General features: G+C 47.0%; 1 protein-coding gene and 2 long non-coding RNA genes across 4 annotated transcripts; 2 read left to right on the top strand and 1 right to left on the bottom strand.

Annotated features, from left to right (window-relative positions):
• Positions 1–26629: 26629 nt before the first annotated feature.
• GPR83 (G protein-coupled receptor 83) lies at positions 26630–37452 on the bottom strand. 2 transcript variants are annotated; one of them, XM_084781309.1, is made up of 5 exons: positions 37244–37452; positions 36300–36640; positions 32365–32490; positions 30026–30159; positions 26630–28801 (listed from the first exon to the last, which is right to left on the bottom strand). In XM_084781309.1, exons 1-5 carry the CDS (start codon positions 37356–37358, stop codon positions 28177–28179), a joined length of 1341 nt encoding a protein of 446 aa, XP_084637435.1. In that variant the 5' UTR covers positions 37359–37452; the 3' UTR covers positions 26630–28176. The 2 variants fall into 2 exon arrangements, with proteins under 2 accessions (XP_084637435.1, XP_084637436.1); XM_084781310.1 differs by lacking the exon at positions 32365–32490.
• LOC311597163 lies at positions 37016–61837 on the top strand. Its single transcript, XR_014779125.1, has 3 exons — positions 37016–37273; positions 38122–38246; positions 59171–61837. It is a non-coding gene; the product is annotated as an uncharacterized lncRNA (long non-coding RNA).
• Positions 61838–61993: 156 nt separating this feature from the next.
• On the top strand, positions 61994–68056 carry LOC311597162. The gene is made up of 2 exons (XR_014779124.1): positions 61994–62292; positions 67150–68056. It is a non-coding gene; the product is annotated as an uncharacterized lncRNA (long non-coding RNA).
• The last annotated feature ends 3432 nt before the right edge of the window (positions 68057–71488 follow it).

Genomic DNA, 71488 nt, shown 5'->3' with positions numbered 1-71488 from the left:
AAGGCCGGGTGATAAAAAAAGGGGTGTCTTAGGTGATTGATCTGGTCCACTGGCTGGGGGTATGCGTGGGAACAAGGAGTAAGGAGGCTGACGTCATCATCAACCAGGCAGTGGGAGTGCAGAGCTGTGCTCAGCTTCCTGTCTGGTTGACACAGATTTCTTGGTTTGTGGGGCGCAGTTAAACCATAGCACTGGGTAACAAAGTACCCAGAACTGCTAATGGCTAAAGCCATTGATCATCACACATTTTCTCTGGGTCGGATATCAGAATGTGGTTTAGCTGATCCTCAGGTTTGGCGTATCTGACAAGGATGCAGGGTCACCAGGTTCTATAGTAACCATAATGATGAAAACAGAGATGGAAATAGCCAGGCAGGATCGGAGAAAGACCCCAGAGACCACGAATGTGCTTGGTTCTCCAGCTGGAGGTGCCGAGAGGGACTTCTGTTGTCTCTCTTCCTGGATGAGCGCCCTTGCTGAATCCTGGACCTATAGACTTTCCCCAGTCGTGTTCCGCTTTCTCTGACTGTAGTTACCTCTATGGAGGGCAGACTGTTACCATGGCAGTGGAGAGCCATCAAGAGAAAACTACAACGGCTGCTCAGTTACCATAGCTCATGGCGGAAGCTCATCAAGGGCGAGCTCTGGTGGACGCTCGGTAATGAGACAGGGCCAGTCTTCTTTCTAGAGATTTCTGTGATTCCTTAGCCATAAAATAGCCTCTCTGCTTTTCCAGGAATTCCTGACTTGTTGGCACTTACTGTGTTTTAAACTCAACTTGTCAGACAGGGCGAATGACTTCCTATCTGGAGCCCCACACAATCCCACAATAAGAGAAAATAAGGAAAGTCACAAGGGATGGTAATGACATAAACGGCATTAAGAGCTCTTCGGCCTTGGATAAAATGTGACAAATTACTCACTGGGATGAGTACAGAAAGGGCATAACACACTTTCCTATTTTGCAAAGCCAGTTGTATTGAGAAGTAGATTTCTGCAAATTAACCTCTGTCTGCAAAACGTCAACACACATTAGCATGCATTGTAGCCACAGCCCTCAAAGGTTGGTACCATGGTCCCCATCAGTGAATGGAGAGCTACCATGCTGAAGTGGTTGGAAGACTCGTAGCTCCGAATTCCTGGTAGAGCATGTCTCACTTCAGAGAGGGTGCAAGGTGCCCATGCATGTGTGCCTCTCTTCCCCTCATAGCTCCAAGGTCCCTGGTAGAGCATGCCTCCCTTCAGAGAGTGTGCAAAGTGCCCATGCATGTGTGCCTCTCTTCCCCGACGGTGGAAATAGTCGACGTATAGGAAGCACCTATCAGGATAAGTGCAAATGAACAATAGCACATCAGCCAACAGTCTCTCAGATGAACCAAGGGCTTAGAGTCCCGGGTCAGCCCAGCCTCTCTGGGTTTGCTCTTTCTCCCAGAAGAATAGTGCACTGGCCAGCAAGCAGTGTTGGCCACAGGATTCCAGACCTCAGTTCTTCAGTCTGTAGGTAAGAAATCCCAGCTGAGTGATGAAGTGGAAGTTTGTGGTTTCTTTGAAGACTTAGTTGTGTCACATGATGGGTTTTTTTTTTTTCTTTAAGATGTCTTGTGGGAAGGCATGTGATGTTCTGTTGGGAGCAGAGATGTGAGAGGGTTCATGATGTTTGGATGCCTATAAATGAAACCCTGCGGGCAGTGGGAGAAGGCTTTTGCACTGCTACCCTGCCATGCAATCCTTCGCTTGTCTCTGCTGGTCTTTGGTGGTCTTCACTGGTCTTCATTTCCCAGTAAGAAATGTTCCAGAGAACCTCTCATGGTACTCTGGCAGATTCTGGCTGCTTCCACTGACTCATGCCAATTCAGCTGAACCTTGCAATTTCTTCTGGATTGTGCCACTGCTATGGACTCGTGCGACTGTTTGGCATTGGCTATTGGACTGGATTGCCGGTATTTTGACAATGCAGAGTGGTATTGGCCCAAGGAACTATGTCCCAACAGGTCCAAAAGTGCCTTTTCCTATTAACATTCTTTCTCCCTTCCTCCTGTCAGTGGGTTAGAGCAGAGGTTGAAGGGTTTGAGAACCCTAAATAGAAAATCAAAGCCGACAGAGTGACCTGACAAAAGTGTCCCAGGTCGGTGGTCATTGGGTTTCAACCAAGAATCCCAATTCAAGGCCCTTTCTGTTCCTGAACGACCATCCTTTGGCGAGCTGCTCTGTGCCAGTCCTGACCTGGGTCTATAATGGATCTTCGCTCTTCCACCTCCTCTCAGATTCAATGGGTTCCTTTCATCCTAGCCTGGGTTTTTAAATGGCTTTGATGGTAGCAATGACACTTCCTGCACTGTACAGAGAAAGAAGAGATGACTCAGATCAGAGCCGATAGACCTCCCCAAAGCCACGTGGGAAGCTGGTGAGTGACGGATGTCTAGCTTCTGACTTGCTGATGTTTTAAATCAAGATGGGCTGAATAAAATATCTGTTTCCACCTCAGCCTGGAGCCTGCCATAGAGATCCTAAAAACACTTGGAATTTCCTGACGAATGCTTGCTTCATGCTAATAAAGTGACTATTGGTGAGTTCCAAGCCAGTGTTAGGATGGGGCCTGAGCTAGTCCAGCCAGAGGCTAAAGGAAGAAAGGGCCTGCAGGAACTCAGTGGTTAAAATCATCATGCCTGCCGATCAGTCCTAATGGCTGGTCTGCACAGAGCAGCTCAGTAGAGCTCCTCCCCCTGTGGCTAGGTGGATGTGCCAGGAGAATGGCACCCTGACTCCCCAAGGGAAGAACGCACTGTGCGTGTCTGCTATAATAGAACCATCTAATAGACTGGTGAGAGAGCCCAGTCAGTAAAATGTTGACCTTGCTGTAAAAGACCCAAGTTTAGCCCCCAGAACCCATATTTTTAAAGTCTGGGCATGGTAGTACATAGTTGTAATTCCAGAACTGGGCAGGGAGGAGGGGGCAGACAGGTGGATCCCTGGGGTGCACTAGCCAGTCTAGCCAAGACAGAAAGTTCCAGGCCAGTAAAACTCTGTCTCAAACAAACAAACAGAAAAAAATTAGAAAAGAAAAGAAAAAAGAAAGGAAAACTCAAGATGAATGGCTCCTGAGAAACAACACTGCAGTTGTACACACACACACACACACACACACACAATGTGCTCACACACATGTCTCCCCACACAAATCACACATATGCACACAGGGCAGGGCCTCTGTGCCTTGTTTCCCTTATCTGTAAAATGTAACTATGTCCTCAGAAGGGACAGTCGGAGAATGCGAACACTCTGACAACAGAAGATTGAGAAGGACCTCACATGGGCCAGTGGACCTGAAGGGACCCATCTTCTTGTTGTTGTCTGTCATTCGTGTGTCATCCTGTCACATTCTGCTTGGCCAATAACACTAATAACAGGTTGTTCCACTCGTTGGAAAGGGCGTGACTCTGCTGCAGAGATGAGCTCTCTGTCAGTGGCATCGCTCAGCTGCGCTTTCACTGAGATCCTGGTCACTGAGGGACAGAAGCAGCACCAGCAATGCCACACAGCAGAGGCTCTGAGAGGGAGCCACTTGCAAATGTCCCAGGCCAGAGGTCCCAGGCCATCTCACCATCGCTCCCTGCCAGGATAACCCCGCCTCCTCTCCTTGCTTGCCCGTGTAGCAAGTACTCATAGCTCTTAACTTCCCAGAACTGAATTATCAGCTCTTTAAGAAAAATGTAGGCACCTTATCAGTTTTGCTGCCTTTTCTTGCCACCGTCCTTGGCCAATGTAAGTACCTGTGCTTAATGAATTAATAGCTACGTGGCTGACTGCCGGCTGCTCAGCATGCAGACTGTGAGTTCTGCCCCATGCCTTCCATTTTCCCTATTTTTTGCACAAACCAGGCAATTGCTCTATGCAAGCACCCCTCTCTCCCATGCGCATTCTGTGTTCTTCTGAAGAACAGAGGCTGCATGGGAAATTAACTGGTTCACGCCCATCAGCCCCAGGCCTAAGGAGAAATGACTCAAGGGGCAGGATTGGGCCAGCTGAATGGCTGAGCTTTGGCAGGCTGGGATGTGTATCAGGAAGGAACTCTTCCCTGCATAATTCTTCCCCTGATTTTAGTTTGCTTTCTAGAAAATGGACAGATACTGTTTATAATGAAATCAGGGACCACAAGAAAGCAGGGTACAGAACACTTGGCACATAGCAAGTCCCTCACTTAAGCTTCGCTGCTGTCTGCTCTCCTGCCACCCTTGGGCAGGCTGTGAAAGCTCCAGGTTGGAATATTACAGAGCAGGTGTCTGAGAATGGAGAGTCCAGCCAGGACATTCTGTAATGGTCTCTCTCTCTCTCTCTCTCTCTCTCTCTCTGTCTCTCTGTCTCTGTGTGTCTCTCTCTGTTTCTCTCTCTGTCTCTGTCTCTCTCTCTGTGTCTCTCTGTCTCTCTGTCTCTGTCTCTGTGTCTCTCTGTCTCTGTGTCTCTCTGTCTCTGTGTCTCTCTCTGTCTCTCTGTCTCTGTCTCTGTGTCTCTCTGTCTCTGTGTCTCTCTGTCTCTGTGTCTCTCTCTGTCTCTGTCTCTCTCCCTTCCTCCCTCCCTCACCCCTGTTTCTCTCTGTATCTGTCTCTCTCTGTGTCTCTGTGTCTCTGTCTCTTTTTCTCTCTCTCCCTTCCTCCCTCCCTCCCTCTGTCTCTCTCTCCTCCCTTCCTTTGCCCCTCCCTTCTATCTCTCTCTCATGCTCCCTCCTTCCCTCCATGCTGGCTCTCTCCTCCTCCAGGCACTGCAGTAGCTTCCTCTTTTCTTCTACCGAAAGAGTCTCACTTTGTGTCCCAATGTCTTTCACCTCTGCTCTGTGGGCATTTTTCTTTGAGGTGGTGTTAACAGCCCTCTTTCCTTGGGTAGTACGGCTCATGATCAATTCTATAAGGGCTATTGGACTAGCGGGGGAAGATCCCTAAGGGGAGAAACTACAGAACTGTTTGTCAATACTCTGTTACACAATATTCTTTCACATTGAATCTGTACTGCATGCCTAGCTGGTCTTGCTTAAAGGTAAAACATAATTTTCTCCCTCAGGCAACAATGAACTTAGTAGGAGGGCCAGGCAAGCAGGAAGGAGTGCTTTGAAGTGCTTTAGTGAACAAGGGATCTCTGCTTCTGAAGAAGAAAGGCTCCTCGGATGACCGATCTTCATGTCAACTCGATTGGAGCCCAGAATACCTACAGCAGTGTTGATTTGAAGTGTGGAAGTGTCTGTGGGGGTGTTTCCAGATGGAAGAAGACAAGTCTCAGATGTGGGCCACACCGTGCCGTGCCATGGGGTCTTGGAATGAGTGAAAAGGAGCAGAGGGCACTGACGGCCACGTCTGGGTCTGTGGCCCTACAGCAGCAGGGGACTATGTCTCTGTCCATGGCTCACATTACCACCAAAGGCCATGTGGACATCCTGGGTCTGCGCTGCCACCTGGGCCATGTTGATGTCCAAGGGTTGTGCAGAGCTGGCCACACCCCATGCCGGATGTAGCACTTGGAACAAGGGGACTGCACCACATGCCACAGTAGAGTTGGCCCTGGTGTCATGGGCAAGGGAGAGTCATCTCAAGGGCATGAGAGAAGGAGAACTTGCGCCAATGGAGTGAGCCAGTCTTGGGTTTTGTCAGCTGCCACGGGCGGGAAAGCTGAGGGTCTGACCAACTCAGTTACCACCTAGGGCCAGATCTAGGGCTCTGAGTTGGCCCGCCCTAACACCTGCCCCATCTGTGCACTCTGGAGCGCGTGAAGGGACCTGCCCTACAGAAGCAAAGCTGCAGAAGCTCCATGACACAGGGCAACAACAGGCTATCCTAGAGGAGTCCTGGTGAGGAGCCAGTTTTGAAAATGTAGCCAAAACCAAACCAGTGACTCCTTGCAATGAACATTTGGAAATAAAGCTGTTTGGGCAGAAGAGTATCCTGTTTGACGAGCAGCGATATACTGTAGCTTCCATGGTGACTTTTTAAATTTAAATTTATTTTTATTTTTTATTTTTTGTTTTCTTTGTCGGGGGAGGTTTTTAGGGCAGAGGGCAGATGTGGAGGGATGGGGAGATGGGTGGGATTGGGATGCATGGTGTGAAATTTACAAAGAACCAAGAAAAAGTTTTAAAAAGAATGAGCAGAGGGTGACATGAGAGACATGGGTGAAAGCATGGGCTGCCCAAGCCTGGCAAGCCGAGCTCCAGCCTGAGAGACCCCTGGGAAGGTGAGAACCGATTCCTGTTGTTGTCCTCTGACCTCCACACCTGGGCTCTGCCTGTGGGCAATAATAAGATAATTTTAGCCAGATGTGGCGGTGCACGCCTTTCATCCCAGCAGAAGCAGGTGGATCTCTATGAGTTTGAAACCAGCCTATTCTACATAGTGAGTTCCAACAGTATGACCAGAGCTACATAGTGAGACCCTGCTTCAAAAGGACACACACACACACACACACACACACACACACACAATTAGTGAGTAAAGTAGGAAAGCCAGCTCTGGAACTCCTTTCCTCTGGACCCACCCAGATATGTGAACAGCCTCAGACACCTGCCGCCAACCCTGCTGTGTGGACAGTTCCCTCAAACCATGAATTAAACTAGAGCCTTTCTTAAGTTGCTTTCTGTTATATATTTGGTCACAGCAAGAATAGTAGCTAAAACCATTTCTAGCCTGCACTCAGGCTGTGGGGATGTGGTCCTGACCCATCCATCCCTTAAGGTAAGGGAGGTAAGGAAGAAGAAGCCCATTGTTTATAGCTGGGAGGGAAAGAAAGGATGAGTAGGACTCCCACAGAGAAGCATTTGATTGTACAAAGTCCAGCACACGTAGGGGTTTTCCAGTCAACCATCTGCTATAGTGGAGTCAAAGGCAGGGGGCAGGTAAGAGGCTCTTAGAGACAACAGGGACAGTCCAGGAGGTCCAATAAGGACCTGTGAGGTCTGGCTTTGGCCAGTTCAATGCAGCCCGGAAAGCCAATGGGAGGCTGCAAGACCTGCACAGGGAGAGGCCAGTTTGGGCATCACTGGTTACCAGATGAGATACATGAGGTTCCTTCCACGGGCGCAAACTGAGGGAGATGTCGCGCTCCCATTTGTGCCAGAGCCTCTTAGCACGTCCACCGTCGCATTCTACCACCCGTGTAGAATTCTATCCGCCTCGCCGTGGTCCAGCCCTGCTGGAGAATACAAACCAGTGCACGCATTTCCGATTGTCTGCACGGGAGCTAAGGGCTTGGTAAGAGCCTCAGCTAGAGACCCTGCAAAATACTCAAGTGCCTAATACATGCCGTGCTATGTAGGAGCATGTCCCTCCCCTGCAGTCAGCAGCAAGGCTCACTGCTCAGGACCTTACTCTTGGCAGGCCTTGGTCACCATGGGAGATAAGAAGGATGCTTTTGCTTCTGATGTGGGAGGAGTTTTATCAAAACAGATCTTGGCTCTTTAGCGTGTGGCCAAGAGGTGGTATTTGAACTTAGCTTTAGGAGGCATCAAGTGAAGGACAGTGCTCATCCATGCCAGCTGCATCCAAGCGTCTTGCACCACTAGCAAGCCCTGCAGGCATGGGCTTAACCCCTAACTGGCTTGGCTGCCCCAAGGATCCCCACACAAAGAGGATGGTGCCTGAGGGGGGAAAAAAAAGCCATCAGGCTTGAGAAAGATTACATGTTGAGTGTGAACTGCTTGTCTCCCAGCTGCTGGTGCTGTTTTGGAAAGGCTGTGGAGCCTTTTGGAGATGGGGTCAAGTTGGAGGAAGTGTGCAGGGGTTGGGGCTTATAGCCAGACCCATCTTCTGGCCTCACTCTTCCTCCTGCTGCAGATACAAGGCAAGCAGACAGCTCAACCTTCTGCTACCTCAGTCAGTATGCTCTGCTCCTGTGCCCTGGCTTCTTCACAGCGATGGACTCTGTCCCTCAGACCATGACCCAAAATAAGCCCTTTCGTTCTTAAGCTTCTTCTTGCCTGGGGTTTGGTCACAGAAACGAAGTCAAATAACTAGTATAGGTCAGGGGACCTTGGGGCACAACCTTGGGCACAGCCGGCTCCCTAGGTGTTTATTCACGTTCCTCCTTTCTGAACAAAGTCAAGGGTCTTCTATCAATAACGGCTACATTTTAGGGAACAACTGCTGCCTTAAGGCAGGCACTTCGTCGGCTTTATTTGATCTCTCAGCAGCCCCAGATTGCAGATAATGACACCGAGGCTCAGAGAGATCCATTTGGTTTCATATAGGCTGGAACAGGCTGAGACGGAGGTGAGCCTCCTGTTGTCTGGTCCTAGCAGAAGCAGAATACCCACCGCTGCACCCTGCTGCCTCTCTTGGCTTCTGAGACAGGAAGAGGCAAGCGACCAGCCCCTGCCCCTCTACTGATCCCTCCTTCCCTGAGGAGGCAGTAGTCCCAGGTCCTGTAGCCTTTCTCTGGAGGGACTGCTCTGAAAAGATCTCCTTTCTACAGGGTGTGAATCGCTTCTTGGTATAATTTCAGTTCATTGCTTCCTGTTGAGTTTAGTTGGAAAGAATGTAAAGAAATGAAATTAAAGCATTATTTTAAATACTTACAGCTGTATCCCTCATCAAAAGCAGTTCCCCTTTTCTCTCGACTCTTTGGCAACAGAAATTCATTCTTACCTCCAAGATAAATCTACAATTGGTATAAATAAGATGTATTTTTTTTGAGTAACAAAATAAAAATTATTCATTGCTCAAAAATCATTTTTTTCCTCAGGGAGAATTCATGAAGAATGGTCTAGCATGCCTTCCTGGTGGCTGGTTCCCTGTGTGGATGAGTTTTGTGTTCCTGCAAACTATTTCCCGCATGCTAAAGTTTGAGGGTGACCTCACATTCCATGTCCCTTCGATATGGTTATTTCTAGTGCTGGGATGGGTCTAGAGCCAACTATTCACGAATGAATTTTCATTATAAATTTTTCATTATTTCACCTTCAAAGGAAGGATAAACAAATTGCCCTGTCTCACTGACATGACATTTTCAAATGCTGCTCCCAAGCCTTTGACAAACCTCTGCGGCTAAGGCATTAAAAACACCCACACTGCCCCCTGGTTGCCCTCCAAACCATCCTCCTTCAAAAGGCACAGTTCCTGTACACAACCCAGGAAGTTTTGTTTGTTTGTTTGCTTTAATTTCTTTTCAGTTTTTCTCTTTTCCCCTTAAAATGTGCATTGAAGCTGACTGAGAACTCAACAGTGGTCGCATCAAATCCTTCATGAATTCTCATTTCTCCTAGCCTGAGTGCCTCGTCGACATTACAATTAGAGAGCTTTCTGATATTCCCCACTTTAACTCAGGCTTCTACTCTCTGACCGGTCACTCCGGCTTCTCTGTGAAAGTCAGCATAGAAATCATTTACACACAGTTTCAAAACAGGCCGTCCAAACAAATGAAGAGTACACGACGAACAGAAGGAAACATTCAACACACTGTTCATAATAAGCACACCCGCCATCAGCTGAGTTGTGACCTCAGGACTTCATTTGTTAGTCACCTTCCAGGTGACTGTGATGGGGCCTCTGGGGATATATTCATGATGTTGAATGAAGTCATGAGGTAAACTACAAATAGGATGGACCAGTGTCCTCATAGCAAGAGACACAGACTCAGTCAAGAAAAGCCAGGTGAGGATGCAGATGCCTAAAAGCAGGAAGAGAGGCCTCCGCAGGCATCAGCCCTGATATCTTCCTCTGGACCACCCAGCCTCCGAACCCTGAGAAAACAAGCCTCCCTTGCTTCAGCCTTTCGCGGTTTCGTAGTCAGCCCTAGCAGGCTATTCTAACATCACCCAATGACTTACAAAGACCATTCAGCCCACAAAAGTAGGAAATGCAGAAAGTTTGGGAAACAGGTTTGGAAAAAAAAAAAAAAGAATGAGGAAGTGAAGGAGGGACCATCAGCAAGCTAGCTTAGGTTAGTCAGGTTTTTAACAGACTTCCTTTCCAGAACAGTTTTACATTAGAGAAAACCCCTGTTGAAAAGTGAAGTTCCTTCATGCTCCAACTGTACCACACATACATAGACTCCAGCAGCATCCCAGCATGCATTGGTCCTTTGCTGCCGTTAATGAGCCTGTGTAGATGAGCCATTACCCTCCTCCGGCCATAGCTTTTATTGGATTTCATTCTTGGTGTCGTACATTCTACAGGTGTGCACAAATGTATGTAATAGATATTTACTGTTATAAGATCATGCAAAATAGTTTCACTGCCCTAGATCCTGTTTCTTTTCATCCCTTCCTGTCTGACAATACCTAAAAGCCACCAACCATTTTACAGTCTCTATGTCTAGTTCTGTTGCAGAATGGCATATCATTGAGATCATGTAGTTTGGCCTTTTCAGGTTCCATTCTCTCAGGCAGCAATATGCATTTAATTTTCCTTCATGTCCTTTTAAAAAAATGTGTCGTTTTATTTTACGTGTGTGTGCACGAGTGTATTTGTGAGTATCGTGTATGTGCATGACCCACAGACGTTAGTATCCTCCGGAGTTTCAGCAATAGGTAGTTGTGAGCTGCCACTTGGGTTCTGGAAACTGAACCTGCATCCTCTTCAAGAGCAGCCAGTGTTCTTAAGCCCAGAGCCATCTTCCCAGCCCCATGCCACTCCCTTTCCTGGCTTAGCAACTCATTTCTTCTTCTTCTTCTTCTTCTTCTTCTTCTTCTTCTTCTTCTTCTTCTTCTTCTAAAGTTTATTTATTTACTCACTTTACATCCTGAGAGCAGCCCCCTCCCTCCTCTCCTCCCAGTCCCACCCTCCCACTCTTTCCCCCTTTCCCCCCTCCCCTTCTTAGAAAAGGGGAGCTCCTCCCCCCATTATTAACCCCCACAGCACATCAAGTCACCCCAGGACTGAGCACATCCTCTTCCACTGAGGCCAGGCAAGGCAGCCCCACTAGAGAGACGTGATCCAAAAGCAGACCTGAGAGTCCATGTCAGAGACAGCCCCTGCTGCACTTGCTAGGGGACCAACATGAAGACTAAGCTGTCTATCAGTCACATATGTGTGGGGGCCTAAGTCCAGACCATGCGTGCTCTTCGGTTGGTGCTTCAGTCTCCGTAAGCCCCTGTGAGACCTGGGTTAGTTGTCTCTGCTGGTCTTCTTGTGGAGTTCTTGTCCATCCCTGGGTCCTTCAATTCTTCCTCCCACTTTTCCACAAGGCTCCCCGCTCTCTACTTAATGTTTGGCGGTGAGTCTCAGTATCTGTTTTGATCCACTACTGAGTGGAGCTTCTTCGAAGACAGTTGTGCTAGGCACAAGCATAGCAGGGTATTGTTAATAGTGTCAGGGATTAGCTCTCTCCATGGGGTGATCTCAGGTTGAGCCAGGCATTGGTTGGCCATTCCCTCAACTCGGCTCCCTCTTCATCACTGCACATCTTGTTGGAAGGGTAAATTTTGAGTCAAAGGTTTTGTGGGTGGGTTGGTGTGTTCCCCTCGCTGAACTAGGAGGCCTGGCTGGCTAGAAGGTGGCCATCTCAGTCTCCATGTCTCCTCCTGCTAAGCGGCTCAGCTAGTCATGCCCGTATCCTTCCAGGAGGCTCCCCTGTTGCAGGTCTGCAGCTTGTCTCAGAGATGGGCCCCTACCTCAGTTTCCCTTCTCTCTCGCAGCCCTCTCACCTCCCACCCCCTCTCTCTCCCCACCTCTGATGCTCACCCTCACTTCTCTTCCCACACCATCTCCTACCCATTTCCCTCTCTCCATCAACTTCTGCTGTCTATTCTATGTCCCCTTCTGACTGAGATTCAAGGAGCCTCCTTTGGGCCCGCCATGCTGCTTAGCCTCTTTGAGTCTGTGGGTTGTAGTGTGATTATCCTGTACTTTATGGTTAATTTCTGCTTATATGTGAGTACACACCATGTGTGTCTTTCTGGGGGTGGCTTACCTCACTCAAGCAACTCCTTTCTTTTTAGTATTGAATAACAGTCTACCATCCCATATGGATGTGACCCATTTCTCTACTATTCACCTACTGAAGGACCTCTTGATTGCTTCCCAAAGTTGTCATTTATGTCATTTTCATAAACATACATTTGTATGTTTTTATAGAAACAGAATGTAAGTCCTTTGGATAACTGCCAGGGAGTACAATTGCTGGACCATGTGGTAGGAAGCTGTCACAGCATCTGCTCCATCATGCTATCCTGACAGGAGAGAGAGAGAGAGAGAGAGAGAGAGAGAGAGAGAGAGAGAGAGAGAGAGAGAGAGTGTATTCAGTGCCTCCATCCCTGCCATTTTCACAGTTATGCAGCACTACCTCGTTTGTGATTTCTGATTATTTGCAGCTACCCATATAATTACAGGTTAATTTGGGTGCCGTGCCCCACACCTATAATCCCAGCATTCAGGAAGCAGAGGCAGGCGATCACCATGAGTTGGGGACCAGCCTGGATTACATTGTTAAGTTCTAATCCAGCTGGGCTATTGCTGAAACCCTGCTCAAAATCCATAGTCATAACAATGAGGACAGGAAGTACAGAATGGGCACCTTAGAGACATTGGCCTTAACACACATGCTTGGGCAGAAGCAGGAAATGTCCCTGATTCTGTTCTGGCTCCAGACAGAAATGTTGGTAGTGTCAGCAGCTTGGATCCTAGGTCTGCTTCTTAGCCGACTTCAGTGTCTCAACTCAAGTTGGGCATGTTGCAATAGACTTGGAGACCATTTAGTTTAGGATTTTATCTCCTGTTTCCTTAATCACACTAAAAACTTAAATGCCAGGACTGGAGAGATGGTTCAGTGGTTGAGAGAGCTGTCTGCTCTTCCAAAGGTCCTGAGTTCAATTCACAGCAACCACATGGTGGCTCACAACCATGTATAACACGATCTGATGCCCTCTTCTGGCCTGCAGGTGTACATATGGAGGTAGAACACTGTACATATAATAATGAAGAACTAAATTTAAAAAAAAAAGAAGCTGGGTGGCGCATGCCTTTAATCCCAGCACTTGGGAGGCAGAGGGAGGCAGATTACTGTGAGTTCGAGGCCAGCCTGGTCTACAAAGCGAGTCCAGGACAGCCAAGATTACACAGAGAAACCCTGTCTTGAAAAAAACAAACAAACAAACAAACAAAAGCAAAACCTTAAATGCCAACTTTGCTCCTTCTTAGGATTTAAATTGCCATCTGAAAAGGCAGAGACATCTGGGCTTTGTTGAGGCCTGTTAAGAGAAAGGGTCTTCCTCCTGGTCAAAAAGTAGAATCTAAATTCTACCTCTGGCCCTGGGAAAAGATGTGACATTCTAAGCTACTGGAAACATGCCATGCCATTGCCTCCTCCTTTTAAGAGTTAATCTAGGAGCTAGAGAGATGGCTCCATGGTTTAAGAGCGCTTGCTGCTCTCGCAGAGGACTTGGGTTCGATTCCCAGCACCCAGGTGGTGACTTAAAACCATTGGTGACTCCAGGCCCAGGGAATCCGATGCCCTCTTCTGACCTCTAAGGGCACCAGGCACTCTCATAGCACACAGACATATCCACACACAGGCAAAACACTCATACACATAAAATAAAATAAAAGTCTTTAAAGAGAGGAGTATTGTTCAGAAAAATGGGAATAGGGCTTCCTCAAGACCCAGCTATTCCACTCCTTGGAATATACCCAGAAGATGCTCCAGCACACAGCAAGAAAATTTGCTCAACCATGTTCATAGCAGCCTTATTCATAATAGCCAGAACATGGAAACAGCCTAAGTGTCCCTCAAAAGAAGAATGGATAAAGAAACTGTGGTACATATACACTATGGAGTACTATTCAGCTATTAAAAACAAGGAATTCCCGAAATTTGTGGATAAATGGATTGAGCTAGAAATGATCATAATGAGTGAGTTAACCCAGAAGCAGAAAGACTCAAATGGTATATACTCACTTATATCTGCATATTAGCCCAAGGGGCATGTCCCAAGAAAGACTTCACTTACCAGGAAACTGAGACAGAGGGGAGGACATTTTAGTGGGACTCTAGATGAGAGAATCATGGGAGAATGGCAAAGTAGAAGGATCCAGAGGGTCCTAGAAGCCTACAAGTAGAACATTATGATAGGCAGATTTGGGCACAGGGGTCCCGCTCTAACTAAGGCACCAGCCAAGGACAATACAGGCGGTAAACCTTAAGCCCCTACCCAGATCTAGCCAATGGACAGAACACTCTCCACAGCTGAGTGGAGAGTGGGATATGACTTTCTCACGTACTCTGGTGCCTCACCTTTGACCATGTCCCCTGGACGGGGAGACCTGGTGGCAATCAGAGGAAGGACAGCAGGTTACCAAGAAGAGACTTGATACCCTATGATCATATAGAGGGGGAGGTAATCCCCCTCAGGAACAGTCATAGGGGAGGGGAATAAGGGGAAATTGGGAGGGAGGGAAGAATGGGAGGATACAAGGGATGGGATAACCATTGAGATGTAACAAGAATAAATTAATAAAGGAGGAAAAAAAATTTAAAAAAAAAGACTATCTTAAAATATAACAAGTGTCAGTGTCTTAATGGATCACTAGCTGGGCCTACTGATAATACATGTAATTTAAAAACAATAATTGTTAATCTAGCAAGGCCTGTCCATCATGTGGCCAAGAGTCTGTTTCACATGAAAGTCGCTCCCCCATCAGCAACGTGATAAGGATGGGAAGGACTGATTGTGCCTCTACTGTGGCACATTTCACTACTGTGGGTTGCCTGATCACCACACTTACTCAGAAAGGTGCTGCTTTTCATATTATTCTTCTTTTCTTTTCTTTCGGATACTGACCAAATCCTGGACACAGTGGCTTCTCTTCTTCTATCTCCACTGTGGGCAGCTTACAGGCGGCACGGCTTTCTTTCTTTCTTACTCCGTCTTCCTTCTCAGGGCAGCTACTTTGAATTACAGCTTGATTCCCCAGTTTACTTTTTTGTTTTTTTGGGTTTTTTCGGCAAAGTTTAATAAATTGTCCTCATCTTTCATTCCAACTCTGTTTCTAAGTTCTTTTGTTAATGGAAGTATGAAATGTCATCTACTCTCCTCCCAAAAATAAATTTATCCAGTAGCAATAATAATAACAACAGAGAAATAAAATTACATTTTCCCTTGGAATTACCAGCATGTCTGAAATGCATATCTTTTCCACTTGGATTTCAGTTCAGAGTGACTCTTGAACAAGCTCTTAAGTTGATTAAATTGCAACCCTTTTCTTAAATGGTTAAATGTACAAGAGAAGCTGGATTTTTAAAATACTGAAGGGCAGTGTACATGGAGCTTAGTGTTTGATTCCAGTGCCACAAAAGATGCTGAAAGGAAGCCTCAAAAAAAAAAAAAATACACACACATATATAAAATGAGAGGGAGAGAAAAAGAGAGAATGTGTGTTTTGTTCAAGATTCACAGGTGAGGTAGCCTGTGCTATAAATACATAGAAATTTCTACAATTACAAATCAAGAAAACACTGGCATTGTGACTAAGAGGTAGATGAACGTCCAGCGCTGGTGAGTAGAATTGATGTGAAAACGGCTCCTGGCAAGGCCAGGACTGAGTGCATTGCTGGGTACTGGCGTTGTGTCACCTCTGAGAGTGCAGCTGCCGCTAGAAGCTGGAAGCCTGTAAGAGCAGAACGCGTGAAGGAGGAGGCCGACTGCCTGGAGAAGGGGTGTGGGTGTGGGGAAGACCAGCTAGGCTCTGCCTGGCCTGAGGAAGTGATGCTCTGCCTGGCCTGAGGAAGTGATGCTCTGCCTGGCCTGAGGAAGTGATGCTCTGCCTGGCCTGAGGAAGTGATGGTCTGCCTGGCCTGAGGAAGGATGTTTTGCCTGGCCTGAGGAAGTGATGGCCTTCCTGGCCTGAGGAAGTGATGCTCTGCCTGGCCTGAGGAAGTGATGCTCTGCCTGGCCTGAGGAAGTGATGCTCTGCCTGGCCTGAGGAAGTGATGCTCTGCCTGGCCTGAGGAAGTGATGGTCTGCCTGGCCTGAGGAAGGATGTTTTGCCTGGCCTGAGGAAGTGATGGCCTTCCTGGCCTGAGGAAGTGATGCTCTGCCTGGCCTGAGGAAGTGATGCTCTGCCTGGCCTGAGGAAGTGATGCTCTGCCTGGCCTGAGGAAGTGATATGGCCCTGGGAGTTGGTTAGAGTCTGGCTGGCATGAAGAAGTCAGAAGCAAGCTCCTGGCACATCTTGCTTCAAGCACGGAAGTAAGATATCATACCAGAAAATTTTAAATGTGAGTTAGCCTTTTAATTAGATATGAGGCCAAGTTCATAATGGTTGTCAGCATGTACAGCTCATGCTGAAAGCAATCTCACAGATTCATTCAGACAGGTGAACAACGGAAGGACTGGGCCAGGCAGATCTTTCTAAAGTAGTGAGTAAAAGCCAGGGAAGCCAAAGGAGCCGATCTGATTACAGGTGAACCCACTAAAGCATTGGTTCTCATCCTGTAGGTCATGACCCCCTTGGTGGTCAAACTACCCTTTCACTGCGGTCACCTGAGATCATCCTGCATGCCAGATACATTACAATACATAACAGTAGCAAAGTTACAGTTATGAAGCAGCAACAATAATTTCATACTTGGGGTTACCACAACAGGAGGAGCTGTGCAGGGTTAGGAAGGTTCAGAAGCCCTGCTCTAAAGACCTGCCAGGCAACAGAATTCATGCTGAGATGACCTCGCCATTGCAAATAGCAGCAGCAAGAGGAGGAGGAAACAGCCACTATTATAAATATTCAAACAGCTTAAAGGAAAATGCACTTAATAACAGGTGACAACTCTCTGCAGCAAAATAGAAATTATTTTAAAATCTCAATGGAAAAGGGTGGGACTTACTTAGTGGTGGCTTTGGAGGTCAGGCTATTGCTCTACGAAAACAATGACTTAAAGGACAATGACTAAAAGGCACCGTTGGGCTGGGTGTGCTGGGGCAGGGCTACCCTCCCAGCACTCGGCCGGCAGAAGCTGCAGTGCTGATGGAATGGCTAGGGTACAAGCCTGGGCTCCCCAGCAGCCCTGACAAGCCAGGCTGGGGCACCTATCCCCAGTAGGCCAATTAAACAGACAAGTAATACCAGAAACAGAGATTCATTCCATCAGGACAGACATTCGGAAGGGAAATTCCAAACTAGAGAAGGCAACAGAAGGGCTGAGCTCCACTATCTGACTATAAATTTTACCCAAGCCTGTGGCTTACCATGAATAATATACCAACAGTAGAAACATCCAGGGACCAGGCTCCAAGGAGGAGAAGCTGGGAGCTGAACATTTTAAGCAGAGAATTCTCAGTCTCCTAAGGCAGCGTAACTCCACTGTTGCCTGTCTCTCCTACTGACTAGAGGTAACAATTATTAAGAATGATGTTATATTAGTTATATTTTTTTAAAAAAAGAAAGTAAAAGAACAGCCAGTCAAAAATAGGTATGTTCTACCACTACACGGTTCAGTCCTGTGGCCCTGTGCTCACACATGGGTCCTTTTCCTACTTCCAGCTCAGCGAATGTGATACCATGTCCAGAGAACAAAAGAGAAAACCAAACCAGTGTGGTCTCTGACAAAAGCCACTTGACACAGTTCAGTAGCTACAAGAAATGATGTGTGAGAGCAGGTGTCTAGGAGGAGATCAGAGTCAGTGATGAACGGTGAGATCCTTTCTACCACACGTCAGAACAAGGCGGGAGAGCCCATGACAGATGGGGGCCTCTGTGAGCACGTGTCTGATTCTGGTCAGGGGGAGTCATTCTGGGGGCAAATTCTGACCCACTGCCTTGGTGACGGAACAGAGAGAAAACTGGTTGCTATATTGAGATCATCTGAAGGAAGACAGTCCAAGTGACAGCCGTCAATGAACGTAGATTACATGAGGGTACAGGCAGAGCTGGGTTGGGGGACACGTAGCGGCTCTTGCATGAGGGATTTGTAGGAAGGATCCCTAGTGAACAGGATGCTGAGGACAGAGTGTTTCAGGGACTCAAATGTATCTTTTGTGCCTGTGGTTAAAGAGACTGTGAGGAGTCTCTGCGGAACCATTGAAAGTATCTACAAAATAACCTCTTGTCCAGGCAGTGGATGACGTCACCCCAGTCACCCCAAAAGAGCCCTTTCTCTCTTCCTCTCTTTGACTCATCCCTGATTAGGGATCCAAGTGGGAACAGGCAAGAGTGTGTTGAAGGATGTCAGAGTGGAAGCCAATTATATCATGATGGGAGCAGGGCTGGGGTGGGGTGGGAGTGAGGCGCCCTGCAGGGTTAGCTAGGGCTTGGCCGATGGTCAAGGTCAGACTGCTGGTTCTTATGCTCAGCATTTTAACTTCAGAACTTAAACATTTGAAGCTGTATGTTTGCCTTACGACTCTATTTACTTAAGGATAAAAATAGTAGCAGCACTTACAACATAAAATGCACCGTGTATTAAAGGAAATCATGGTAAACCAGGCTGTTTAAAAATTAGCATTTCTGTTCTGCAAAAGCCATTGCTGGAATGACCATTTGCGAATGAGTCAGAATGGAGAAACCTCAGGATGGGCTCGTGTTCAGCTCAGGAGAAGCACGCATGCGGAAACACTCACAGCTGTGTGCTCCGCCAGCCCACATTGTGTCAGAAGCAGTGGACCCAGTAGGAAAGGGCACACTTAGCATCCCAGTAATTGATGTCTACAAGTTTTCTAACCAATGGAGCCAGTCTGCTTGGGAAACTAGGTAATTCTAGGACAAAGATAAGAAATATACAAAAAGCTGGGCAACAGTGATGCATGCCATTAATCCCAGCACTCGAGAGGCAGAGCCAGGTGGATCTCTGTGAGTTTGAGGCCAGCCTTGTCTACAGAGTGAGTTCTCAAACAGCCCGGGCTACATAGAGAAACCTAGCCTAGAAAAAAAAAAACAAAACAAAGCAAAATTACAAAAGAAAGACAAGTGTGTGTGTGTGTGTGTGTGTGTGTGTGTGTGTGTGTGTACACAATGAATCAGGAGGGTACCACAGTTTCAGAAAGCAACCAAATTCTGAAGCAAATCCAAAACACTACATCAAAACCTATACCAATGCGAGTATGCCAAACAGACATACAGCTTGAGAAGAGCTCTTTTTAAAAAGTCTGTAACTCCTTAAGCAATAAGAAAACAAAACAAAACAAAACAAAAACAGCATTGTTGCACCCCAAATAGAAAACATTTAATAGTCTATAGTGATAGGAAAATGTTCAATAAGTGGAAGAAACGATAAATCTTCCATATAGCAGAATTGTAAACAATATGTGTAGCCACTTCATTTTCCAGGAGCTGGAGGCGAACTCATGTTACTTAGTGCGGGCTATGCCTGGTTATTCTCTTTAAAGAGACAGTATGAAAATGGATGGGATATAAAGAAAGATGACTGTCTGCGTCAGTCTTCTATTGTTATGAAGAGACACCTTGACCAAGACAACCCTTACAAAGGAAAGCATTTAATTGGTGGCTTGATTACGGCTTTCAAAGGCTGGTCCATTATCATCATGGCAGGAAGCATGGCTGCAGTCAGAAAAGCATGGTGCTTGGCAGTAACTGAGAGCTTTACATCTTTATCCTCAGGCAGGAGGCACACACACACACACACACACACACACACACACACACACACACACACAGAGAGAGAGAGAGAGAGAGAGAGAGAGAGAGAGAGAGAGAGAGAGAGAGAGAGAACCTAGAATAGAAATTTGAAACTTCAAAGCCAACCCCCACCCAAGAGGAGACACACCAACACACCCTCCTTTAACAAAGGGGAGCCTTCCTCCAACAAGGCCACACCTCCTAATCCTTCCCAATAATTCAACAACTGGGAAACAAGCATTCAAACAGATGAGCCTTTTGGAGCCATTCTTATTCAAGCTGTCACATGCACAGTGGGAAGCCCTGGAAACAGGATTGGTGGGACTGAGTTCCTACTGGTGATGACATCCATGTCCACCTTTGGTCCAGCTTTGGTAGGATAAGGTGAGAACTCACTTTGCATCCCTGATCTTTCTTCCGCAAACCCATAGGGAATCATGAGAGACACCACAGACATCCCAGGCAAGGGACGGTGGTCTTCACAGCCCCTCCATCAGTGCTCCTTAAAGCTGCCGAGGTCATCAGAGCAGGGAGAACCTGACACTGTTCTCAAGGAGGCCCAGAGTGCAAATGAGATGTGGTGTTCCCAGGGGATCCTGAGACAGAAAACGTTATTAAAACAGGAAGTGCAGTTGGCTTGGTAGCTCTCCGGCCTGTAATCCCAGCACTCAGGAGCCTGAGCAAGAGAAAAACCATGTGCTTTAGATCAGCCTGGAACACAGAGCAAGACTGTGTCTCAAAACAAAACATAAGCCTTAGGAAACGTGGAGCTCAGACTTGTTAAGAATGATGTCGCAATGTTAGATCATTAATTGAGACACATACGATGTTGGTGAAGGAAAATTAGCTACAGTATATAAGTGAAAATAAACGGTACTGGCTTAACGAGTTTCTGTAAGCCTCAGTTTTTTTCTTTTTAACTGCAAACGTGTATTTTACAAAAGCAAAAAGCCTCTCCATGTGGGTATGAGGAGGATGACGTAAGTAAACCTTAAAATTATGGTGGAGATGCTAAAGTTTCAGTAAATCATAGGGCTCATCAACAGTGTTAACTCATTCATCAGAGCAGCTGTGGGAACCTGGCACCTCCAGTCTACAAAAAGCAATTCTTGCCAAAGATGAATCAGGCAAAGGTCACAGAACACATGGGATCCACCCTCTCAGTGAGAACACAGCAAGCAGAAAAGCCAGCCAAGGGCTGACAGCTACCAGCTCAACCACTCAGGGATCTTAACACAAACCGACTGAGCTGTCGCGAGGGGGTGAAGGGGGAAATGTGGTCCATAAACAAGGAAAGAAAAGAGAAAGCATAGACACAGATCCAAAAGGAAATATGTAGCTAGGAGCCGACAGCTCTTACTGCTCTTACAGAGGACCAGACTCCATCCAATTCCCAGCACCCACACTGGGTGGCTTATTACAATTCCAGATATGATACCTCTGGCCTCAGCACCTCCCCTGTTATCCAATTGTCACACACACACACACACACACACACACACCTCTTAAATAGATATGTAACTATACTAGAAATATGAAAAAATATTTAAGACTAAAAATAAATAAGGGAGTAGATTCAGGTAAAGAAAGTGAATTTAAATATTATTTAAAACTTACAAAGGATGCAACACAGAGACACACATAGACGGGAAATGTGACAAAGAAATGAGGATTTAGCTGGCTGTGGTGGTGAGCTAGAACTTGGGAGGTGAGGCAGGAGGATCGTGAGTTCAAGCCTACCCTTGGCTACAAACCGAGTCTGAGTCCAGCCTGGGACACACAAGTCCCCGGCTTTCAAAAGCTACGACAACAAAACAAACAAGAAAAGGGGCGAAGAGGATGTAACACAAAGCAAAAAGCAGCAGGAGCTACACAGTGAGAAGAAGAGAGAGTGGGAAGAGCTAATATTTGAGGTGATGCTTTCAGAACTGAAAAAAAAAACAAAAACAAACAAACAAAAACAAAAAACGAGAGACGTAAATCCTCAGCGTGAAGGATTAAACAGGGTCCTAAACAACGTAAGTTGAGACAAACACACCCCCACACACTTGGTAGGTGGTAGAAGCTCAAAATGTCAAAGGCAAAGCCACGAAAGTTCCACACGAGGAAGCTGGCAGACGTGTTAAGTGAAACAAGCCTGGCACGGAAACAGATCTACAGCTTGCTGCCCCTCATGTGTGGAATTGAAAAGTTGGGCTCATGGCAAGCAGAGCATAGAACAAGGACTGCTACAGGGTTGGGGACGTGAGAGAAATGTGATGTTGGTCAAAGGATGGAGAGGTCCGTGTCGCACAGCGCTGCCAGTTAATACCACTATACTGCAGACTTGACAGCTGCAAAAACAGATAATAAGTGAAGACTCACCACAAACCACTGACAGGTATGTGAGGGCAAAGTGAGCTCTGTAAAGACAAAACTGTGTTTGGGATCGAAGAACTCTTCCCATGGACCCTGGGCTGGAGGACCCTGCCTCACCCATGGCAGCTAAGACAGAGCCTCAGTCTCCAAGTGCTGAGCGATGGCCAGGAGGGTTTGCTCCTAGGACACCAACACAGTAACTGAGCATTTCTCTTCAAGATCTCTCTACTTGTAAAACATCCAAACCTCATTCCTCAGTAACCCCGAAACTCCTGTGATCTCTCTGAGACCTATGACAAATTGCTTTTAGATTTCAACCTTGAAGAGCTTTCAGCTTTCCCTTGCTGAGATCAAATACCCATGAAAAAAAATGATTTCAGGAGAGAGTATTTTTGACTCGTGTTGGCAGTGTTTTATTTTCCCCACATGGCTACTTGGTTCTGTTGCTTTGGGACCTGTAGTGGGGCAGAACCAGGAGCCCACATTAGAGAGAGCTGCTCACCTCATGGCGTGTAGGAAGCTAGGAGCAAGTGCAAGGCCTGGCGACAGCCCACACTCCTCAAGGCTGTGCCTCTAATGACATCTTTGTCCAAGCTGACCTAATGATGCAGTGTGTGCTGCATCCTTCTCCATAGTCCACTCATCTATGAATACACTGAAGGCTTAACCCTTTACATGACAGGAACCTCATGAACTAGTTATCGGGAAACATTGCTGCTTAGGGTTTCAAGCCTCTACAAGTCAGTCTTTGGGGGGACAGTATACCCTCCAACCTACTGGACTTCTGAGATTATGGCATCGGGCAAACTGGACTCCTGTGCACTTCTTGTGTGCCTATGAGTCTGTCCTGTGATTGGCTACTGAGCTGCTAAGCATATTTGGAATACTACGCGACCGGCAGACTGCAAGCATGAGAACAATTCGTGCCAGGTAGAAGTTTCTAAAGTCCCTTCTTTCCTAAAAACAGCGAGCCAACGCCACAGCACATCCTTGAAGATCCACAGAAACTGGCACCAACATCCATTCTTGAGTGACCAAGAAAGGAAAGCATCGGGTTTGCATCAGGAGATGTTGGAGCCCTATGCTGGTAGGCAAAACAACAGCCATGCCCCCAAATGCCCATGCTTCAGGGTCCAAGCCCCGTGAGTGTGTTCAGGATGAGGCGGGCTATCTTTGCAAATGGATTTAAGATTTTGAGGCTCCTTGGATTACCCAGGCAAGTAGAATACAATCACACAGCCCTGAAAAAAAAATGGTGAAGGAAGACCTGAGAAGGGAACCGGGCCAGTGGAGGGAGCTCAGACACATGCTGCTGACTTCAAAGCTGGAGGAAGGAAGCCATGAGCCAAGGCAAAAATGTGTGCTCTAGAAGCTATGGAGATCAGGAGGCCCCACTCGGGACCAGCTGAGAGACACCCCCACTCCTCCGTGTGTGTCAGCCTGTGAGACTGTGCAGCCCTGCAGAACCAGGAGAGGAGCAATTTTGTTGTTTAAGCCACTAAGACTGTGGCAATCTGTTATAGCAGTAATTTAAAACTAATTCAAATGCCTCCAAAATTGCAAGAGAAAATTATTTTAGCCCATTACCTAAATTCAGACACACTACTGATTAAATACGAACTTAAGCACCTTTTCAGACAAATAAGGTCTCAAAAAATATGAGCTCCTAAAGCACATTTTTTTTTTGGGAAAGATGTCTTAGACAGAGAACACTAGGAAGCAATTGGGCTCCCCCTGGTTGGTCACACTCTTAAAGAAAACCAACTCCCACTCTTCCTTACCAGTTGCTAATAGCTCCTTAGCTAGGGGCGAGACTTCCTCCCTACTCTATCCTGGGATTCTGTCAGGCTCTGTCCTGTACAGGTCTTGTGTGTGTTGTTAGAGCCACTGTGAGGAGTTCATATGTGCCACTGCCCTGCTGTGCCTGGGAAAACACTGTTTCGTTGTACTATCCCTGGCTCTTCTGATATAATCCCTGGGCCCTGTGAGGAAGAATGTAATTGATGATCTGTAGATTGTAATGATCTAGATGTGGGTGTAACCTGACTGGAAAGAACGGGGTAGAAAGTGAAGGCCTGGGCCTCGGCCTCTCAGTCTTCATTGGTTTGCTGTTCGGACCTTTTGTTGCTGGGGTTGATGGTGGGCAGGCCACAGGGTCTGGACTAGATTAATTGCAGTCTTTGGTCTATGGCATACTCTAAGCAGGAGTCTGGGTAGGATCTACTTTTTGCTATATGGTTAGTGATTTGGTTAATTACTTTTATTACATAATAGACGCTCTTGAATCTGCTGCCTAGAGACTAACCCGTCTCCCCAGCCATGATACTCAAAGCCAGGAGTCTCATGCAGTGATGCCCTTGCTGTCTCCCCATATGCAAACTGAGTGCATTAAATTATCGACTGATCTGACAATGGTCTCTGCTAGGCTGGAAACAGGGCCACTTTGCCCCTGCGAAGCTGCACATAGCACACAGTCCACCAGACTGTTTATGACAACTCAGGGAGAGACTTAGCTCTGGCTTTGCTCATGTCAGCTGTTGTGTGTGTTGTTAAAAGAGCATCCAGCTTTGCACCATCTTTTTCTCTCTTCCCTAACTACTTCTTGAAACAAGAGAGAACCGGCCCTGGAGGGTGCATGGAGATGCTAAAACAAGATGCTAGCAATTGGTCTCTCTAGCACCAGAACCTGGCAGTGTGAGTCCTTGGCCACCTCAAGGCTTCCCTCTGATGGTCTGCTTTCCCGATCAATGGTTTTTCTCAGCTCCCTCAGGGCCAGCCAGCCAGGGTGGGCTCTGCATTAGTTACTTTGTTTATTTCTGTTGCCAGATACTTGACACAAGTAACTTAGGACAGACTTATTTTGGCTCACCGTTTAAGGATTTCGTCTATCATGGTTGGGAAGGCATGGTGGTGCATGACTCCGTGGTAACAAGAGCTGCTGGCTCACACCTCAGCAGATCAGGAAGCAGAAAAGGGGCAATGCTGGCAGTCCACTAGCTTTCTCTCTTCCTCTCTTTAATCAGCCTAGTCTACCCACCCAAGGGATTATGCTGACCGCCTATAGAGTGGGTCTTCCTTCCACAGTAAACTCTCTCTGGACAGATCCTCATAGATACATCCAGAGCTGTGTCTCTTCCATGAGGTTAAATAAAATCAAACTGACAATGAAGATGATTCCACAGGTTCTCCCCACCATGGAGGTCCTGACGGCCTGGCTCCACAAGTTTAGAGTGGCAACGCTATGTTTGCATCCTTCTAAGCAACCCAAGTACCTTCAGGTCCTGGATGGTTACTGACCTTGGCAACTTGCTGGGGTCTCAGGTACCAGCAACATGAGGATGATTTTTGCCAGGCCTGTGCTCTGGAGGCAGCTATGCCTTATGGCCTGACCGCTGACTCATTGACCCATGATTTGTGGAGGCCTCAAGACTCACACAAGCATTTCCCAAAATATGTAAATCAAGCCCTAGATTTTAGGGTTGCTAACATATTTTGCCACCAAAATAAAACCTCGCCATCAAAAAAAAAAAAGGGAGAATAGGGGATTAAAATGAACACATAGGATTATTTTCCATGCTTTCAGAGCACTTGACCTCAGTTTAGATTGTGATTGTCACAAAGTTTTCTATGTTTTCTAAGTGTTAGTTTCCTCCTCTGAGACACAGAAATACTGGTGCCCACCCCGGAGCATGCCGGGAGGGTGACAGCATGAGCTTGAAGCTTCTGGCATCTACAATGTGAGGAAGCATCCGCAAACCTGAGTGCCCATCATTTATCTCTTGGTTTGTTTTCAGTTTTTCTTCTAGGTCATCAGATCACCCTCACTTATACCTGTCTTCAACACTGACTTTAACAGTGGCATGAGATGGCATCGGGGATTTCTCTGTAGTGGGACTCCAGGCCCAGCAAGGCATCAGTCACAGCACGTGCAGAGGAGGTTGTGTCTGCTGTGAACTGCCCATCAGAGGCCTCCTGGCTCCAGTGACAGCTTTGTGTCTTCCCAAATCACCAAGGACAAATGTAGCTCAAGCGTACATCACAGATGTGTCACCACCAAAGAGGGGACATGCTGCTCCTGACGAGGACTCCAAGGCCTCGCAACTGTCTCCTCACCTTCTCTGGGCCCTGACTTCCTAAGGTAAAACTCTGGGCTTTGCATTGAGGCCCTCCACATGCTCTTTATATAGTAACCCATTGCCAATGCCTGTTTTAAAGGGTGCCGTCTGCGACACGGTCACCACTCCAAGAAGTACAGCCTGCACACAGAGCGGAGGTTTTATTGAGCCTAGAGTGGTTTACGATAAAGCACACTTTACAGCATATTGGGAAAACCAGGGCTTCACAAGGACCACGTTCATGGTTACGAGTCACATTTGCTCAGAAGCATACAGGGGACATGGCCAGGGAGCAGACAGGTGCCAACAGGAGACCCAGACCTGAGGGCTGACTCTGAGATGTGGAGGGATCTCTAGCGACCCTCAGGGAGGTGTAACTAAAGCTTTTCCCACGATCCCCTGGGGGAAGATACACAATATGTCTCTGCTGCCTGTCCTCACTCTGCTGCCTGACCCACTATGGCCACATGGAAGATGAGACTCAGAGCTACCAGCTGAAATTACAGAAACAGGATAGGCGCTGAAGCTGTGGCCGCAAACACTTTATATTTAGATTATTTAGATTATTTAGATATTTAGATATTTAGATTATTATATTTAGATATATATAATCTCCTTCTGCCCTCTCTGAGCCATTTTAAAAGTCTGCTGTTCTGTAGAGGACTTTTTTTTTAATATTAGAAATTTTCTAGCACTTTCATGAATAGATTGATTTAAGAAACTCCCCTGGCTTGTTACAGGGAAGCGGTCTAACCAAGTTGTGCTTCAGTTAGCAACTGAGAGTCCTAAATGAGTCCTGGATGAAACTCTCCTCCCTCAAACCTCATTTTCCCTCTCAGCTCCCCAAAGATGCTTTGTCTCTGTGAGGAGATAGGATTCGCAACTTAGCATAGCCCCAGCCAGTGCTCTGGGCTGGGGATTACACTCAGCACCGCCTGACACATCTCTCTCTGGGTCACACTGCCAGTCACTAGGACCATATGGAAGATGCTGAAAACACTGGCCATCTCTGACAAAAGGACCTTCAAGCAATAAAGTTGCTTTAAGAAGCCTGCAGGTTTTGAAAAATGACACGTGACTTTCTCAGGCGATGTACAGAGAGAACTCTTCTTTCAGGAACTGGTGTGAAAAAAAAAAAGTCATCATTGCGAGACTATAGAGAAATGTCCTGTCTAGACAGCTCGGGCAGATGAGGTGTGTAAGCACAATTATTTCCAGCTTGTTGGAAAGCAAGTTCTCTCACTGACCATGAAAACTGAATGGTGATTCACCCCCCTCTTGTTTCTCAGGAGGGGGGCATCCTGTCTCCCAGCTCTCTTTTGTACTACCCATCTTAAGGACAATCACCTAGGAGAGGGCCAGGCCCCACCCACCACTTGCTCCAGGATGGAGCCAGACTTCACCTTGGTCCCCTCCCTTCTCTTCAGTTCTGTGGAGGGGCCCCGTTCTTTCAGAGGAGCTCAATGGTACTCTGATGTACCTCTGTTTCCTACTAATTATCACAGTCTAAATGAGCACATGTAGTTCAGGGTTTTAAAAGCACAAATGTGCATGCACGGAGAGAAAACCGAGTTACAGATAAAAACCACAACACATTAACAGACATGTTTTACAAACCAAAGGGGTAACAGGGTGATCTGAATTCATTTCTGCGCTTTTTCTGAGCTTTTCAAAATGGTAACGCTAATGTGTCTTTATTTAAACAAGCCAAAATAGGTCCTGTCTGGTCACGGACAGAGAGCCAAGGCCATTGAAGATGTGTGAATACACCGATCCAGCGACTTCTGAGAGCCTTTGTGCCTCTTCTCCCTGTCTGGGGAAGTTGTTTCCTGGGCACATAGATCAGGCCCACTAATAGTATGATACAGGTCCTCACGTGGGTGCTCAGCAGTAGGAAGGGCAAGGTGGCAGATGCTGGACAGTTGGAGGACTGAGCCAGCCTCTGTTGGCGCCGAGGCAGCTTTCAGGGCTCTTACTCAAAGAGCTAGGCACAACCCCTCATGGCATCCACTAGAAGGTTTGCACATCAGATGGGGGAGGAGGCTGGACAGGTTCCTAGGTAGCCAAGTGTCTCACTGCTTCTGTGGAACCTTCCAACACTGTGATGAGCATCAGGCCAGTTGTGAGAGGACAGAGCCTTCTCCTGCCTCATCCCGCTTTCCCTAAGTCATCACCACAATGGGCTCCACAGAGGACAGCTCTGTCTTCCCAGAGTGGATCTGGGAAGAGGGTAGGTGGTGATTGGCTAGCGGAGCCCTCCGACCATGGCTCTTTTCTGTCCACGCCACCCTGAAGGACGGAACCGGGGAGGGCAGCCTGTCTTCCTGAGGCTTCGGAGGCCTTTGGCACATGGTCAGCAGGGCCTTGAGCTCAACCCTAAAATTCTCATTGAGCCAGCAGTAGATGAAGGGGTTGTAACAAGTACTGCTCATGGCAAACCAGTGGAAGGCAAAATAGAGGGCGTTGTTGGTGTGGATGGCCTTGCTGGACAGGAGGAGGACGTAGCAGTTGAGGGGGAACCAGCAGAGGGCGAAGAGGACGACAACAATCACCAGCATCTTCACGGTGGTCTTCTTCTTGCGTCGCAGGGCAAGGTACTGCTCGGTGGTCACGTCGCCGATGGTGTTGCACAGCCACAGCTTCTTGGCCACACGGGCGTAGGCCACCGAGATGATGAAGAGCGGCAGGAGGTAGAGCAGGATGAAGGTGGCCAGGTCCAGGTACTTCCAGAAGAGGTCAGCTGGCTCCGGGAAGTCCGGCAGGCAGAGGGAGCGCACAATGTCCTCACTGAACCAAGAGGGGAGGAAGAGGAAGATGGGGAGATGGCGGACCGTAAGCAGGGAAATCAGTACTACCACTTCCGGTGGAGGAGTGCTGGCCTCCCTCCCCCAGGCTTCGGCACATCAGCCATGGCCTTTGTGACACTGTGGCCTAATCATTTCCCGACAAGGCAGAGCATTCTATAGCGGTTAAGAACACTCCGGACTCCGTCCCCTGAACTTGGCATCATCCCTTGCCCAGAGTGTGCCCCATAGATAGTCACTGAATGAATGAATGAATGAATGATGAATGAAAGAATCAATGAAGGAACGAAACAGTAGTGCCCTGCTCAGAAAAACCACCTGTCTCTTGAGGAAATCTTAGAATCCCCTTTGTACTCAGTTCTCACCCCAAAAGAAACGGAAGGCCAGGAGAATGCGGGGTAAAGTAAACATGCCTCTAGCGTGTCTGTGCCTTACTAACTTTGTTACCCATTCTAGAAAGAAACAGAAGAAGGGAGGCAGACGTTTCACAGGGGGAAAAGCTAAGAAACGAGGAAACCACTCCAGGTCCCCTGCTTTGCTCACTGTCTGTGGATATGTACTTCAGGGCTATAACGTACATCAGTGAGTTAGGTGTTCGACTCAGAGAGCGCACGTTCAAAGTGAGCCAGTTCTTCCTTCTGTGCAGTCTGCCATAGAGACAGGCTATTATGGAGCAGATTGTATTGGTTTTTTGGGGGTTTTTTTGTTTGTTTTTTTGAACTGAGTGTTTGAGAAAAGGAGCTTCTCATTTTGTGGGAGTATATGTCAAGGACCAAACTAGGTAGTGGGGGAGACAGAGAATGCTGCCTCAGAAGCATATACCCGTGCTTATTTTGTTTCTATGTTCTGCAGACCTTGAAATCTTGCTTATTTTAATTAAATAAGGCAAAACGGGGACCCATCTCCATCTGTGTGAGCACACGCCTCCTGGTGGCAGAACCTGGTAACTACTGCCTTGTCCTTGCAAACAGCCTAAAGAGGAAGGCAAAGCTGAAGATGAGAGCACAACTACAGAGAGCAGGCGGGGCCAAGAAGCAACAGTAGAGCATTTGAGAGCAGCTCAGTGGAGCAAGCACACCTGACAGCAAGAGCCATTACCCAGAAGGGCTCGGGTTCAGTCCCAGCGACCGTGGCCTGTCCGCTCTAGAGGAGGCCAGCAGGGCGCTGTCTCCCTTGTGCCCCAGGCTACTCCGACGAACAATCTCACCTGTACTTGAAGGTAAACAGCTTCTGGCAGATGGCATGTGGCAGCGAGAAGAAGGTGGCCATGACCCAGATGGCAGCGATATAGACAACACCCTTGGTGATGGAGATCCGAGGCTTCAAAGGATGCATGATGACCTGGAAAACAAGAGTCTCGCCAGCTGAGGCCGAAAACAGGTGGCAAGGCTCACGGGTCACCTGAGGCAAGCCTCGGTTATCAAAGGTTGAGCATCCTTTACACTCCTGGGCGGCCCCTGCATCTTGCTGGGCAGCTGACCACAGTTCAACTCCAGGGATGGGAAGAAGGTGGCATGTGGATAATGTGGCTTTTGGCGGTTCCCAGGCCTCTTGCAAGTGGGAACAGCTCAGGGGTAATGAGGAAAGTTACAAAGGTGATAGAACGGGCCCCAAGTTCTACCCCACCTCCAAAAGGTTTGACCCATCTTTCCATACTTGCAGACCCTGGATGGTATAGAGGGCTCTGACAAGGAGCAGTCTCTTATCACCCACTGCAGAAAGCTGATTTGATGCCACCTATTGAAACCATCACTAAATCCCAATACAGACTGACTTTCATGCACTTAAAAGAAAGCCAGATGGCAGACCCGGAGCCAAATTTTGTCTCGAAATTGATATCGTGTTGCAGCCAATCAACTCATCTAAGGAGCTTAAATAAAGATGGAAATTTTAAAACATTTCCATTTGTGAGACTAGATGCTGAGGCAAAGGTACCCCAGATCTCTGAATGGACTGGTGGAGGCTACCCAGGGGTAAGAAATAGTTGTGTGTGCACGCTTTTCTCAGCTGCCTCTAAGACTCCTGGACTGCATGAAGATCTGATTCTAACATGAGCACAGCATTTTGGAAACAGAGAGGTCCCAAACTTGAGCAATCCATCCCTTGTCTGATGTGCAAATTCCTTCAAGAACATCCTTATCAAGCTGTCATCCACATGCATTTAGATGTGGCTGGTGACATGAGATGCTGTGCCCAGGCAGCTCTGCCAACTTTGAATACTTATTTCTACTAAAAACACATGCCTTTGAGTGTGGGCTTTGAAGCCTCTTCTCTGTTGCTGCTTCTGCTGCTTGGGTCAGCTCAGGGCAAACCTTGCTTCTCTTTGCTTGACTATGCCTGCAGTGTGGTCTGTTTACATCGTCACAGAGTTGGACAGTCTAGTGATCAGAGCATGATCATGGAGCCAGACAGATGTTGGTCCTAATTTTACCCTGGTCGTTCATGGTCACATGATCATGGGAAAATCTGTGTGCCTTTCTGAGTCTGATTTAACAGGGCCTACTGCAGCAGTTATAAGCCTGTGGGGCACGGCCATCAGAAAACACATGGTTCTGATGGTCTTAGGAACTGAGACACTGCTCAGTAGCAAAATTATAGTTAAGCAGAAACAAATATAATTTTATGATTGGAGTCACCACAACAGGAAGAACTGTATTAAAGGGTCACAGCATTAGAAAGGTTGAGGACAAGCCGAGCATGGCGGTGGTGGCTCACGCTTTTAATCCCAGCACTCAAGGAGGCAGAGGCAGGCGGATCGCTGTGAGTTCGAGGCCAGCCTAGTCTACAAAGTGAGTCTAGGATGGCCAAGGCTACACAGAGAAACCGTGTCTCAAAAAAACCAACCCCCCCCAAAAGAAAACAAACAAACAAAAAGAAATAAAAGCTGAGGAACACTGAATAACCAACAATAAGTGCTCATGGATCATGGAGTTTGTAGGTTCAATGTACCTGGCCTGGCATTGGCCCCTTCCGAAATGGATACCCTTGGGTCCCCTTTGAGTGCCTACCACCCCATATATTCACTCCTGTGCTACCAGGGAGGGCACTGAGTGTATTATGTGCCCAACAGAGGGTCAGACACTGCAAGCGGGTCACCAGGTGGGAGGGGACTAGGCAAAGGAAGAGACCACACCCTAACTGCTCATGTTATCCAAACACCCTGGCTTGCCTTCCTCCTACACAGTGTGGGCCAGAGACTCTCCATCTCCCCACATGAAAGCCTTCTGCAACCTGCAGTTATTTGCTTCTTCCTTCTCATCTGCAATTTTCTGTGTTTCTACTACCAAAGGAGTTCATTAAATTCAGAGCTAGGAGCCAGCGGTGAGTCTCCCCTCCGCAACAAAGTGGAAATAACCTTTTGCAACTACCAAAGGGTTTCATATCCCTCACGTCCTTGCCCACATTGATCAACAAGGAGGCAAGCGCACACACTGACAGCAGGGCTCAATGAGTCACCGAAATATTGATATGCTGCAGGTGACCCCACAGACACCAGGAGGGCATAGCAGGAGACGGGAGGATGGTGCTGGGGACAGGGGCCCTCACCTGGTGACGGTCCACAGCGATGGCTGTGAGTGTGAGTGCTGAGACGTGTAGAGAGCAGTACTGAGCGAAGCGGCTGACGTGACACATGCCCTTCCCAAACACCCATGTGCTGTTCACAAAGCGGACCTACAGGTAAAATACAGACATCAGGAGGTGGGCGGAATGGATGGGCCTTGACCAGCACTCAGCTCTGCTTCTCAGTGGTCTCTGAAGAGCATCTCTTCAGGGTACCTTTCAGCCCTCCCAGCCAAGTAATCTCCCAGCTACTCTGCCACGGACCACATGGCTTTCCCCAGTGTAACCCACTCTTGTTCACTCAGGTCACCAAGCCGCAGTCATGGCTGCGGGCCATCAGGTGTCAGGGGAGCTTGGGAAAAGCGCAGGCTCTGGGGCTGGCATTTCCACCTCTATTTATTGCTGTGCTGCCTTAGCCACTATACTCCTTTAACCTCAGCTTTTTCCATTTGTGGAAACTGGTTTCAAAATCTCTACCTGAAAGGCCTATTATAAAATCTGTAAAGATGGGAGAAATTGCCCAGCAAACTGTTAAAAGGTGATTGTTAGAAATAGGAAGCTGGCATTTTTTTTAAGTGTAATAAAATTCCTTCTTGGCTGAATGGAACCTGGCTTAATGGGGAAACATCTCCCAAAAGTCAAAATATAGTGTGTCAACTATGCTTAGAAGGGGTGTGTGACTGTGTGTGACTGTGTGTGTGTGTGTGTGTGTGTGTGTGTGTGTGTATTCCAACTCAAACCCTGTACATGGTGTGTAAGCAAGGTAGCACTGAGCCCCAGCTCTATGCCAATCTTGCAGCTGATCATCTAGGATGCAGACATTGGAAAGGTAAAGGTTACGGTGGGGGGAGGGGACCCGTGAGGAAGACAAGGTCCTCTCCTTCAGCGCCATGCAGACCTGCGTGCTCACAGAAGCCTAGAGCAGGTCCTGTGAGGAGAGTCTTGTGCCCAGGAGAGATGGAACATTAATTCTGATCCAGGGAGGGCACTGAGTGTATTAAGTGCCCAACAGAGAGTCAGGCACTGCAAGCGGGTCACCAGGTGGGAGGGAAATGGGCAAAGGGAGAGACTGACAGCAGAGACAGAAAAGGCAATCCACTACTTGGCTTCACAGTGGAGATGTTGCCACTTCCTGCTGTCACCTTAGTGGACCTATAGTTGAGAGACAGATCGGAGGATGGACCAGGACTGACTGACGCACAGTTGTGTCTCTAATTGGTATCTGAAGAGCATCCTCTCAGGAGGCGTCTCAGCCTTCCCAGTCAAGAAATATTCAAGGTACAGTGCTGAAGCATAGACCGCTGGGACCTTTGCCTGTGAGGCTCATTCACTCCCATGCCTGGGCCTCTAAGCCCTCACCCTCTGCGTCTGTGAAGAAGACTCACCCTTTCACATGTGATTATAAAACTCATGCATGATAGAAAACAGGTGCAGAGAAGGTACAACATGCCACACATGGCTTCTAAACTGCCCTTATGACTACACGGGGAGTGTTTAAGGTGAGCAAGGACTCACGTATGTGGAGACTAGGACAAAAGCCATCAACTCTGGATCACGGTCTGTTAGGAAATGAGGAATTGGTGTTTGCCTGGCATGTGTACAGGAAAGTTGAGTCAAGTCTGGCTACATCTCCACAGGGAGACAGAAGATCCAAGGCTTTGCCCTGTGGCTGAGAGGAGCCACTGAGGCTACAAAGGGGGACCTCTGCCTCCCGCCCACAATGAGCAAGTGAGCAAACCTAAGCTTCTGATGGGCCACCACCCACTACCCCCTTCCAGACAGCCCCTTGTCTCTTTGGACGTCTCTCTGGATCTTGCCCCCATGGTGTTCAGGCGGAACACTGCCTCTGGCAAGTGAGATTCAGCTGGACAGTCTTCAGGAGGTCCCTGGTGCTGACACACCTGGCCCAGCCTCTCTTTCTGACCCACCTCCGCTTCCTTCCTCTGCCCTACTCTGGTGTGTCTTTTGTTCCTGCTCCTCCTTCGTCACCCAGCCACTCAGTGTTCCCTCAACAAGAGGTGAACTTGAGGAGCCCCTCTCTTTTGCTCTGCTGGTTCCCTGTGAGCTGTATGCACCGACCACTCATCACAACCCACAACTGCAACTCTTGCAGACCTGTTGAAACATCACACCCTTTGCAGAGTCTCCTTTGACCCTCCAGTGGGTTGGAATGAAGGCCTGGCTCCTTCAGGCACCACTACACTGCCTGCAGCTCTGTCGTGGGAACCACCAACAAGTGTTTGTTATTGGCTCAATGGCCAGGGCTGACTGCAACGGGCACAGTGGCTGGGAAGTGGGCCTCAGGAGGTTGCTGTCACCAAGCAGCCAAAAGCAATGGCTCACCCCAGCGGCAAGGTTGTGACGAGCAGGCTGATGGATTTGAAGACCCTCCCTCCCAGTTCTCCCCACCCGTGTGCTCATGACAACACCCTGGATGCTCTAAAGGAGCTTGGACTGGGGCGATTCCATGGGTCAGGTTCAAAGCCAGGCTGTTCAAGTTTGTCCCTTCTCACAGAAGGTCCCTGGGGCATGCAGCTCTCAGTTGTCACTGCTTCTTTGTCCTGTCTTGTGTCTCCTGTATTTGACCCTGCAGCCTGGCTCTAAATACCGGCAACAGGGGCAGACCCTGGAGCCTTGCCGCTCTCAGCCAGGACTCACCCCAGCTTGTCCATTCTCTGATAAGAAGACAAGATGCAGCTTTTTAAAAAAGCATCCAGGAGACACAGGGGCATCACTGGGAAGGTTGTGTGTCCTTGGCCTGTGCCTAGAGGCTCCTGAGTGGCCACTGATAGGTTAGTGTAGGCTGAAAGACAACAGGACAAGCTGGTGTCTTGGAGCAATGGGAGTGGTTTAGTGGATACATCAGTGAGCATGAGTGAAAGGACGAAGTTCCTCTGGCTCTGAAGATGGCCTTGGACAAGGACAGGGCCTCTGTGCCTTGTTTCCCTTATCTGTAAAATGTGACTATGTCCTCAGAAGGGAGAGTCGGAGAATGCGAACACTCTGACAACAGAAGATTGAGAAGGACCTCACATGGGCCAGTGGACCTGAAGGGACCCATCTTCTTGTTGTTGTCTGCCATTCATGTGTCATCCTGTCACATTCTGCTTGGCCAATAACACTAATAACAGGTTGTTCCACTCGTTGGAAAGGGCGTGACTCCGCTGCAGAGATGAGCTCTCTGTCAGTGGCATCGCTCAGCTGCGCTTTCACTGAGATCCTGGTCACTGAGGGACAGAAGCAGCACCAGCAATGCCACACAGCAGAGGCTCTGAGAGGGAGCCACTTGCAAATGTCCCAGGCCAGAGGTCCCAGGCCATCTCACCATCGCTCCCTCCCAGCACAAGCCTCACACTGGGCCTCTCTAGCAAGCCTCGGAGGGAGGAAGCAACAGCTTAACCCACCAGCACAGACTCTAGTAACAACGTTTCACGTTTCACGTGACCCACCAAGCAGACCCCTATGGGTTGGACACAAGCTTTTCACAGGCTGACTTGACAGACAGGATAATAGCCCCTGCTAACATTTCAGGGGCCTGAGTTACTATTTGCTCGTCCCAAATGCCTGTGACCAAGGTGGGTAAAGAGTGAATAGTTGGTCCTTTAGAGGGAACTGGGGACACTTGGCTCATCGAATCAATGCTACCGGCTGCAGAAACTCTGGGTGGGAAAGGAAGGGGTGGGGGGAGAGGAAGGGGAAGCAGGGCTGGAAGGAATATTGGTGAACGGCAGGAGAGAAAGGAAACTCAAAGATTAAGACAGGAAGACAAAAACCAAGGCTGAGGCGACAGAGGAGGGAAGGTGAAGTCGGGTTGAGAGCCTGGAGGTGGGGAGGAGCGAGAAGAGACAGAATGACAGGAGGGGAGAGAATAGAAGGATGCTTCTGGAAAAGAAAGGGAGCCCGAGAGGGCTTTTCCTTACCAAAGTGAAGGGCGTGTTGAGCAACGTGATCATGATGTCCGCCACTGCCAGGTTGACGATGAAGAGGCTGGTCGCCGAGTGCATCCGCTGGTTCTTGAAGATGACATGACAGACCAGAACATTGCCAAAGAGCGAGAAGATGATGATGAAGGAGTAGGCCACGATGAGCAGGGCTTTCACCGTCGGGTTCTGGGACTCGGCCCCATAGCGTCTCCTGCCCACGAAGTTCTGCCAGTCAGAGAAAGTATAGTTGGCCCAGAAGTGCGAAGCGTTGGCCCCTGTCAGGGCTGCCTCCATGCTCGGATGCTCAGTGACGACCTGCGGCTGCTCAGTGGCTTGCACTGAGGACAGAAGAAAGAGAAGCAGGACAGGAGGGACCGTCATGCCCAGCCACTGCGGTTCTGGGCGCAAGGGCCGGACTCCCTTGCCGGGCTCGGTGAACAGAGGATGGTCACCGGGCGGGCGCTGAGCGCACCGGGCTAGAGGAGTCCACACCGCAGAAAGAACCTGGGCGCGAGGGGCGCGAGGGGCGCGAGGGGCGCGAAGCACAGAGGGCACCTCGACCTCAAAGGGAACCTGGACCACTCCGTGTCTGGATTGGAGAGGCAACCGAAATCCCCCGGGGCATCGGGACCTCAGAGAGAACTCCCGGACGCAGAGGGTGCGGGACTGTGCCAACCGGCACCAGCCTCGGGCACCCCAGCCTTCGGTGGCGCTCGCCGGCTTCTCGCAGCACTTTTATACCTCTGTTCCCGCAGCGGCTACAGCGCCTCCGCCTATAGGGCGGTGCAGCGTCTCTTCGCTCGCTCCGTGACGCGCTCGACTCCAGCTGCCCCGCTCCCGCTCGCTGGCAGTACCGCACTCCCAGAGCGACTCTCACCGGCTCCTCAGCTCTGCTTTCCTACTGCAGCCTGGCCTCTGACAGTTCCCTCCCTCACACTCACCAGCTTTCTGTACTGGAAGCCAGCAGACAGGTACAAGCAGCCTTGGGGGACTATGTGGGGTCACACTGCAAGGCCGTGTTGGTGCAGTCCGAAGATCCACCACGTTGGTTTCCATCTGAACTGTAGCCTTGGCTCATTTCCCAATACTGAGGTGGCTCTTGTTCCAGGTGGATCCTGGGATGCGGCAAATCCTGAAATAGACCTAGACTGTTTCCTCTCCTTCTAGCCCTTTAAGCCTCACGAGAGAGCTTAGTAAAGGCCTATTGTTTTATTGACAGCCTTTGGGAATGTGATCTGGGTGCTGATGTTCTTAAAGGGAACTTCAAACACTTCTCTTTTTTAAAAATGTATTTATTTTATGTATATGAACGGTCTGTTTTTCATGCACCCCAGATGAGGGAATCAGATTCCATTACAGATGGTTGTGAGCCACCATGTGGTTGCTGGGAGTTGAACTCAGGCCCTCTGGAAGAGCAGTCAGTGCTCTCAACTGGCTGAGCCATCTCTCCAGCGCCTTCTTGATACATGGGCTCTGTGTCCACTGCTCTGCAAACACTTGCTTTGCTATCACTGGTTTGGGGAAGCTGCCTCTCAGCCACCCGCCCATTTCTCCAGGGAGAATTTTTAAATTTTGTTTAAAAAATTATAGTCAGCATACAAAACAGTGGGTTTCTTCCTGAGCGTCCCCACGCATATATAGGATTATACTTCACTCTTACCCCACCTCCTGGCTTCCTATCACCTCTCTTCCTGGTCTCCCCTACTCTGGAGAAATAACTTTTGCCACTTTCATGTCACACCTGCTTCGGCTTCCCTCCCTCCCTTGTTCCTTGAGTCCTCCTCACAGGCACCTTTTCCTTGTGTATATACCTGTATAGCTAGACAATCCTCAACTCCTCCATTGGAACTACGTCATCCGCCTCTGGCTCCGCTATAGGATGCATCTTGGGGAACCTCCAACGGCTCCACCTTGTACCCGACTTAAGAGCATCATCTGGCCGTGGTGAGCAAACCCCTTAGATATCAGCCCAAATGCTGCTATCAGGGAACAGAAAAAAAGAATTCCCCGTTTCCTATTTCTTTTAGTTTCGGCTCCAATCCTTGTTTGTTTGTTTGTTTGTTTCCTGCCCCCACCCCCACCCCCTGTAAGTTTGTTGGAAAGTGGGAGCTCAGGAGCAGGTAGATCAGGTGCTCCTCCTGAGAAGGAAGCAAAGGAGCAAGCCAGCTGCAGGAATGCACACTGTGCTCCCCTGCATTGCCCTCTCCGAGACCTAACTCTCCTCAAGTATGTCCAGATCGTTTGTGTATCGGATTCCAAATTCTAGAGTCCAGTTCTTCGTCGGGTGTGTCCCTCTTGTCACCTGTGCCCTCCACGTGGGGCTCCTCTGTGCTTTGCCTTGCCTCTGGCCTCTACACCCGCAGGGACACACACACCCCCTTTTCTCCTGCTCTCTCCCCTTTCGCCACACCCTCTGAGTCTCTCTCAGAAGCTGCAGTCCTGCCTGTGGCAGCCTGGGACTCTTTTATTTATTTCTTTTTTTCCTTGCTTCCTGCCACTCGGGAGAGAGCTGCACTGCCTCTCTTTGTGCCTTCCTGGGCCTACGCTTTTTGAATTCCCTGCCTCCCGCTAGGAGCTACCTGCAATTCTGCAGCTTTAGCTCCCAGGCCCCTCTCGGAGCTTACAGGAACATGTCCACAAGGTGTTCCGGTTTTTTCCACTCTTCTTCCTCCATGGGCTCAGATTTTATTACAGCTTGACCTCAGCACACACCAATGGCCACAAACCTGGGAAACTGGGTTTCCGAATTCTTACAAATCATAACTGCTACTGTCTACACAAATGATCCCTAAATCTCATATATCTAAACTTGCCCTGCTCTACACTTCCAACAGTCTCTTATCTCTAAGGTTCTGCTTCCCCCTCTTAAAAGTCTTTTATCTCTATGATTTTTTTTTTGCACTCTGCTCTAAAAAAAAAATATGCCCTAAGATTATGCAGTAAACTCTTATCTTACAATTTGCAAGTTGCTCATTGGGTATGGTTTAAAATCCATAAAATCTTTAACAAGATTTGGCTCTAAACTTATAACAAAAGGCTTATAATTAAACATCTGTACATGAGTGTGTGTGTGTGTGCGTGCGTGTGTGTGTGTGTGTGTGTGTGTGTGTGTGTGTGTGTAAGAGAGAGAGAGAGGATTGGATTCAACTCTGTGTGTATATGGGTATGTAACTTGGATTCTCATATACTTGTATATATACATATAATATATATGTAGAAAACAGATGTTTTTAAATAGCAACCTTGTGCTTCTCTTCTGTCTTGGTTGGTGACCTCATCAGGATGTGTGTAAGCAGCCACTTGGCTGGCAACCATATTTGCTAAGGTTAAGGAGTACATGACATGTTACATCATCGTGTTAAGATGACCACATATCATAAAGCAACCATTGTAAAATTCCTAGTCCTAATGAGCTCTCTGTTTATCCTTGTATCTTCTTTTTAGACTAAGAAAGCAGCAAGTCTCAAATATTCTGGGTTGGTATAGATTTTTGTATGATGATAAAAACTTAAGGTCATATTTGGTACAACATGCAATATTTGGGATTTGAGTCTGGTTGACAATATACTATATATGGTGATAAAAATTTAAGGTTATAAGATCTATTCAGATTAACAAAAGCCAACTTAGAGATTTACACCTAAGTACTTATGTCTTTGCTAATTATTTAACTAAGCATGTAGAAACAACATATGTTTGATAAATAAGATATGTTTGATTTTTTTAAGACTACACCTAACAGAGATAAAGCTGTAAAATCCTAATCTGTACACAAAGACGTGATATAAAAGCTTCTAGCTTATTGAAAAATACTAAAGATGGTTAACACATACAAGTGAATATCACCTTATAAATGATCAAATTCTTCAGTGTGTTCAGAAGTATACTTGTAGCCTGCTAAATACTAATAAATGCAAGAATCAGCTTTATTTACCTCCTGTATATCTCTTCGAATTTAAACCTAAAACAAATAACTAGAAGCAAGCTAAGTCTGTTTAGCCTATATATGCTTAATAGATCGATGGTTCTCAAATTCTTCAGGGATCTGCTGAATATGGCAGCTAAAATGTTTAATAAAAAAGCTTTTCATGGTAGAAAGACATGCAAGCTCCTGGCAGCACCCCTGGTCTCCTCCAAAAGAGATGGTGGGCACGGAAGAACTTCCACCTGGAGCTTGCTTAAGATGTGCAAAGCTGACCCTTGCATGAAAAACTGTCCTTCACCTCGCCTGCCTTCTGGACCCTGGGGAGTCAATTGCTGCTTTTTGCCTAGACAAGGTAGGCAAGTCCCCCCAAGTTCCTACTCCACAGGAAGGTCTGTCAGGTCTTCTGGGCTTGGTGGCCAAAGACTGATTCTGTCCTGGGACCTGGAGGTCTGTCCACAATGACCATGGAGGAACCTAGGGTGATTGTCCAGGTAGTTAGTAAGTCTGTCATTTTTAACAGATTCAAGAGTTGCTTAGTCTGTACCTTCCACTTACTCTGGTAAAAGGTATCCTTTTCAGGTCTATGATTGTGTTTTATAGCTAGTTTTATAGCTTTGTCAGTTTAATAGCAACCAGAGCTTCAGATGCCTTCTCGGTTCTTTTCAATATGTAAAAATCAGGCCACAGGCCTCACTTTCCTAGAGCTACTACTAGGTCTAGATGCAGTTGACCTTGTTACCAGACTCTTTTTAAAGAGATAAACTCACAAAACAGATCTCAATGTAACTTTCTACCATTCCTTTATTTAGAGAAACTCACCTTGCAATGGCTACCCTCGGTCATCAACCACCTGTATGTATCTCAGGGGAAGTGGTGGCATAGAAAAAGAGGTGTAAAGTTCATGGAAGGTCTGAGGGCATAAAAGCTTAAGATGTGTGTGGGGGGGGGGCGGTCTAAGAAGGTGTTTTAAGGTGTTTAAGTGCAATTTGTAAAGGCATAAGAAATTGTCTTAAATTGTCATATAAAAGTGAAAAATGTTTCAGATCAATTTCCCTCTCTGTGCTATTGTTACATTATGACTTCTAAAGTTCAGAGGTTTAACATTAACAATGGGGTTCTGGCAAGCGGTTGATCTAGCTCTGGTAAGCGCTGACTACTATTATCACTGTCACTAGCTCAAGACTGTAAATTTCCTTTGGTTGTCTTCTAAGTTTAGAGTTAATAATGCTTCTCATTGTGCTAATAACATCTTCCCAATCTATATCTACACCCAGCCTTCTAAACAGAGGAGTGTTCATGCTTTTAACCCACAATCATTTTGTGCCCCCAGCTTCTGCTAGGACTCCAAGGTGTGAGTCTATTGTCTTTTCTGCAATGTGGATTTCAGGACAGATTACAAACCGTGGTAATGCTAACAGATCTAAACCATTTTATCTTTTTACAGACTTAAGAAGTTCTCATAAAGGGAATGGACTTGAATCCATCTACAGTGGGTCAGGTGGAGTCCACATACGTACTCCTGTCAATCTTGTTTCCCTACCCACTTCTTATGCACGAGGGTGACATCTCTCCTCCTTTCATTGGTATTGGCACTCTCCTCTCCCAACTACCAGGACCATGGACCTAAAAGTTTCAAATGTACACCTAAGAAAAAAAAATCCCCCTGTACCTCCTTAACTTTATCTTCTGTCCTGAATATATATCTGTTCCAGCAACCTGCCAGTTCCAGGGGTTCCCTCAAAATCTACATCCTGGACAGTGTCACGAAGCTGTCCCCAGGTGTCTCAGCCTCACAAACTGCTGCCTGCATGTCCTTGGTGCCAGATGGTCCCGCAGAGCCTGGGCAGCAAGTGAGAAAGCCTGCTCTTTTAAGATGTAGCCAGCACTCCATGGTTTTGGGTCCCCAAAGATGGCACCACCCCCAGACAGCAGGACACAAACTAAAGAGTACAGTGCCCCCATCTCTGTCTCATCATCAGCCCTCGCTATTTGTGCATCTTTTATAATAAACAGAAAAGGAACGTGAGCCCCAGCCTGCCTGTAGCTACTCATTGCCAGCAGCTACATCATCACCAGTCACCAAATGCTAGACACGTACCCTTTAAAAGGTCTCCGCCATCACAGCCCTCCCTTGCTCGCTCACTCTCTTGTTCTCTCACTCTCGCTATCCTCTTGGTCTCTATCATGTCCCCACTCTGAGATGGTCTCCTTCCACTTCCCTTCCCCCAAATAAATCTCTGTGTGAGATCTGTTGCCTGATGTGATCCCAGGAGCATACCTTGGCTCAGACTCACCAAGGTACTGCTGCATAAATCCTAACAATGCTAAGTGGAGGGGTCTCTCTCAGTTCTGCAGATGGACCTCGTAGGTCCTACAAGTTTAGCAGGTTAGAATAGGGGTATTGTGTGCTTGTCCTAGGAGACAGCATAATATAGAATAAGTAACAAATAATTAGCCAAAGTAGGATTGAGAAGCAGAAGGACCCTGGCAGGTGGAAATTGCACTCTGATGCTCTAGAGATGTAAGGTACACTGAGCATGCCCAAGAGTAGGCATGGAACTCAAGCCATTTCCTCTCCCTTAAGTAGACAGTCTGCACACAGCTAGGCTGGGTCTCTGAGCACTCCAGGATCCCCATCATAGCAACACATTTTACCCTGAACTATATGTTTAAAAAAAAATGCAATGTGAAGTTCCAGTCCTTTTGAAAGCTACTATTACAGACTGTTTAGGATAATTAAATGCAAATTAACAGTCAGACAATCAAAATCGTGGTCATGTCAGATACTAATCTAGTTTATTACAAAAACATGCTTCTTAAATTGAACTGATAGTAAATAGCTAGACATGAGCAATATTTGCCTATTCAGATATGCTATAGATAAAGAGGTGGTCTTCAAAATCCTAAGAACTATAGAATATGGCGTTTAAATATGTCTTTATTATTTAAAGACTCTATGACAGTGAGATATGCCAGCTCCTGGAAGCACCACTAGGCTACCTCAAAGAAGATGATGAGCATCAATGCAGCAGGCTACCACTGGGCAAGAAACTGCCCTTGATTCAACTGCTGACAGTATGCTGTCCAAAATGGGTTAATGAGACACAAAGAAGTCTTCTTCCAAGCTTTGCAAGGACAGGGTAGGCTAGCCCTTCCTAATTGCTGCTTTAAAAAAAAAAGTCTGTCAGATACTCTGGACCAGAAAACCGAAGATGATGCTTCAACAGTTGCTGAGAGACTTGGGTGACTGTCCATGTAGCCAGATGCCTCTGTCATTTCTATAATTTTTGGAAGCTGCTTGCTCTGAACTTCCTACAGACTCAGGTAATATTTATTCCTCCTCAGGTCTCAGATGGAGTTGAAGACCAGATAGCTACAGTCTCACAACTAAGGTTAAGTTGTTTAGGATTTTTAAAAAATATTTTGAAAAGATATTTTTATGCCTATATGGAATTTTTATGTTGTTGAATGCAAGCTGTGACAGACAATGATTTGGGCACAGTACTCTGAACTCACCAAGATAGAATGGATAACAGAGTGCTTTCTCCTAAGCTGCAGAAATCAAATGGACTAGACTTTATGAATGTAATTTTAACACGGTAGTTTTCATAATTGTTTCTACTGTTTATTATTATGAGAAAGAGCCTTTTTATTTATGCAAAAAAGGGGAATATAAGGGTTTGGTCTGATACTATGAATACAAATGCTAAATTCTGGCCCCTAAGATCTGGTTGCAGTCCGCACATGCATTCCCACATACTCTGGTCTTTGTTGCGTAAACTTAGCTCCCCATTTATTTCTGATCGGTTAATTAACAAGGCTGGAAATCCTGGAACTAAGCAGAAGAGAGGTAGGTGGGGTCTGATGTCTCAGGTAGGGACCACAAGTCTGGGAGAGAAAAAGAAAGGAAGGAGGAAGATGGAGAGAAAGAACATGCCTGATGGGACAGATGCAGCCCAGACAGGATGAACACTGGCAAGTAAGGTGGGGAGTGCGGCTGGGAGACAGCCAGACTAGAATGGAAAATTAGTTTACATCGTATTGCCCAGTTATTGTGCTTAAGCTTGCTAAATACATCAATAGGTCTCTGTCTCAATTATTGGGGAACTAGCCAGAGTAGGAAAATCCTCAAGAATTTAATAAATAATCAACAACATTGCAAGAAGCTATGAGCGTGAAGCCTGGCTGGTGATGGAAACCGCAAGGTGCTGGAGATGCCAAGGTTGTGGGATTCCTAATAAGAGCTACTAACAGGTGGTAGACACAGCCCGAGAGGGAAGTGCGGTTCAGGACTTGGAGGTCTGAAAGGCACTTTGAGATCCCACATGGAGATGCAGAGTTTGGAGTTGGCCTTGCTGGGTTTTGGTCTTGCCTTGGTCCAATATTTCATCACTATGATCCCTTTGGAAAGACAATGATTACTCTGTGTCATTGTATGCTGCAAGTGTATGGTCTGCCTGTTCATTTTGATTTTACAGAGGATTACAGTTAAATCACTGCCGTGAATCTCAAAACTTTTAAACAGTATTGAGATTGTTATACACTATAGGGACTTTTGAAGTTGGACTAAATGTTATTTTTGCAGTATTATTTGGCTATAAGCCTAAGGGAGCCAGGGAGTAAAACATAGTGTTTTGAATAAGAATGGTCCCATAGGCTCATATATTTGAATTCCTGGCCAGTACAGAGTGGCACTACTTGAGACGGATTAGGGGGTGTGGCCTTGTTGGAGAAAGAATATCACTGAGGGTGGCTTTGGAGTTCCAAAAGCCTATGCCGGGCCCAGTGGCTCTCTCTTCCTGCTGCCTGCAGATCTGGGAATAGAGCTCTCAGCTCCTCTCCAGCGACATGGACACTGCCATGCTCCCTGCCACGATGCCAGTAGACTAAATCTCAGAAACTGTATTCATTGCTCATAGGAGCTACTGTGGTCATGGTGTCAAGTGTGTGTGTGTGTGTGTGTCTGTCTGTCTGTCTGTCTGTATGTGTGTGTCTGTCTGTCTGTGTGTCTGTGTGTCGAGTTTAATCTGGCTTCACTGCAAAGGGTTAGAGTCCGTGATGGCGGAACAAATGAACAGCTGGAAGCTCACGTCTTGCTGCCCAACTGTTGGGCCCTGCTGCTAGGGTGGAAGTCTGGCATTACCAGATAGCCCCTGAGCTTGGTGCTAAATGGTGGACTCCCTTCCTCTGTACCCAATCTGGGGAAACCCCAGATCCTCTAAGGAGTGTCACATGGTCCTTAAAGAGATTACAGGACCGATACTTTCCCCAATAAGAAACCGTTCAGTGTGCACCTGGGGATTCCTGGAAATACCCTTCCCGTGCTAGTGACATGTCTTGATACCTTGGCTTTCAATGATCTTTTTCCTTATCTGTAACCATATCTGGAGTTCTTCCTTGCTCCCCACCCTCCCTGCTGCCCATAAGATAATTAAGTACTTTGTTTGAAAGAACTGTGGTGCCACATGTAAGTGAAGTATCCCCGCCACTCCTAGCCCCATGAAATCACCCAAAACCCTCCCACTGCCCAAGGTCTATAATGTCCCTGATTAACAAAATAAATGCTTTCTCACTCCATTCCTCCACCCTCACTGTCTGAGACTCATCCTATATTCTGGGGAAAGAAGGGCTCCCCTTCTCTCTGGAGAATTCATTGCTGGACCTCTGTGCTCGATGGCCACTCAGGCAGCCATGTGCTGCTGGCCACTGCAACACCAGCGTGTCAGCACAGATCACTGCCACCATCTTTCTTGAACTGCTCTACCCACAGCAGTGCTGCTCGGCGAAGGCAAGCAGCCAGCTGTTCTTAAAGCAGCCACTCTGTTTGTCTGAACCAAACTGGGCTGACGCCACTGCCTCTCAGTTTCAAAGCTCTAAGCCTCTTGTTACCAGCTGTTCGCGGAGCAGCCACCAACTCGCCCGAGTCAGGCTGGGCCCTCCTTGCTGCCTGACTCAGGTTTCGGAGCCCTGAGCTTCTTTCTCATGTCAACTGGCCTGGTGCTGGCATATTGTGGAGAAAGAACTCTTTTCTCCTGCACCTTCAGCTGAAGCAGAGATCTTCTGGCCCAGATCTCGGTTCCATGTCCACTTTCTCAGCCCAGAGACTGACATTCCAGGAAGAGGCAGAACCTTTGACTCTGTGCTTCATCCTTTTCTGCCTGGAAGCTGATGGCGCTCAGATCTTCCCTCTGAGGAGCGAGTATTTCTGGCCAGGTGGTGTCAGGGACTCCTGGAAGACTCAGAACCACACACAACCACAAGGCAGAGAAACACACCAGGAACTTCATGGGTCTTTTGGTACTTCAAAGCCTGCCCCCAGTGATACACTTCCTTCAAGGCCACGGCTATTTCTTCCCAAACAATTCCAACAACTCGAGACTAATTATATGAGACGATGGGAGCCGTTTACATTCAAACCACCACAGGGGATTTACTGTATTGGAGAAGCAAAGAACCTAGACAGCTGCTCAGTAGAACATAGAAGCCTCCAAATACAGGAACCAACAATAGAGCTCAGCCTGAAGCTGAGAGCCCAGGGCTGTCTGGAGAGACGCTGTTGGAATCTGCAGTGAGAGGCTGAGGAAGCTGGAGTCTGGTGTCCCTAGGGATGGCAACAGAACAAGCACACTCAGGAAGAGTAGAGCTTGCCCCTCCTGGCTGGCATCCTCTTCTAGCTTTATCCACCTGGGTTGCCCAGCCTAATGGATGGTTCTGCCCACGTGCAGGGCATCAGCTCCCCGGCCACACCAGTCCTCCCTGGAAATGCCTCCACAGACACATTCACAAGTGTACTTTACTAATTCCCCAAACATGTCTCAATCCAGTCAAGCCAACCATCAGGATTACCCACCACAGGTGACAACATACTTAGGAAGAAACCAATTAAGGCTGAAATGCCAAGTACTGCATATGCTCAAACATATGCAAAAAAAAAAAAAAAAAAAAAAAAAAGGTCCATGGGCAGGCTAAACAAGACACTGGAGCCAGAATATAAGAATGGTTAAAGTAAGGAAAAGGAAGCATACCCAAGGCCACTTTCAGTTTGTGAATCCAAATTGAACTGGACATAGTTAGATTATTGCTCGTTGGGTGGGTCTCAGTCTGCAGTCTCAGCTAGCATGGAGTTTGCACCACAGACAAGCCTGGTCTCACATGTGTGGTGAAGTGTCTGTGTCTGCCTCTGCCTCTGCAGTTTTATCATGTGTATCATTTTTTGGGGTGTACGCTGATGTGTGTTGGTGTGTGTTCAGGGTGCCACGGCATATGTGTAACAGAACTCAGGTCTCCAGGGTTGCAGGTGACTTTACACGTTTAACATCTTTACTCACTTAGCTATCTCACCAGCCCATGCTACTGTTATGTGTAAGTTTTATAAATGGTGGCATGAGGCTTGAGCCAGCTCACACTAATCAGTAAAGTGGCATAAGCTGTGCCCACAGCATGGGTAGGTAGTTTCCAGGTAGATCCTCCATGACCTTACTTCTCTTGTATTTTGGGGGTCACCCCAGCCACCTCTATTTCACCACTCACCAGAGACTCAGAACTACTAGCCTCCCCTCTGCGAAGCCCAGGCTTGTATTTCACATGGACAGCTGACTGGCCATTTTCACCGTGGATACTCACACACTTAGCAAGAAGCTGCAAACTCGACTCGTTCAGGCCCATCCTTCCCTTCCTCTGTGTGTGTTTGTGTGCATGCACATACTTGTATACATGTAAGCATATGTGTGAAAGCTAGAAGTGAATTTGGGGTGTCATTATTCTGGCACTATTCACCTTGGGTTTTGAGACAGAACCGTTTTTCTCTGGGACCGGGAACTTAGTAGGCTAGGCTTGTTGGACACTGAGTGCCCGGAATTCACTGTCCCCAGGTCTCCCTCCAGTGGTGGGATATCAAATCCAGCCACTTAATATGAATTCAGGGGAATCTTAGGTCCTCACCCTTGAGCACAAGGCTGATTGCGCCATCTCTGCCACCCAGTTCCTCTCTTCCTCAAGACGCAGTTCTAATGTGGCTTCCTCAATAAAGAATCTCTAAGCTCCTTTACCAGGTCCAATGGACAGTAAACGGAGTACACTAGTACTCTCTAGCCAAGACCCAGTCTTTCATGTTCAGTTTTCCTCGGCATCTTGCTGTGGCTACATGGCTGTCCTTCCCACCACACTGTTAGATCCTCCAGGTCAGAAATCATTTCATTCCTAACACCATCCCTTACAGGCAGCGCAGAACCCAGGCAGGGGTCATGTCCTGTAGCAGGCAGGATACCAGGATTCAAACAAGCATTTCTCTGATACTTTATCCATTACCTAGGATCCAGGACATGAGGGCTCAGCAGTTAAGAGTACACGTTGCATATGGAGGAGGGCCAGAATTCACAGCCAAGCACCTATAAAAGCCAGGTGGAGTCCCATGAACGACTGTCACCCCACAATGAAGGGTTGGGATGGAGAGTTGCTGGGAATTCCTGGCTGCCAGCTTAGCCAAAAACAAACACAGAGAAACAACCATGAGTCTCAGGTTCAATGCAAGACACTGCTTCAAAGGAGTAAGGTGGAGATCGGCGGAGAAGGGTGTCTAGCTTCCATGAGCATACCCACCTGCATATGTGTACATATACCACACACATGTACACTTCACACAACACACCATATACATGTACCTCACACATAAACCATACGTGCTTGCGCACAAATGAAGCTAAAGAGCGCAGACCCTTCTCTTCTATAACCAGCTGTTTTCTGACTCTGCTGTCAGCTAACTACTTGGACATTTCTTCACTAGCTGATGGGTGGAGTGAAGACACAGTCCCTCTAAGGTAGAGGCATGGAACTGCTGCTGTAAGGAACTACAACTCCATGTTGACTACTTTTGTTTTTTTAGCTCTGATTTTATGCTAACTGCAATTGAGCTATTTTTCTACTTCTGTCATTCCTGCTGTGTGCTTTGTTTCAAATAAGACCCTCAGAACATGAAAGAGGATAATTAACCAGGATTTTTAAGCCACTTGAGCAATATTGTGTCTTATAAAGGAAGACTGGTAAGTAAAGTGTTTTAGAAAATACTAAATCAAAATTCTGTTAAAGCTGTTTCTAGGTAAGGCCAGGAGATGGCTTGGAGTAAAGTTGCTTGCTATCAATCTGACGACCTAAGTTCAATCATGAGTTCTGATTCCTACAAAATCTCCATGTGTACTATGGTTTGTATACACACACACACACACACAGACCCACCCACCCAAATACACACATGCAGAAAGACACAAAGACATTCTCTCTCTCTCTTTCTCTCTCTCTCTCTCTCTCTCTCTCTCTCTCTCTCTCTCTCTCTCACACACACACACACACACACACACACACACACACACACACACACTGAACAAATGAAATTTAACAAATAGAATAAAACCTTTTAAGGATGCTTCTGGAATCACCAATGGATAGATGTGCAGTCATCCTCTCAAGAAGAAGTTATATACAGCTGTCATTTGACACAAGCTTTTGAAAAAGCACTTTAATAAGACTTAAAAATTACCTTTTGGGGGTATTAATTCTGAGCTCCAGAAAGGCAAGTTGCCTTTTTAATTTTATAGACTTCTATTTTATAAGATTCATGCCATGATAAAGACAAATTCTGGCAATTACACTTGAGACTCTTGCTTGCAAGCAATGGGATTGAGAATGGCCACTATGGTTTTGTAAGCCTGAAGACCGAGCAGTAAACACCCAGATCAGAATGTGAGTCAGCTCCTGGCCCACTAGTTAGATTATTCCAAAAATTCTCTTGACATTTTGATTAAGGGTAGAGTAATAAAATACAATTTAAATTATGTGAGAAAAACAAGCATGCCATTTATATGACACCTAGTGGCTTAATTGCTAAATAAAAATTCTGAACAGCAAGTGAGTTCTGCAAAGCTCCTGGACCCCTGGCTGGATTCGCCCTGTCCTCTCCTCCTGGACCCATGGCTGGATTCGCCCTGTCCTCTCCTCCTGGACCCTGGCTGGATTCGCCCTGTTCTCTCCTCCTGGACCCCCGGCTGGATTCGCCCTGTCCTCTCCTCCTGGACCCCCGGCTGGATTCGCCCTGTTCTCTCCTCCTGGACCCCCGGCTGGATTCGCCCTGCCCTCTCCTCCTGGACCCCCGGCTGGATTCGCCCTGTCCTCTCCTCCTGGACCCATGGCTGGATTCGCCCTGTCCTCTCCTCCTGGACCCATGGCTGGATTCGCCCTGTCCTCTCCTCCTGGACCCCCAGCTGGATTCGCCCTGTCCTCTCCTCCTGGACCCCGGCTGGATTCGCCCTGTCCTCTCCTCCTGGACCCCCGGCTGGATTCGCCCTGTCCTCTCCTCCTGGACCCCTGGCTGGATTCGCCCTGTCCTCTCCTCCTGGACCCCCGGCTGGATTTGCCCTGCCCTCTCCTCCTGGACCCCAGCTGGATTCACTCTGCCCTCTCCTCCTGGACCCCGGCTGGATTCGCCCTGTCCTCTCCTCCTGGACCCCGGCTGGATTCGCCCTGCCCTCTCCTCCACAAGCAGCCTTTTGCTACATAGCGTAAGAGCTGGCTCCAGGTGGCTGCTCTCACAGCTCTCTTAAAGGCAGACACCTTTTATACCAGGCCTTACCATGGTGTCTGGCACAGAGCCAGCTCTTACTAAACACTTAATGCAAGAATATGAGGAAACATAAATAGACTCTGTGAAAAGAAAAGCATGCAGTGTTCAGAGAAACCCAGCAGAGCTAACTTAACACCCACTCTTTGAAAAAAAAGACCCTCTTCAGAACAGACGACTGCTCTTCAGGAAGGACTGGAGGATGAAGCAGAGCCCTCGCATTAGCCACTCTTGTCTTAGTATTACGTCTTTCTCCAGGATATAAGTGGTATTTTAAAAAACTGAGAAACACCAAAGAACATGAAGACAAGAACCTCAGGGCTGGAGAGATGGCTCAGTGGCTAAGAGCATGGCTGCACTTGCAGAGAACTCAAGTCCACTTCCCAGCAACCACTCTGCTGTAACTCCCGCTCCAGGGAGTTGTGCTGCCCTCTTGTGTCCTCTTCAGGCACCTGCACTCAGGTGCACACATTTTTTTTTTCCTTTTCTTCTTTTTGTAAATCACAACAATCACTAACAATTTGGTGTACTTATGATTTTTTATATAATGAAGATATAATTTTATTAGTTTTATGTCAGCATTATATTATTCTTAAAAATCATCCACATTATCAAGTTTTCTCAAAAATCTTAAAATTTTTCTTTAAAATGGTTGGGTAGTATTTTATCTTGTGGAACATTATAGCATAGTGTAGTTCTCAATGTAGTGAATACTGTTTGGTAATCTTTTTTTAAATTATTTTTTTTATTTAGTTATTCACTTTGCATCTCAATTGTAGCCTCCTCCCTTCTCTCTTCCGTCCCTCCCTCATCCCCCATCCCTCCTCCCCTCCCCCTCCAGCCCCCCGCCCCCACCCCCGCAGCAATTCCGAGTGTCACCGTACTTCCTCTTTCAGTGTCCTGGGAAGACAGCCACACCAAGGTGAAGTGATCAAAAGGCATGCAACTGAGACCACGTCAGAAACAGCCCTCACCCGCTTTCTGGGGGACTCCCATGGAGGCTAAGCTGACCCGTCATACACATATGTGTAGAGGGTCTAGGTCTAGTCTACGCTTGGTCCTTGGTTGGTGCTTCAGTCCCCGGAAGCCCCTCTGGGCCCAGGTTAGTCGGGACTGTTGGTCTACATGTGGCACTCCTGTACCCCTTCTAGACTTATATGGCGACAGACACTTACCTTCCTGTTTCATTCACTTCCTGTCCACTGGTCCAGATTAGAGCCTGGGATACAGTCCAAAGCACAGGATTTGAGGTAAAAGAGACGAAATGTTCTGAGGCTTATGATAACTTGTCAGATTGCTTAGTAGAAAGGATATGTCCTTTTATGTCCCCATCAGCGTCAGGAGAGAACACCTCGTGCACCGCACCCCACCCAGTACCCTCATCGTTTCCTGATTCGGTGAGATGCACTGTAAACGGATGCTTCCACTGACTCTTGGCTCGGAAATCCTTCTCCACCCATAAGCTAATGGTAAGATGGCTGGTCAGGGAGACCTCGGCATTCATCTTCTGGTAATTAGAATTGTGCAATTCGTGAAAGTCAGTTTTGGAGCACTGCTTCCCCTTAGTGGGCTTTGTGATGATCAGGGCAGGGCTGGCTCAGAGGTACTCAGTAAAAGTTTGGGGTTTTGTCTTATTACTTTAGACTAGAAGCTAAGGCCTCATACACTACTGGGTATTTTCCTAGTGCCGAGTGCACAGCTGGTGTTCAATACCGAAGGACAAAGCTACATATTCGTGTTACGGTTTCCATCTGACTGTCTCCCAGAAGCTGCTGTGTTGAAGGCTTGGTTCCAATACAAGTGTGCCAAGGTGAGGCTTTGGAGGATCTGGGACTGGGAGGGATCCATCTTCATCAGGGAGTTAACCTGGTGTGGTTAACTCATCTTCATGGGAGATGGTAGAGACTCTGGAAGGTGGGACCTGGTTAGAGGAGGCAGGTCACTGAAGGACATGCCCTTGAAGGCTCTATTTTGACCCTAGCCTTTCCAGCCACCATGAAGTGAGTTTTTCCCACTGCACATAGCTCCATGATGTCCTATCTCTACATAGGCCTCAGATAATAGAGCTAGTGAGCCACGGACTCCAGTATCGGAAACTGAGACAATACACTTCTCTTCCTTAAATTGATGTCATATTTTGTCAATGGTGGAATGCTCACAGACAAGCAAGGCTGAAATGCCACTTAAAGGTGGATTTTACTGCTGACAAAGCCCTAGGTTGATTAGCTATTTGCATTTCCAGTCTACCATTTTACCTTCATACCCTTCTGAATGGGATAATTTGTTACTAAGTCTTTGACTACAATCTCACACCAACACTAACACCAACACTTCACATCCAGGAGTTTGTCCTAAAGGAACAAGGCAGTTGTCCATAAACACACACACACACATACATATTGTTAAGTCCACCAAGCCAAATCATCATGGCCAAATTAATTAAAGCAAGCAACTAATTAAAGCAAGCTTTTTTATTCCTGTACAATGGCTGCCTCCCCCTAAGGCAGGGTTTGAGAGGTTAACATTGGATGTGAGGAAGACAAAGCTCAGGGTTAAAGAGTTTCCAGATGGGGAATTTTATGGGCAAAATAAGCAGGGTTACAGGAGCAGAATCCTAAGCAGAAATAGTTAGTCCTAACAACCTCCTGAAACAAAGACATGGTGGCAAGGTGGGCACAACAAGGTGGTAACAACAGGTCATAATAACCTTTAGAAACAAGGTAGGGTTACAAGGTGGTTGTAAACATCTTTTTGAGACAAAAGCATGGTTGCCAGTTTCCTGGAAGACAGTACAGAGCCATTTGTAGTTAAGGTTACAGGTGGGGCATAGCCCAATCCTTGAGAAACACAGGTTTAATGACAAACAGGAATGAACTTGGTTTGTGTTTCCTCTAAGATGGAGGCAAGTTGGTTTTGTAGAATACCACAGTTTTACTATTTAGGGAAAAACAATAAATGTGATTTGGGTAGAAAAGCGAACCACAGAAACATCTTGTGGAAAATCACCATTAAATAAGTTTTTAGCCGATGGGGATATTAACCTGTCTCCAGAATTCCTAAGCCCCCATCAAATACAGACTATCTACACCAACTGGAAGCTGTTTACGCCTTCAACACTCATGAGAACTTGAAGGGGCCACCCACGGTTCTAGCACGGTGTTTAATATGAAGCCTGTGCCATTGGAAATGCTTTTCTCTAAGAGATTGCCCTCTCCTTATTCATGTTATATGGGCCTTGAGACATGACTTGTGTTCATAGGAGCTTTGACTTTCTTTTCTGCATAGTTGATGCTCATATTTATTTCTGGATTTGAGGCTAATATTTTCACTTTTAAGTCATGATAGGTTATATTACAAGCCACTGGCAGAAGTATGGTTATATGGGAAGACCAGGACTGGTGTGGTGGAGCATATCTGTAATCTTTGATACTCATAAAGGAAAGCCCATAGCAGTTTGATGCTTACGGCTGGCCGGGGCTGCACTGTGAGACTTTGTTTTAAAAGTGAGGTAGGGATGTGGCGAAAGCTAGCTGAGCAACAGCATGCAGCTGAGTCCTGACTACAGATGTAAGGTGATCATCTACCTGCCTCCGGTTCTGTGGCCACGCTTCCTCTGCATGATGCACAGTATGCTCTTAAGCATCCTACATCTTCCAGATGTCTTCTGCCAGACAGTGGATCAGAGATGAGAAAAGCAACTGATACATCAGGGTCTCAAGAGAAAAAGGGAGGACTGAAGGGCTCTAGCAGGTCTGCGCATGGCAAACAGTGCTGGCAGGCCTTGCCCTTCCCCCCTCCCTCTCCATTATAAACCATAACTTACATCACCAAGGTCCAGCTACCAAAGTATTGAAGTCCAGCAATCAAAAGCCCCCCCCCCTTTGACTACACTAATTAACATGGCCAATCAAAACATGCCACCACATCTAGCCTAATCGAACACAGACCTCCTTTTCCTCTTAAAAATCACACCTGCAAGGACATTTGCTGCTGTTCTCTGCCTGAGTCAGAAACCAGCCACTTTACTTTGTTCCCCCACTTAATAAAAGATCTGTGAAAAATAGGTGTTTGGGTGTGGCCTGTGCCGAATCCAGGGTCCAGGAGGGGCTGTGGAGGTCCCTTCAAGGACAGCAGTGCTTCACCCAACTGGAGCGAGGGAAGGATGCTATGTGATGCTTCACAGAGAGGGAGGGGAGAGTTCAGTGCTTCGCAGGGGCAGAAGGGAGGGAGGGTACAGTGCTTCAGACAGCTGGAGGGAGGGAAGGACTCAATGTTCACACAGCTAGAGGAGGCCATGAGAAACTACATAAATCTCTCAACTGCATTGTGTTGGAAATGGGCAAATGAACATCAGCAGGACAGTGGGGCTGACAGCATTTCATAGGGGAGTGGAAAGAGTCCAGTCAGGATGGAATGCTGCTAAGCCCACACTACAAGCTTCAGCCCTGGGGAACACAATCATCTTCTGTCAAAGGAAATGTCTATAAACTCTGGGAAAAAGACCAAGGTTTAAATTAAACTAACTGCAACTGGCAATAGTTATGAACCATAATAAAACTGAAACACATGAGATTTTTGCTAAAACCTTGTATTAGGTCACAGCAGTACACGTAATTATTAAATGTATTTGAAATTCTAAAGAGCCAAGAAGTCCCAATGCAGCTTTTAAGAATAAAAACAAAAGTAGCAAAGAACAGTCTCTCAATTAAACATTTATTATAAAACTACACTTAATTAAATTCAAATAGGCCTTCCTTGAGGAAGGAATAGAGTTTAAAAACATTATTAGTGTATAACGGAGACAGCCCCGCAGGACACAGAAAAGAGTGGCCATCTCAGGACACAGAAAAGAGTGGCCATCATAGGATGGACACAGGAAAAGAATAGCCATCTCAGGAAGGGCACAGGAGTGATCATCTCAAGACACACACAGGAAAGAGTGGCCATCTCAGGACACACACAGGAAAGAGTGGCCATCTCAAGACACAGGAAAGAGTGGCCTCCTCAGCAGAAGGTGCTGGGTGAATCATCTCTATGTGGGATAAAACAAATAAAACATGATCCCACCACACACCACATCTAAAAATCAATTCCCAGTTAAACAATAAAGTGTAAAAGGCAAACTTTAGACTGACTCCCAGAGGCACATACAAGAGTCATGACTTTATGGCAGGGATGTCTTCTTAAACAGAATAGAACATTAATCGTTAATAAACTGAACAAAATCCAACTATGAAATTAAGCTGTAAAGACGTAGAAACAGAAGCTAAATCTGACTGCACTGAACAGTTATTAGGGCTGCTGAGATGGGTCACTAGGTAACCAGCCAAGCAACTTGAGTTCAATGGCCAGGATTCTCATGGTAGGAGAGGACCAACTCCCGACCTCTCTGCATACAGGCATAGGAACAGCTTTCCGAAAGGACTCTAGTAGTACAGAGAATATTCCCAGGGACTGACACATGTGAGTATATGAAAATCTGCCAGATGTGTATCAAAGGAAACAGTTACCAGAATGAAGAGACAGCTGACGGAATGGGAGAACAAAATCGTGCCAAGCACACCAGACAGGGAACTGCTATCTATAAGACAGTGTGAAAATTAAACTCAAAAATCCCAAACCATCCAGTGAATAAACGGGTTAAGCAATCCGTGGCCCGTTCTCGATGCAAAGAAACAGAAATGCACAATAAAGAAATAAAATTCCATCTCACACCCATCAAAATAGCTACCACCAAGAAAACAAAGGCCAACACACACATGCCGATGAGGGTGGGGGAGAGGGGCCTCACTCACTGCTGGTGGGAACGTAAGCTGGTGCAGCGCTGCAGCAATCAGTGGAAGTTTCTCGAAAGCTAAAATAGAACTAGTCCATGGCCAAGCTGCATTCTAGAGTCCTGAACACTCATGTTCGTTGTTCCACTAGTCACAGTGGCCAGAAATTGAAACCAGCCTAGATGTCCATCACAGATGACTGGATAGCAAAAGGGCACATATAGACGAGATAATACATTCACAGGAAAACTGATGTGACTGGAAACCAGTTGAGTAAAATAGGCTAGAAAGACAGGTGTGTTTTCTCTTGTATGTGGAAGCTATAATTAAAGGTGTGTGTGCATGTGCATACATGCGTGTAGATCATGAAACTTGAAAGGATTATCAGGGAAGAGAAGAAGAGATCTTCAAGGAAGAGAAAAAATAGGGTAATGGAATACGTGTGTTAAGAAGGCTTTAAGGCCCCAGCACTCAGGAAGGCAGAGGCAGGTGGATCTCTGCGAGTTTGAGGTCAGCCTAGTTTACAAAGCAAGTCCAGGGCAGCTAAGGCTACACAGAGAAAGCCTGTCTTGAAAAAAACAAAACAGCAAAAACCAAGCAAACAAAAGGCTCTAAGAGGCTAAACAGGGACGGAAGGGAACCACTGGAGGGAATGTATCTGGGGGCATCTGGAAGTATCTGTAGATAGGACATAATGTGCCTACGTGTGGATGTACCTGTGGATAAGACGTACATGAGCCTATGTGTAGCTATATCTGCAGATAAAACACACATGTAACTATGTAAAGATATATCTGTAACACTGACATACATAAAAATAGGGGAAAAATTAAGATTGAATGTAAATGAGGGATTAAGTCCACTATTCTCACTTACTCACTGTAAAATAAATATTTCAAAAATGTTAAGGGCTAAAGTATAACTCAATGGTAGAATCTGTTTGACATGTAGGGGGCCCTGAGCTCTATCCCCAACAAAACTAAAGTTTTAAAACCCTCATGTGGAATCAAAGCACCAGTGTAAAGCTTAGGGGTCAACACTGAGATCTGAAGCCACTGGAGTCTTCAGGGCTGAGGGACAAGCAGATATGACTAACTTCAGATAAGCACTTACTATAAAATATACTTTATTTCCTGGGTCATGTCGAAAAGAAATACAGTGTTGATGCCCACTCTATTAGCGATACCTTTATTTATTCATATATTCCCTGGCTCTAGAAAAATGTACTCTGTAGAGTCAGATATCTGCCACCATCACTTCCAACACATTAACAAGTAGAAGGCATTTTAAAGAATGTGGTATGGGAAATACTTCCTTTTAAAAAGGCTGTAACAAACTTGAAACTAAACAGGCCTTGTGATAAGGTTGTTATTAAAATAGTAAAATACGAATTGTCAGATTTTACCAATAAAGATGTAGGAGCCAGATGCTGGGGTGAAAACCTACTAGCTCAGAGAGGCAGAGAGAGCATGCAGCTGATCTTCCTACTACTCAGCTGATGTACCAGAAAGAAAAAGCCAAAAGCCCCTTCTTAAATACCCTTCACTCAAAGTTCCTCTTTTCTGTTTAATCCCTGTCAACTGGCTGCTTGCTCTACCACCTCTTGACCTAGGGCTAACTTTATTTAATCCTGTTACAGAAAGCTCTTCGATTAAAGGTGTGTGCTGAGCTACTGCACAGCTAGAAACAGGTTTTATAGTTCACAGTCTTGGGGTTCACAATGGGATCAAATATCCCGTAACATGAAAAGGCAACTTAAGCCGCCACCAGGGCTGCAGGGCAGCTGACAGCAGTGCATGTGGGACTCAGCGCCTCACTGCCAATGCCCACAGCCCTTTAAAAGCTGCCCCCACTTCTGACACCCAGGCACTGCACGCTTGACACTAACTGAACAATGGCATTTAAGTCACCTGTTGGGAAACAGTGTGGCTAGTCCTAAAAATAGGCAATGATAGTTTAATATAGAGGGAGATGTGGAAAAGGCAGATGCCACGGTGAGCATGGAGCTTGGCAGGAAGGTAGATTCTAATCCAGCGCAGTCTTAGCTGTTATGTGAAAAGGATCAAGAACCAAGTATCTAACTGTTGAGAGGTTGGAGCTGAAGGGAGGGATACAGTGAAACACACACATGTTGCTATGATTTCCACGTCTGGACTTTGGAGAACTTCATGAGGTCTAAAATTGTTCAGAGCCAGCCCAGGGTCATTCAAGGCTAAAAGAATCTACTGGCTAAGGAAAAATACTGATGCCTCGTTCCAAAGCTAACTTCCTCCTTTCAGCCTCTGCATAACTTCCTCCTTTCACCCCCTGCAGATAGATATTGTTTAGCAGGTTAGCTCGGGACTTTCTGAGAGATAGTTAGCTAAGATAAGATAAGAATTGTTCCGAGATGAACCACAGGATGTTCCTCTGATGGCATCATCTGGAGGCATTCTCGACCCCCCCCCCCTCGCTGCTTAGCCCCTGCCCCCACCCCATATAAGCTTTTGCTTTTGATTCAATAAACAGATCTTGATAGGAACGCTACTTCTCACCTCTCTCTTTTCCGTCCATCTCTCAGGTATGGCTCCCCTCGCGACCCCATAATTACTGGTCCTGCTGGACTGGACAAGTGGCGCCCAACGTGGCCACGAGGTACGAGCTCTCTACCGCGACAGAAACCCTTCGTGGGCAATAGTTCAGAACACCGCGGTCAAGTCTCTCACCGAGGTCAAAAGTACCTCCGATTGTCTCCGGTGCAGGCCTGCCGCTCACAGGACCTCTCTGCACTTCAGTAAGTGTTCAACTCTGTCAATACGATGGGTAAAAGTCTCTCAAAGGAGGCGCAAGTTATTCACCACCTTAAAAATTGTCTCAGGGAAAGAGGAGTTAGAGTTAAGAAAAAAGAGCTTGTACGTTTTTTCTTATTTGTTCCCCAAGCCTGTCCTTGGTTTGTCATTGATGGTCCTAATATTAATCCTGACCGCTGGGAACGTGTTCGTCAAGAATTAGACTCCTATTCTTCCCAACATGGTCCTGAGACCATTCCTCTTCAAACTTTTAACTACTGGACTTTGATCAAAGATCTTATCTCTTCCTGATGCCCCTGACATTTCTTCTGAGGTTGCTTCAGCTGAGGCCTTCATTCGGCCCTTATCTCGTTCCGCCTCCCTGGCTTCCCTGGAGTCGCACGGCTCCAAGTTGTTACAACCCCTAAAATCCCCCTGCCCTTCTGTTGTCGTAGACATGGGGGATGACCCTCCCACCTCCAATAAGCCTTTATATCCTTCCCTGTCCAATCTCTCTCTAGCGGATGATGTCCCCACAGACCAGGGCCCTGCAACCTAGGCTTATCCTGTTGTTAAGACAGTCCCCACCTTGGATGATTTAAGCCCCCTTAGAAGAAGAGGCCGCCAAGTACCATAACCCAGATTGGCCGCCCCTTTCGTGCCCGCCGCTATTCTTCAAAAACAAGGCAAGCGACACTGCCTCCCAGACTTCTTGCCCAAGTAAAACATGCAGCCTGGGGGCATGGCGCGCTCTACCAGGGAAGGGCTCTCTCACCACCCCGTTAACCAAAGTAGTTCAGGGCCCCCATGAACCTTAAAGTGATTTCATTGCACGTCTATTTGAGACCACAGAGAGGGTCTTGGGGCCAGACGAATCTGAAAATAAGCTTTTAAAACAGCTTGCTTGCGAAAATGCTAATGGTGCCTATAAAACCGCCTTGCACGGCCATCCGAGGGGTAAGGAAATTAATGATTATATCAGACTCTGTGCTGATGTTGACCCCTTTGCCCATAAGGTATCCCAAAGTGTACATCTGGCAATAGGAGCCGCCCTCCAGGCGGCCCATTCTGGCCCCAGGACCTGTTTTCGCTATAAGCAGCCCAGTTATTTTGCTAGGCAATGCCCTGTCTCGGCCGCCACCACTGGTCTCCCCGACAAGGCGCCTTTGCCTACCTCGAGCGTTGCACCAGGAACTGTTTGCCCACACTATAAACGCGGAAAACATTGGGCAAACCTTTGCCATTCCAAAACCGATATTCAAGGTAATCCTTTGCCTCTACCGCAGGAAAACGGATGGAGGGGCCAGCCCCGGGCCCCGAGACCCATACCTTTTTGCCCAGCCTCGGGGACACAGACAGGCTCGACGCAATCAGTCCCCGTACAATCAGCCCCACCTCCTCGCTCTGCCGAGTCACTGCAGGGAGCGCAGGACTGGACCTGTGTACCTCCACCGACACAATATTGACCCCTGAAGACGGTGTCCAGGCCCTCCCTACTGGGATATGTGGGCCTCCGCCCCAAGATATGTTATTTCTTATTCTTGGCAGAGCCTCAACTACACTCAAGGGTTTGACTGTTCACCCCTCCCTTGTAGACAGTGATTATTCTGGGGGAAATAAATGTATTGGTCAATGCTCCCTCTGGCCCCGTGACCATTGCTAAGGGACAGAGATTGGCCCAAATCAAGTCTTAGAGAACCTGCGGTCTGATACTGATGAACGCCACCCAACAGCCACTGGTACACCCCATACCACCCTGTTTCAACCCACTGTACCTCTCGGTCCCTCACCTTCTGTTAATATTATCCTGACCATGGTTAATGAATCCTGGTCTGCCCTGCACGCTGTCTGTCCCGACCTTGCAGATGATTGTTGGTTATGTTGTCATGCTTCCCCACCCTTTTATGAGGGCATTGCTATCCTTGACAATCTTACTGCTACTAACGACTCCTCCCTGGTTCGCTGGAACCCGGAGGCCAGGGAAGGCATGACCCTGGCCCAAGTCTCAGGCCTGGGGCTCTACATCAGGGGACTCAGGATGCATTTACCCTCCGTTATTTCCCCTTTGTGTCATCAGACCCTTGAGGTCAATGGTGGCTCCACCTACCTGGTAGCCCCAAGATACCTATTTGGCATGTTCCACTGGCCGTTTATTGTGGTACAGCCCTTCCTACAACAATATGATTACTGTGTGCTTGTTCAGCTACTTCTTCGATTAACAGTTTATTCTACAGATGAATTTCTCAACTTCTGGACTCCTCCAGGTACACCGTCCAGGGTCAAACGTGAGCCTATTACAGCCGCAACCATCGCAGTTCTACTGGGGCTCGGGGCTGTCGGAGCCGGGACGGGCATTTCCTCTTTAGTGATCTCCAATCAAAACTATCACCAGCTTAGTGCAGCCATAGATAAGGATATTGCTGAAATACAGGTTGCTATGGCAGCTTTAAAAGATTCGCTTTCCTGTGGGAAGCCGCGCTCACATTCGCCATTACAAGATGGCGCTGACATCCTGTGTCTCATGCTGACAAACAACTAATCTGCGCATGTGCGAAGGGATTTTCCACTTGTTGTGCTCTGCCTCTCCGTGGCATCATCTCGCCCGATGAGCAATAGCCAATCAGGGACTGACACATCCTAAGCGGAGGACAGTTTCCTATATAAGGGATGGGTTTCTGCTGTTTGGGGTCTCCATTTTACTTGCTGTAAGCTTATGCTCTCCCTCTCAAGATGCATTAAAGCTTTACTGCAGAAGGATCCTGTTTGTGTGTGCAACGTCGTTCTTGCTGGCGAGACGGTAACGCTAGCCACATCTGGTGCCGAAACCCGGGAAGACCACACCATCGTCAGCACCTTCGGAGACCCCCTGACTACAGGGAGGATTCAGAACTGCAGGGTTGGTAAGTTCGGAGAGGTATGCATATTTCTGAAATTCTTGGGCTGATTCTAGCTGTAATATTTACTGCCGTAATTGTCAAGAGGGCAGTAGATGAAGGACAGGTCGCCCTAGAAGTTCAGGATAGCATGTCAGAAACCGAACGTAGTGAGAGGTTGGGTGCGCGCAGAAAAAAGGATGCCCATAAAAAGAAAAAAGCTCAGGACCCTCCTGTAAAAGGAGTGCAACCCCCCTCAAGACCTAGTTCACTGCCGGGAGAAATATCGCAAAGGTTTTATCCTTTAAAGGATCTTGAGGCATTGAATATTGATAGCTCTACAAGCTTTAATACCTCTGACAATGAGACTCCTGATTCGGAGGAAGAAGCCGAATTAGAGGAAGAGGCAGTCAGGTATGAGGAAGAGAGATACCATCTAGACGAACGAGAGGGTAATAAAAAACCCTCCCTCAATTCATCTCGCAGGGTGGCACCCACTGCTCCTCCACCCTACGAACTGCAGTCTGGATTTTCCTTCTGGCCGGAAAAGATTCATAAAAAATTACATAATTTTTTTCCTGTGTTTGAAACAGAGAACGGGGGTCGAGTCCATGCGCCAGTGGAGTTCAATCTAATAAAGGACTTGGCTGAATCTGTTCCCAAATATGGGGTTAATGTAAATTTCACCCTGGTAATGTTAGAAAGAATTGGCACTGGTGCCCTAACTCCTTCTGATTGGCAGATGGTGGCCAAGGCCGCACTTCCAGATATGGGCCAATATATAGAATGGAGAGCCCTGTGGTTCGAGGCCGCTCAAACACAGGCTCGGGCCAATGCCCTTGCACTTACCCCTGAACAGAGGGATTGGACCTTTGATTTGTTAACAGGTCAAGGTCAATTTACTGCAAATCAGGTAAATTACCATTGGGGAGCTTATGCTCAGATTTCACAGACTGCAATTAAGGCCTGGAAACCACTCTCTAAAAAAGGGGAAGGTAATAGGCGCCTCACAAAGATTATTCAGGGCCCTGAGGAGTCGTTCTCCGATTTTGTGGCCAGAATGACAGAAGCGGCAGGGCGCATTTTTGGAGACATTGAACAGGTCGAGCCTTTTATTGAACAACTAATATTTGAGAAGGCAACCCAAGAGTGTAGAGCCGCCATAGCCTCCAGAAAAGATAAAGGGTTACAAGATTGGCTCAGAGTCTGCAGAGATCTCGGAGGACCGCTTACTAATGCGGGCCTAGCAGCTGCTATCCTCCAGTCTCAGAAACGCCCTGTTGGTAAGGCCAACCCGATAACTTGCTATAACTGTGGCAAACCCGGACATTTTAAAAAAGATTGCAAAAATTCAAATAAACAAGAAAAAACACCCACTCTCTGCAACCGTTGTGGCAAAGGATATCATAACGCTAGTCTATGCCGCTCGGTGAGGGATGTGCAAGGGAGGCTCCTCCCACCTATTAACAATCAAACCGCCAATAATGACCCGGCTGCTGACGCACCAAAAAACGGGCCGTCGGGCCCTCGGTCCCAGGGCCCTCAAAAATATGGGAACCCGTTTATCTGAGCCCAAGAGGACAACAAAGACACAACTCAGGACACCCTACAAGAGTGGACCTGCGTGCCGCCTCCGACTTCTTACTGATGCCACAAGTGAGTGTTCAACCAATTCCTGCGGAGGCCATAACACCTTTGCCTCTGGGGACTGTTGGCCTCATACTGGGTCGGGGCGAGCTTACTTTACAAGGTTTAATAGTATATCCTGGAATTGTAGACAATCAACATTCTACAGAAATTCAAATTTTATGTTCTAGTCCAAAAGGAGTTTTTTCAATTTCAAAAGGGGACAGAATTGCTCAATTGTTACTCCTCCCCGATATAGGAGGAGAATCCCCTGGACCAAATATTGCCGGAATGGGCTCTTCAGGCAATGATTCGGCTTATTTGATGGTCCCTCTATATGAGAGACCCAAGCTTCATTTAAAAATTAATGGTAAAACATTTGAAGGCATATTAGATACAGGGGCAGATAAGAGCATAATTTCCTCTTATTGGTGGCCTAAGGCCTGGCCCATCACCCAATCATCCCATTCTCTGCAAGGCTTGGGGTATCAATCTTGCCCCTCGATTAGTTCCACTACTCTAAAATGGGAAACTTCAGAAGGTCAACAAGGAAAATTTATACCATATGTGCTCCCTCTCCCAGTTAATCTTTGGGGAAGAGACATTATGCAACATATGGGCTTGACCCTATCTAATGAGTATGCCTCTTCTGAAAGATATTCATTACAAGCAAAAGGCATTATGTCAAAAATGGGATACAAAATAGGAAAAGGATTGGGCAAACAAGACCAAGGAAGGGTTGAACCCATTTCACCCACAGGAAACCAGACCAGACAAGGGTTGGGTTTTTCCTAGGGGCCATTGAGGTAGTACGACCCATACCTTGGAAAACAGAGGACCCTGTGTGGGTTCCTCAATGGCCACTATCCTCTGAAAAGTTAGAAGCAGTGACTCAGCTGGTAAAAGAACAATTGGATTTGGGTCACATTGAACCATCTACATCTCCATGGAATACCCCAATTTTTGTGATTAAGAAAAAATCGGGTAAATGGAGACTGTTACATGATCTGAGAGCCATTAATGAACAAATGAATATGTTTGGCCCCGTACAGAGAGGCCTTCCTTTGCTTTCGGCCCTGCCCAAGGGCTGGAACCTAATTATTGTGGACATAAAAGATTGCTTTTTCTCTATACCTTTATTTTCTGGAGACAGGCCTAGATTTGCTTTCACCATTTCCTCTACTAATCATGCAGAGCCTGATAAACGCTATCAATGGAAAGTTTTGCCCCAGGGGATGACTAACAGTCCCACTATGTGTCAGCTTTATGTCCAAGAGGCATTGTTGCCCTTAAGGCAGTACTATCCTTCCTTAATTATGCTTCACTATATGGACGATATTCTTTTGTGCCATAAAGATACAGCAATACTCCAAGAGGCCTACTCTTCTTTATTAAAATGTTTGGAACAATGGGGTTTGCATGTGGCTATTGAAAAGGTACAAATTACAGACACGGGACAATTTCTAGGGTCCATAGTATCCCCCACAAAGATTGTCCCTCAAAAGGTAGAAATAAGAAGAGATCATCTCCACACCTTAAATGATTTTCAAAAATTACTAGGAGATGTTAATTGGCTTCGACCCTTTTTAAAGATTCCTACTGCTGAATTGAAGCCTTTGTTTGATATTCTGGAGGGAGACCCTCATATCTCCTCTCCCAGGAGTCTTACTCCTGCAGCTAACCAAGCCCTACAAAAGGTGGAAATAGCTTTACAAAATGCACAATTGCAACGCATTGATAATACGCAGTCTTTTATTTTGTGTGTTTTTAAGACATCTCAGCTGCCAACTGCTGTGTTATGGCAAGATGGACCGCTGTTATGGATCCATCCAAATGCCTCTCCTGCTAAGATTATAGACTGGTATCCCGATGCAGTTGCACAACTAGCCCTTAAAGGATTAAAAGCAGCACTCATCCATTTTGGATATGAGCCCAAGTCCCTAATCATTCCATATACTGCCACACAGGTTCAAACCCTGGCGGCTACTTCCAATGATTGGGCTGTTCTGATTACTTCTTTTGCAGGACAAATTGATAATCATTATCCAAAACATCCTATTTTACAATTTGCATTAAATCAGGCCGTGGTATTTCCACGAATGACAGTTAAGTCTCCACTTAAGGATGGAATAATAGTATATACAGATGGTTCAAAAACCGGAGTTGGTGCTTATGTGATTGATAATAAGATAGTGTCTAAAGATTATAAAGAGACCTCACCTCAAGTGGTGGAATGTTTGGTAGTTTTAGAAGTTCTAAAAACTTTTTCCGAGCCTCTAAATATTGTATCAGATTCCTATTATGTGGTTAATGCAGTTAATTTATTGGAGGCCGCGGGAGTCATTAAACCCTCTAGTAAAGTTGCCTCTATTTTTCAACAAATACAATTGACCTTACAAAATAGAAATACACCCATATATATTACTCATGTCAGGGCACATTCGGGCCTGCCAGGTCCAATGTCCCGGGGCAATGATTTGGCAGATAAAGCTACTCGATTTGTAGCTATTGCACTGTCCTCACAGGCAGATGCAGCAAGAGAATTTAATCGGCATTTCCATGTGACGGCTGAAACTCTCCGCCGCCGCTTTTTGATAACTAGAAAGGAAGCCAGAGAAATTGTGACTCAATGTAAAAATTGTTGTGAGTTTCTGCCCGTACCCCATGTAGGGATAAACCCACGGGGCATAAGAACTTTACAGATCTGGCAAATGGATGTTACACATGTTTCCTCCTTTGGTAGACTTCAATACCTACATGTTTCTATTGATACCTGTTCAGGTGTTATATTTGCCACACCGCTAACAGGTAAAAAGGCCTCTCATGTGATACAGCATTGCCTTGAAGCATGGAGTGCTTGGGGAATACCTAAGGCTCTCAAGACAGATAACGGACCTGCATATACTTCACAAAAATTTCAACAGCTCTGTCGTCAGATGAGTCTGACTCATCTGACTGGCCTTCCCTACAACCCTCAAGGACAAGGGATTGTAGAACGTGCACATCACACACTTAATTCTTATTTAATAAAACAAAAAGGGGGAGTAGAGAGTGTCCTCCCCTCAGTACCAAGAGTGGCCGTTTCTATGGCACTCTTTACCCTAAATTTTTAAAATCTGGATGACAAAGGCCATACTGCGGCAGAAAGACATTATTCAGAACCTAATAGACCAAAAGAAATGGTTAAATGGAAAGATGTTCTGAGTGACACATGGAAAGGACCGGATCCTATTTTTATAAGATCCAGGGGAGCTGTTTGTGTTTTTCCACAGGATGAAGACAATCCATTTTGGGTACCTGAAAGACTTACTAGGAGAATTGTGGAAACAACTAAAGGAACGGACAATGAGGACGTGGATTCATCTCGTCATAATGATGCAGATGACAATTCCTGCAATGGGAGATTATCGTTGGGGAATCATGTCAACCTTTCTGCTCCCAATACCTTGGATCTGTAGCCTTGGATCACCAGAGCTTTGCTAACACACAAATACAGGGCGGCCTCATGCTGGTAAATCAACGCATTGACCTAGTCCAAGAACAACTGGACGTATTATGGCAACTGGCCCAACTGGGCTGTGAACAAAAATTCCCTGGACTATGTGTTACCTCGGTTCAATATGAAAATTTCACTAAAGCAGCTAATCTGTCAAAGAGTCTCTCTCAGTTTATTTTACAGAATTGGACAACAGAGTTTGAACAGACCTTAAGAGAATTGCGGACTGCTATCATTCAAGTCAATTCCACATGGCTGGATCTGTCACTTACTGAGGGATTCTCGTTGTGGATATCCTCAGCCTTCTCCTTCTTTAAAGAATGGGTTGGGGTTGGATTGTTTTGAGCTGTAATCTGCTGTGGATTAGTGTTGACCCTATGGTTGGTCTGTAAACTCAGGGCTCAAACAAAAAGAGACAAGGTGGTTATCACCCAAGCACTTGCTGCTTTAGAGTCTGGGACCTCCCCTGATATATGGTTACATGCTTAAGCAATAAGTCGCTGGCTGCTCAGCTCTTGCACCCTCAGAGTCTCATCTCATTGCACGAGGTAGAGTGAGTAAGCTTCAGCAGCCCTGGAGAGTTGCATAGCGAAGCATTGCAGTAGAATGGCTCTGCGGCATATATGAGCTAATTCTAGGGAGGCATGTCATCTTGCATGAAGGTTGCGTGCCCCAGTGTCCTTCCCCCAGAAAAAACGGCACAGGGCCAGGCTATGACCTCTCCGGGTGAAGAGCTTAGGGGAGAGTTGTGTATGCAGGCCTGATATTTTGTTTGGGGATTTGACCTCTGACTCCACTCTCCTTGTTGGGTGTCTTATTGCTTCTTAATAATAAGAAAAGGGGGAGATGTGGGAAGCCGCGCTCACATTCGCCATTACAAGACGGCGCTGACATCCTGTGTCTCATGCTGACAAACAACTAATCTGCGCATGTGCGAAGGGATTTTCCACTTGTTGTGCTCTGCCTCTCCGTGGCATCATCTCACCCGATGAGCAATAGCCAATCAGGGACTGACACATCCTAAGCGGAGGACAGTTTCCTATATAAGGGATGGGTTTCTGCTGTTTGGGGTCTCCATTTTACTTGCTGTAAGCTTATGCTCTCCCTCTCAAGATGCATTAAAGCTTTACTGCAGAAGGATCCTGTTTGTGTGTGCAACGTCGTTCTTGCTGGCGAGACGGTAACGCTAGCCACACTTTCCTCCCTTGCAGAAGTGGTACTGCAAAATAGGAGAGGGCTAGATTTGCTGTTTTTACAACAAGGGGGATTATGTGCAGCACTCAAAGAAGAATGCTGTTTCTATACCGATAAAATCGGGATCGTAGAAGATAGCACGAGGAAGGTCAGAGAAAGTCTAGAATATCGCAAGCAGGAGTGAGATAGAGCTGAATCCTGGAAGAAAAATTGGTTTCCTGCTTCCCCTCTTCTGACTACCCTCCTCCCTTCACTGCTGGGACCTCTTATAGGGTTCTTGTTACTAATATCTTTTGGACCGTGGGCTTTCAGAAAGATTACTGACTTTGTCAAACGCCAGATAGACGCTGCCATACAGGGACCCACCCATGTGGAAGTTCATTACCACAGGCTCGAACGACTCGGCCCTGAGGCAAAAGACTGTGCCGTCCCTGATAACGCAGCTAAAAGTGGCCTCGACTTAAACAAGCTGAGACCTAAAGGCTTGAATCGACTGTTCACTTGAGAGGGTGCGAGGCTAAGCACTGCAGGAAATCATGCCAGACACCTCGGTAGGTTGCTGAGGAACACGCCTGACTGCATACAGGCTGACGCGCATAAAGGATGTTACTATCCTTTCCCTGTCCTCCGCAAACGCGTCTGGGAGGTTGGGGACATGAGAGACCTGAAAAAATGGCCACGCATTGACCTCTTAACGCAACGCCCATCTCGAGGGGGGTCAGGCCTCTACTCCCCTCTCTCTCTCGCACGCACTCTCTCTCTCCCTCTCTGCTTCTACTCAATAAAGAAGGGCGAGATGTTCGGAGCGAGCCCAGGGTCATTCAAGGCTAAAAGAATCTACTGGCTAAGGAAAAATACTGATGCCCCGTTCCAAAGCTATCTTCCTCCTTTCAGCCTCTGCAGAACTTCCTCCTTTCAGCCTCTGCAGATGTTGTTCAGCAGGTTAGCTCAGGACTTTCCAAACGATAGTTAGCTAAGATAAGATAGGAATTGTTCCGAGATGAACCACAGGATGTTCCTCTGATGGCATCATCTGGAGGCATTCTCGGCCCCCCCCCCCTGCTGCTTAGCCCCTGCCTCCACTCCATATAAGCTTTTGCTTTTGATTCAATAAACAGACCTTGATAGGAACGCACCTTGGTCTCGCCTCTCTCTTTTCCATCCCATCTCTCAGGTATGGCTCCCCTCGCCACCCCGTAATTACTGGTCCTGCTGGATGGGACATAAAATGAGACCTAGTGATCTACAAGGACACGCGAACGGCAACCGAGAAACACCGAGGTCAAAGTGACTGAAAGGAAGACAAAAGGCGGTGGACTGTGGACACATCTCTTTCAACAAAAACACATCTTTATTATATAATTCTTTTGTAATATTTTAATGTCAGCTCTTAAAAGCCTCAGACTAGTCAGGCAGTGGTGGTGCACGCCTTTAATCCCAGCACTCGGGAGGCAGAGGCAGGCAGATCGATGTAAGCCTGGCCTGGTCTACAAAGCAAGTCCAGGACAGCCAGGGCTACAAAGAGAGACCCTGTCTCGACAAAACAAACAAAAAAACAAACAAAGCCTCAGACTACTACTACTTGGAATTAAACATCTAACAGATTTATTAAAAAAAAAAAAAAAAAAAAGGACACCAGCTCAGTTTGGGGAAAATGTTGCTTCTAAACACTCCACATTTTTTTCATGCCAGGAGACCATTTTTACTTAACTTTTCTAGTGAAGCGTTTTTCTGTTTATGAAGTCATCAGCTGTCAACTCTTCTTGAGCCTTTACATGTAAGGTTTACCAAATGAGTTACTCTATGTAATGGTGTATGTAATGGTGACATATGCAACCTTTACACATGATCAAGGGCAACTACAGCTTAGAGGGATAGATTGCTAATCACTGCAAAACTCTAAACACACAGATTTGCTGTTGAAATACTCTTAAGTGCCTCCAACAGGAGGATGAGCACTTGGAACTGCAGCCCATCTGCTCCCCGATGGTAAGCATGTCCCAGTGGCTCCCGGTAGCAGCTCTTGCAAGAGGGGTCACTTCATAGTTTAAGGCACGGCTTTTTTATCACTATTGTCATCAGCAATTTTAAAAATTTAGAAAAATAAGTTTCATACATTCCTAAATTTAACTTTGCCTGTTTGGAGGCTCAACTTGTAAGCAGCTGGAGAGGTAGAGTGCACCCCCAGAAAGGTATATTGCACTCCCCAGAGAGGTACAGTGTACCCCCAGAGAGGTACAGTGCACTCCCCAGAGAGGTACAGTACACTCCCCAGAGAGGTACAGTGCACTGTACTCACAGGAAACACTGCAAGGAAGAGATGGACCCTTTGCTAAGCACAAAAGGTCTTCATTCATCAAAGACCTATTACATCCTACAAGAGCAAACTGGGGCACTCAAAACTCATCGGGAAGGCTATTGAAAGGCAAGTCAACCCAAGGCCTTTACAAGAAGCACTGATAAAAGGACAGAGAGCCCAGCTCTGTGTCGTCTCCCAGGGCCAGTCTTGGCAGGGTCTGGGCTGGGTCTGGAGCCTTGAAGGAGCTAAGGTTTTGGCTCCTGGGAAGTTGTCTGCTCCCTCTCAAGAGACTGGAGGTCAGTCCCAAGGCTGCTGTGTGCTCAGTCTACAGTACCCTTGAGATACCCTGTTTCCCTTGGGCACCATGGCTTGATTAGCTTCCTGCTGACTTCCTCCCATTGTTTGACAGCTTTCCACTGCCTAGATCCCATTCCCCCTAACGAACTGTATATATGGTGTTGTGTTTCTTAAGAAACTTGCTTGGCCTAAAGACACGGCCTTGCAAGGCTTTCTTGTTTTCTGAACCCCTGGCGTTCCCTCTCTCACTGAAGAACAACTTGTTGGTCCAGGTCAGAAGACTCCATCCAGCTGATACCCACAGGCCTGGAAACTGTCACCAAAG

This window comes from Acomys minous (assembly GCF_964271855.1).
Source record: "Acomys minous genome assembly, chromosome: 5".
NCBI lineage: Eukaryota > Metazoa > Chordata > Mammalia > Rodentia > Muridae > Acomys > Acomys minous.
The sequence above is the reverse complement of the archived record's forward strand: the minus strand, read 5'-3'. Positions and strand labels throughout refer to the sequence as shown.

What these genes read in the sequence shown, in the direction of transcription:
- GPR83 (XM_084781309.1), bottom strand. Translation starts at nt 37,358, where the DNA reads ATGGAAACCAACGTGGTGGATCTTCGGACTGCACCAACACGGCCTTGC. An exon ending in TCGCTGTGGACCGTCACCAG is followed by an intron (nt 30,160 to 32,364) that starts GTGAGGGCCCCT and finishes CTTGTTTTCCAG; the next exon opens with GTCATCATGCATCCTTTGAA. An exon ending in CTGTTTACCTTCAAGTACAG is followed by an intron (nt 28,802 to 30,025) that starts GTGAGATTGTTC and finishes CTCTTGGTTCAG; the next exon opens with TGAGGACATTGTGCGCTCCC.